Below are 60,948 nucleotides of genomic sequence, written 5' to 3'. Positions count from 1 at the left end.
GTATGAGGGGCTCAGCATCTGCTCCTTGGAGCATGCCTCTGGCTGCAGCCATTGACAGCACGGCTCTTGGAGCTGGGCCAGGGCCTCATAGGGCCTCTCTTCCTCCTTGTAGCAGAACTCCCAGCAGCACTGGCCAGGGGTCTCAGAGCTGGGCTCACCCACCATTAGGGCTGGTGTGCTCTGAAGGACCCCAGGGGCCAGAGCTGGCAGCCGTCATACCCCCTCCCAGGCAGGACAGCCACATGTTCCAGGGCACTTCCTCTGGACCTGGAGACACAAAGGTGAGCCTCTGAGCACAGCCAGGCCATGAAGCCTCCTCCTGAGAACTCTGAGAATAAATGGGATCTGCAGGTCTGGGTGCTTGTGTCTATTAGTGAATCAGGAAGTAAGTGTCCCCACCTTTGTGTCCATGTGTTTAAGAGATGTACGGAGGGGCCCAGTATGTGGTCTTCTGTACCATCTCCTCCTCTCTCCCTACTTTTCTCAGGGGCCTCTGCCCTGGCTTCTTCAACTACTTGGCTCCATTCATCCTCCACAGAGAATGCCAAAGTCTGCAAACTGGATAGCCAGATTTGGCCAGCACACAGATCTTGCTTGACTGACCCTTTCCAACATGCTTTTTAAAAAATTTAAATGAATTACCAATGTTAAAAAGTAATCAGATGTTGGTAGGAATGTAAAATGGTGTGGCCTATGTGGAAAACACTCTGGTGGTTCCTTAAATGGCTAAACACTAAACACAGAGTTACCATGGGATGCAGCAATTCCACTCTTAGGTATCTACCCAAAAGAAATGAAAACATGTCCAGGCAGCTTTTTTGCACACAAATGAAAACAAAGAACTATATGACCTACCTTAAGGTATCCTTTTTTTAAAATTTTTATTTATTTATGATAGTCACAGAGAGAGAAAGAGAGAGAGGCAGAGACATAGGCAGAGGGAGAAGCAGGTTCCATGCACCGGGAGCCCGACATGGGATTCAATCCCGGGTCTCCAGGATCGCGCCCTGGGCCAAAGGCAGGCGCCAAACCGCTGCGCCACCCAGGGATCCCCCTTAAGGTATCCTTTTGCCATTTTTTCCCTCCTTAATTTTGTGTGTATTTTCAAATTAAAAAAAAAAAAAATAGAGATCTGGGGACACCTGGTGGCTCAGCGGTTGGGTCCGCCTTGGTCTCGGGGCATGATTCCAGGGTCCAAGGATCGAGTCCCACATCGGGCTTCCTGCATGGAGCCTGCTTCTCTTCTGCTTGTGTCTCTGCTTCTCTCTCTGTCTCTCATGAATAAATTGATAAAATCTTAAAAAAAAAATAGAGATCTGTTGCAGTGCTGGGGATGAGGGAACTCTTGCTAAGGGGAATTTGAGCTTTCTCCCATTTCTTTTTCTCTCTTCCTCTTTCTTTCTCCTGGTCAAGATTATAAATATACCAAGAAGTTGAGAAGGGTGTCCTTCACACACACACACACAAAAGTATCCATGTAAAAGTTTGCACATGTCATATATATATATATATATATATATATATATATATTAATACAATTACTATAATAGCCGAAAAGTGTTAATAGGTCAATGTCCATCAACTGATGAATGGATAAACAAAATGTGGTGGATACTTATAATCAAATATTATTCTGCCATAAAAAGGAATGAAACACAGATACATCCTATATGATACAAAAACCTTAAAAAAAAAAACCTTGAAAACATCATGATAAATGAAAGAATCAAGACACAAAAGACTTTAAATTCTATGATTTTATTTATCTGAAATGTCCAGGATAGGCAAATCTGTAAGAAACAGAAAGTAGATTAGTGCCTGCCAGGAGCTGGGGAGGAAGAAATGGGAGTTTGATAAATGGATATGGAGTTTCTTTCAGGGTGATGAAAATGTCCTGGAATTAGATTGTAGAGATGGTTGCACAAAAATGTAAATATATACCAACAACAATACAACTGTACATATTAGAAAGGTTAATTAAAAAGTCATCAACCAATTTCAAAAGGTTACTTATCATATGATTACATGTATATAACATTTTTTAAATGAAAAAGTTGTAGAAATAGAAAACAGAAAACCAAGGGTTAAGGAGAGGGGTGAAAGGGCAACAGGAGGAATCACAGGTGGTGGAAATATTCAGTATCTTGACTCCCATTTGAATAGCTTGGTTATCATACTTAGTTCTGCAAAATGCTACCACTGGACAAAACTGGGTAAAGGGTACACAGGATCTATTTGTATTATTTCTTTCAGATATGAATTTATAGTTATCTAAAAAAAAATCTTTTTAAGCCATTAGGATTCAATGAAAATCCTTGTTTGTTTCTTGAAGGACCAGAGGACCTGGCTTCAGAAGTCCCATGTTTCTGAGGATGGAGCCTGACTGGGATATCCCTCCAGCTAAGACCTATGCTTCAGAGCTGCCCAGCCCTGTCTCCTCTAATTGAGTCTCCCTGCCTGGAAGTCTGCCCATCTTGGGATGGTATCCAAATCCCCGAAGGTCCTTCCAGATTGCCTTCACTGAACCAGCCTCCCCACTGTCCTCACACTCACCTTGTGTGCCCCTTTTCTGCCTGAAAGCCTTGTCCACCACCTTTTCCCCAAAAATCCTTACTCACCATGGTCTGTGGCCACCTCCCAGTCAGTCCCCATCTCCCACACCAACAATTGGCTCTCATCCGACGGATCACAAGTGACTGTTTGTGTCTCCACCCAGCCTCAGGCCTGGGCTCTCACCTATTGGGGGCTGGATGAAAAAGCACACGGTGAAAGGAAGGAACACTGCGCAGGAAATGCCCAACGTGGGGGGTTTGGTCTCAGGAAGCGTTGGGCTTGGAGCACACCAGGAGGCCACTGAGAGTGGAGGCTGGATGCTCCTGCGGATAAGGCACGTGCAGAGGCCCAGAAGCAGCGCGGGGAGGAGGTCTGAGTGTATGAATGAATGCGTAGAAGAAGGAATGATGGCGCACGGCCTAGGGAACTAAGGGGCGAGACTGGAGAGCAGGAGGAATTAATGATGAGTGAATAGATGGACAAGCGAATCGGAGTTGGATGACCCGGCAGCTTAGTGCAACAGAGGAACCAGAAAGCAAGGGGACGAGTAAACACGTGAATGAATGAAAGAGCAGGGGGAAGAGATGCTACGGAAGTAAATGAGGACGCCCACGGAAGAGCGAGAGGCGAAGAACGGCCTCTAGGGGTGACAGCGCAGGCTCACGGGCTCCCCCGTGACAGCGCTTCTGCCCCAACCCTAGGCGGCAGAGCCACTTCCGGGGCCCTCTGGGCGGTGCGAAGGCCTCACTCTCGGTGGTCCCAGAGCGCGCCCGCCTTGGTCTGCGCGGCCCGGCAGGGGGAGCCGCGGGTGCGGGTCCGAACCCTGCCGGACCGCGGCCGCTCGCCTCACGCACTGTCCTTGGCCTGCCCCGGCATCCACGTGGCGCGGCCCAGCTAGGACGGCGCCCTGGTCAGCACCCGGGCTCAGGCCGCGGGGTACCGGGCGGGGTGGGGGTGAGCGCAGAGTGCCCACCGAGGCGCCCTGGCGGTACTTCCCACTGCGCCTGCGCAGCTGCGGAGTTCGTCCCCAGTCACCAGCCCGCGTCCTTCGGTTTCTATGGGGACCGGCCAGCTGCACCCGTTGCCGTGGATACGCACCGCCCTTTCCGTTAGCCCCTCCCTGGCCTCATTTACACTTCCTGAGGGACACACAGACCTCCATGCTAAGGTCGCCGGATCTCAGACACGGGAAGCAAATCTGGAGAAAGAACTGTTCTGCAGCCAGAGGGTTGCACATTTTTCACCTCTGTCTATTCTCTGGCCATCAAGTCCTCTTTACAACCCCATGGACCTTGTCCAGCAGGGGCCTGGCGGGGAGGGGTGCGCATCTCATCTACCTAGGCACTGGCCCCGCGGCCCTTCCCTGGGGAACAGCACGTCCATGCTGGAATCACTCTTTGCTATATAAAAGTTTCTCAATCCAGGTGGTTTGGACAAGTGTGAATGCGTGACTCGGGCACACAGCATTCCATGCCCCTTGGCCCTCATGATTGACTCGGGATGAATATAGGAGCAACTTTCTATGGATATCACTGGAGCAAGAAGTTCTTTCTGAACTACTAGGGCTTCTAGTTTCTATGGAACTTGAAACCGTGAATAGCTGTCAGCTGGTAAGTGTCTGACTCTTCATTTCAGCTCAGGTCATGATCTCAGCATTAGGGAATTGAGCCCCGTGCTGGGCTCTGCTCAGCAAGGAGTTGGTCTGTGTTTCTTGCCCTCCCTCTGCTCCTCCCTCCTATGCTTGCTTTCTCTCTCTCTAAAATAAATAAACCTTAAAAAAAAAATGTATCCTTTAACAGCAGGTAATCATACATGCAGTAACAAAGAATCTCAGGAACACAATACAGATGTCTTTTTTGCTCATGTCACAGTGTGAAGTGATCAAGTGACCCTCCCAGAAGGCTGTCCTTGATTCATGGATCCAGACTCTTTCTATCTTGGTCTTTTCTATTCCTTATGTCTTCATCAGAATTTCCTGCTGAATCTTGTAGAACCAGCTGGCTGATGAAACAAGTGAAGGTGATATAGGCCATTTTATGTTACCCATCACTTCTGCCCACATTCCAATAGCCAGAACTCAATCACATGACTCCATGTAACTGCAGGAAACCTGAGAAATATGTTTGTGGGTGCAGGAGAAGGGGATTACAGGGCATTTTAGTCCATCTCTGCCATAGGACCCATAATATCCCCTATATATTGAGTTCATATTGGCAGCACTCAAGAGTACAGTATAGTCCATTGTACTTGCATTGAATGTCCCCAGGGCCTCCTCATACCCCTTACATACTCAAGAGTTTTCCCCAGCATGAAGTCCCTGGTTTTGACTGGGCTTAGAGGCTCTTATACTCCTAACCTTTCAAGTAGCCATTCAACTCCTTGCCCATATAGACTTTCTGGTGCATGACAAAGTTGAACCACCACCAAAGCTTTTCCACATGCTTCTTAGATAGTGTAGTAACCAACCTTCAAGAGGGCTGCCAATGATCCCTCTTGGTATTCACACCCTTGTTGGTGTAGTTTTCTCCTACATTGAATCGGTAATGGTCTGTGTCACCAATAGAATATGGCATAAGTGAGTGTGTGACTTGGACTCTTGAATTGCTATGGGGGGGATTCAATTACCATGTCATGAGAACACTCAAGAAATTCTATGGAGAGACCCTTTAGACAGAAGCCACTTGACAACTATATGAACAAGCCATCTTGTCAGTGGACCCTCCAACCCCAGTCACACTTCAGATGACTTCAGCCTTGTGAGATCCTGTTATGTGACTCATTCTGGCCAATGTGTGGTGAGAGGAAGTAGCTTGCAGCTCTGTTGGGCTGTGCATTCACTTGAGAGGTGTGAGACACTCAGAAGTCCCTTCCTATATTTCATATTAGTGGCCAGCCATGTTGAAGATGATGGCTATTCTGTAGTCAGAGCCCCTGACGAGTGAATAGGAATGAAATGAGCAGCACCCTTGCCAACCCGTGACATACAGTTTGAACAGGGTTAATGTTTGCAGTCAATAAGGCAGTAAGCTTGTTACTGCAGTGGAACTGAGCCCACCTGGTCACATTCTCAGGTTTTCTCCAGGAAGAATTCTCTTGTGTTGAGTTTTGATGGAATGTTTTATTACACTTACCATATCACTTGGGTTTCTCTTTGGGTTGAATGTTTTTAGGTCTGTCAAGGCGTGCTGATGGTTGGAGGTCATCCATGGCATATTGACCAATGGTAGAATTTATCTCCTTCAACAATCCCCTTACATCTACCAAGGATTGATTTATCAATAATAGAACTTCTCTCCAGAATGAATGTTCTGGTTGTGTGTAAAAGATTGAGCTGTCCTTGGGGATACCATTTTAGTTGGGTTTCCCTCCAGAGTAAATTCTGTGTGGACAGTAAAAAATAAATTAATTAATTAAAAATTCATTTTTGCCTGAGGTCCCCATATTGGCCACGTGAGAGGAAGGAGACTCTCAACGTCTACTGAACAGCTTCCCATACTTGCCACATGGAACTGCTGTCTTTCTGGTATGAGCTCTCCAATGGGTGGGTGGCAGCTGCAGTCTTCCTTGAGCTACCCAGGGTATCTGTCCAGCATGACTCTGCGATGTTTACTAGTATAAAAGAAGTTAAAATGGACCTTCAAAATACTGAGAATAGAACCATAGGGGTATGTGTTTTCATTTTTGCAGGACTTGCAAAGAGATTAGTGAATATCAACTTTGCAACTTTTAGCTCCTCTCCCAGGGTGGAATGTGAAGCAGCCAGGAGAGCTGTGATTCTGAGGATTTCTGTGGAAAGAGTACTGAGTGACTGGGTCTTACCCTGTGAGGCCAGGGCAGGGACTCTTCTCCCTCACCTAAGACTGGGGAAGGCTTCAAGGAGACCACCTGGCTGGAAGACAGGCTGGGCGTCCCTCAAGAAGGATAGATATTCCAGAGCAGGATTTAAGCCCTCAGTGGGTGAATCCTGGATTAAAGGATTAAAGGACCCAGGACCTGGGTCTTTGTGGGAGCCATTGAGGGTGAACGATACTATATGGTAAGTCTCTTTCCGGGTGGACTCCCTTGGGGCCGCTGAGGCTGGTTTTCTAGGCTGCCCCCTTTCTCTGTGGCTGCTTGAGCTTAGAACTTTGAGCACTTCCCATACCTGGGAACATTTTGGAAGTACACTGTGCCCAGGCCCTTAAGGACTCAAAGATAAGCCAGCTCTGCCCTCCCTCCCAGAACTCTGGCTGGGCTACGTGGCCTCTCTGGGGCTCTTTGATACAGGCCAAGAACTGTCCCTCCTCTCCCAGTTAGGGCAAGGATCAAAGGGGGTGATTAAGGGTAGAGTGCCCAGCGCAGTGCCTGGCATATAGTAAGCTCACCCTAAAGTGCAGAGCTGTGGGAGTATCATTTTGGAACTAGTATGGAGGATGGAGTGGGGAGGAAACTGGAATCACATATGTACATAACTATATATACTGCTCTGAAAGAACATGTTGCTTGCTCTAAGCCTCTGGTGGACTCCCTCTTATGTGGTGGCCATGAGGAATTGTGGCCACACATCTGGGTCCCCTCCTTGATTCTTCCAGGTAGCAGGAGATGGCATCCAGCTTGGAGTCCTCTGACAGATGAGGAGCACTGACTGGACCACCTTGCCTTGACATAGCACAATGAAGTCCCCACCTGCAATCACAAACAAGGCCAAGGCTGCCAGGGAATCCCTCCTCCTTCCAACAGGAGCCTTCTCCAGTGACTAGAAGCAACCCAGGGGCAGGGCAGAGGCCCTACCCACGAAGCCCATGGCCATCGGCCCCAGGAGGGTCATGAAGTATGCAGAGTCCCTCTCCAGAGGCCCAGGGAGGCCAGACGAGAGACAGGGCCAAGTTACACTAAAAGGTGTGCAAACACCCAGAGGCTACCAAGGGTTAATGAAGCCCCCTAGGAAGGTGCAATGGGAGGCCCTGGGTTCAGATGTTACCTCTACCATTTTCTGACTGTGACTCCGGGGAGTCACTCCCCACATCTCTGCTTCCCCACTTCCCAGCCCACTGCGGGAGGCAGAGCAGGACTCCTGATAGCCCACGAAGCATCTGGGTCACATCAGTGCTCCATCCCTGTGTTTATTAGCGCTTCACCAAAACCCATTATTATGCACCCACTTGAAAGGGCCACATAAAACTCGAGTCGGGGAAACCTGCAGATACAGTGAGTACCAAGTGAGATTTAAGAAAGACTACAACCGTGGCCCAGGTGTCTGGGAGAACAGCCCCCAGAGCCCGGAGCCATGCGAGGTCAGGAGGCCGCGTGCCGCTTCTGATGCTCCTTGAGGTTGGAGCGCTGGCTGAAGGCTCGGCCGCACTCGCCGCAGGTGTAGGGTCGCTCGCCCGTGTGTGTGCGCTGGTGGCGTACCAGACTGCAATTGCGCACGAAGGCCTTGCCGCAGTCACGGCAGATGAAGGGCTTCTCGCCCGAATGCAGGCGCTCGTGCTGGCGCAGCTCGGAGCAGCCCCGGAAGGTCTTGCCGCACTCGGGGCAGCCATATGGCCGCTCGCCGGTGTGCGCGCGCTGGTGCTGCACCAGGCCCGAGCGGCCCTTGAAGGCTTTCTCGCACAGTGGGCAGGCGTAGGGCTTGGCGCTGCTGTGCGTTCGCTGGTGCCGGCTCAGGTTTGAGCGCTGGTTGAAGGCCTTGCCACACTCTGGGCACGCATAGGGTTTCTCGCCCGTGTGAATGCGCTGGTGCTCTACGAGGTGGGAGAACAGGCCAAAGGCCTTGGCGCACTCAGCGCACTCGTATGGCTTCTCCCCCGCCACCGACACCTTTGGAGGGCCCTGAGTCCCCTCGCTGCAGTCCCCAAAGGGCGGGCACCCAAAGAGGAAGGACCTCTGTGCCAGGGGCAGGTTGAGGCGGTGGCGCTTGGCCGGGTGTGTCTTTTGGTGGCGGTAGAGACCCGAGCAGCGCACAAAGGCCTTGCCACACTCAGCACACTCATAGGGTCGCTCACCCGTGTGGATGCGCTCATGCTGCAGCAGGCTTGAGGTACGCGTGAAGGCCTTGCCACACTGGTCACAGACGTAGAGCCGCTGGGCCGGGGGGTCCCGGGCACTGCCACCAGGACCCGAGGCCTGGCCACAGTGAGGACACATTAAGGGGCCTTCGGCTACCTGCTGCTGCTTGTTGTAGACAAAGCGCTTTCCACACTGGCCACACAGGTGGGGCTCCTCTGCCATCTGCATCATTTCCTGCCGGGCCAGCAGGGCCCTCCAGGGAAAGTCTTCCTCACTGCAATTGCAGGCCTGGGGTAGCTCCTCCAAGGGGTTCTGCTGAAGGAGGGTCATGTGCAGGCTCTTTGGGAAGGTCTGGGTGCCTGTGTGCCATCCACATGACCCATCCTTTGTGTGGCTCTCCCACAGCTGGGTCCTGGGGCAGCACCAGAGCAACACCTGGCCTTCACAGTGATCACACACCAGGGACTTCTCCTTAGGAGATGTTCTGTGATGCTGCACCAGGCAGCAGTTATGACTGGAGGCTTTGGCACCAACCGGGCACCAACAGGGGTCCTCCCCAGCATGTGGCCCCTGGGGAGTGACTAGGTCAGGGTCCTGACAGGAGGCCGGGCCATATGGCTCTTGTACCAGGGGTCCTGCTCCTGCACTCTGGAGGGTCCCTGGACTGGGGCTCACACCAAGGCCCCAGCTCCAGGATCACCTGTCTTGCCACCTGCTGTCCTTTCATGTAGGTCTCCCTCCTGAGAGTGGTATCTCTTGGCTGGGTCCTCTGCCAGGGGCCTTAGTTCCATCTTGGGCCTTTCCTCCTGGCCCCTCTTGGCTCCCTGGAGATCTGCCTTGGGAATGCCTCCCTGCCTGGAGTTCTGGGCCCAAGCCTCCATTCCTGGGGCCAGCCCCCAACACAGTGTCCTGGCTGTAGGATCTGGAAGAGCAGAGGAGAAACGGAGGTTGGCAGTTCTCAGGAGGGGGGTGGGGAGAACTGCCAAAGAATGATGACCCCAGGACTGATGGAGTTGCCCCAGCTTTCCATAGCCCAGGAAAGAAGAGAAGGAATGACATCAGGCAGTGAGAACCCGGGAGCTTCCTGCCCTGACTCCTGACCTCTGCCAGAGTCTAGGATGTCACTGAGGCCCCAGAGAGCATCACCCCTCCTCTTTTACCAGTTGTTGGAGCACCATCATCCCTGGTTTGGGACCTCAGCAGCCCTTCCCTTGAGCAAGACATACACTAACTGCTCAGCTGCCCACTCCCCAGAATCCCTTCTCCACTCCCAAGCACCAGCTTCCTGGCAGCATGCCCTTCTGACTCCCTGCCTTGATCTGGCCCAGCCTCATTGCCTGCCATCAGCCAGGTCTTCTAGGAGTTGTGAGATGGGGCTCATCTGGCAGAACTGAACACCAGGTCTGCCCCTCCTCACTTCTACCAAGTAACCTTGGTTCTCTTTTTTTTTTTTAATTTTTTTTTTTTTAATTTATTTATGATAGTCACACAGAGAGAGAGAGAGAGGCAGAGACACAGGCAGAGGGAGAAGCAGGCTCCATGCACCGGGAGCCCGATGCGGGATTCGATCCTGGGTCTCCAGGATCGCGCCCTGGGCCAAAGGCAGGCGCCAAACCGCTGCGCCACCCAGGGATCCCTAACCTTGGTTCTCTACGGTCTGGCAGCCTCATCTACAAAATGGGTATGACAGACGTAAACAGCTGACCTTGGGGGCCCTGATCATTCCAGCAACAATCAACACCAAGAGGGCCTGTTGCCTACTATTACTATTCCCAAATTCCACTGTGGCTGTTAGTTTTCTATTGCTGCTGTAACAAATTACCACAAATTTAGTGGCTTAAGGCAATGGAAATTTATTATCTCACAGATCTGGACAGAAGTCCTAAGGCAAGGTTTCAGCAGTGTTGCTTCCTTCTGGAGGCTCAAAGGCAGGGTGCCTGCCTGCCTTTTCCAGCTTCTAGATGCCACCTATTTTCCTTGTCTCATGGCCCTGTCTTCCATCTTCAGTGCCAGCATTGAAACATCAGACTCTGCCTCTCCTGCCTCTTCTTTTTTTTTTTTTTTTTTTTTTAGATTTTATTTATTTATTTATGAGAGACAGAGAGGGGCAGAGACACAGGCAGAGGGAGAAGCAGGCTCCACCATGCAGGGAATCTGACATGGGACTTGATCCCGGGTCTCCAAGATCATGGAAAAGTCAGGCACTAAACCGCTGAGCCACCCGGGCTGCCCTCTCCTGCCTCTTCTTATACAAAGACACTGTGATTACATTTGGCAAACCATAAATAATCCAGTATAATCTTCCATATCAAGATCCACTATCGTACCTCATAGTCCCTTCGGCTGTGTGAAGTAACATATTCACAGGTTCTAGGGACTAGGACATGCACATCTTTTAGGGATGGTGAGGGGTATTATTCTGCCTATCACAGTGGCTTTTTCTGAGTTCTTCGTATGGTTTACTGGGAAAACACAGTATGAATCAAGATGCCATTGAGGTGAAACAAAACTGAATGTTTAGCCTGCAGGGCATCTGGGTGGCTCAGTGGTTGAGTGTCTGCCTTCGACTTGGGTCATGGTCCCAGGGTTGTGGGATCAAGTCCTGCACTGGACTCCCTGGGGGGAGCCTACCTCTCCCTCTGCCTGTGTCTCTGCCTCTCTCTGTGTGTCTCTCATGAATAAATAAAAAACATATTAAAAAAAAAAAGAATGTTTACTCTGCAATCTTGAAGGACACACAAGCAGCTCAGGACAGTCCCATTTGGCTCTGGACAGTCCCATTGGCAGGGCATAGCTAAAACCTGTAGAGTAGGCAGGGTGACTGATGTGCAGCAAACATACATGGAGGGGTCAGGCAAAGAAGGCCCACCTCATGGGTACAAATACAGAAAGGACTTGCATGCTATTAAGTTACTGATCAATGACAGTCACTAATAGATGACTGACCTATTAAAGAGCCCATGGTAAGAATGAGAATCCTTCCTATGTTCTTGTTCCTTCCAGAACAAATATGGACCTGCCCAGCACAGCCTTTGGGATATAAATATGTGACCACAGTAACTCAACACTTTGCTGAGCAGGAGGGCTCAGATTCTTGTCCTTTTGCTCTGTTTTTTCTGTGGAAGGCAGATATTCCTTCACCAAATGTTCCAGAAATTTTGGGCACCTGGGTGGCTCAGTCAGTTAAGCATCTGATCCTTTATTTCAGCTCAGGTGATGATCTCAGGGTTTTGAGACTGAGTCCTGTGTGGGGCTCTGCACTGGGTGTGAAGCCTGCTTAGGATTCTCTCTCCCCCATGTGCCTCCCCGCCTTTCTGCCTCTTAAAAAAAAAAAAAAAAGTTCCAGATATTTGAGTCTATTTAGCGAAACAGTTTTCACCCATTCTTGCTTGACCCACTGCCGCTTTTCTGCCATTTTTGCAAGTTTCTAACAAGTAGGTGCCCAGGGGCACCGGTGGCTTGAAATAACATGACTAGGAATTAAAAAGAATCAGGAAGCATTTAATCAAGTCTCTCTACAAGTTTTCAGCCAAAGACACATCAGAGCAACTGGGTGTGGTTCTTTTCAGGATGCTGATTATTTGGCCCTCAGACAGGACAACCACAACGGCAGAAATTGGTTGCTGGTTAGTGCTTTGGAGGAAAATGTTTGGGGAGTGAAAATTAGACATACTGAATTGGTTAAAGGTGAAATTGCAGAGTTGAACACGTTTCACAGATCCTGAGGGGTCACAAAAGCAGCTTGGCCACTAGTGCTCTGCTCTTCAGGAGGCTGCTTGTTGGAACGTGGAAAGCTGAAGGGCCCACATTAAGGGTGGTTTGTCTGGTCACATATTGAGTAAAGAATCTGGGGAATTCTCTAAAGAAACAAAGGTGGCAAGAAGGACAGAACCACACTGTGACCTGAAGTTTCTCAAACAGTCCTCACTCCAGTCACATGTGATAACTGCCAACCCTCCTGTAACTTCCAGGCCTTCAACCCAGGGCAGATGAGGCCACCTTTCTCCATTTGCACCTTAAAGCCACTTAGCATCTGGGTTGATTGAGATTCCATGAGGCCACATTCAGGCCCATAAGGGTATTGATCCTTGCTGGCTCTCTCTCCCATATGTGGCACTGAGGGGGGCTAATACTTTGGAAATCCAACACCTTCCTCACTTTGTGCCTTTGTTTCTCCATCTGACAGTTTAGCCATGTAGAGCTCAAGACTCAGAGGTGCTCAGAGCCCCTAGAGAGAGGGACTTCAAGCAAGCACGAGGACATGTGTGTGACAATAAACAATGGCATGTTGTACCCTAGTGCCAGACTATCCATGGGGCCCTCTAGAGTGATGCATCACTATGTAAGCCAGCAGGAGGATATGAGGGACACATCTCTTTCCCAAACACCTGTGTCATCCAAGGATATTCTTTCCAGGTGGGAAGTGTCCACAACTGTATACTGTTATTGTGTTTCTGGCTTGAGATACTAACTGCAGCTCTCCAAAAACAGGGGTAGGGAATGACACAGGCTAACCGGGGAGCAAACAGCTGTGGGCTCCACCATAACAGTAGATGGATATGAATCTAACCTGCAATGAACACCATGCCCAGGGTTGATGGACCCGGGCTCAGTTGCCATGACTCTTGCAGAGTCCTAACGGGCCCCACCTAGGAAAGGCCAAGGGATGCACTTTTTCTAGAATGTGAAGCTTGCTGTGCAAATAAAATAGACAAGCTGGACGACCAAGTTTCAAAAAGTGTCTCTTGTACACTGGGACTGGCAAAACTGTTGTATTGCACAGACCCTCTGCAGGTGGACTGATTAGCTTCTTCTACCTAACTCTCAACAATCAGACTTTGTCCTAATGATGACAGACAGGCTAGAAGACCTGGCAGGAAAAAGGCAATTGCACAATGCACTCCCACACAGCTAGTGGGGATAGAAAATGATGCAACCAACTTCTGTGGAAAGGAGCCTGGCAGTACCCCAAAAGGTTAAGCATGGCATTACCACATGAAAGCAATTCCACTCTCTATCCAAGAGAAATGAAAACAGTCAAGCAAAAACTTGCACATAGATGTTCATTATGGCCTTTTCCATAACAGCCAAAAGGTAGAAAAAAACCCTCATTCATCCATCAACTGATGAATGGATAAACAAAATGTAGTCTATCCATACAAGGGAATATTACTCAGCAATAAAATGGAATGAAATACTGATACATGGATGGACCTCAGAAAACATTATGCTCAGTGAAAGAAGTCAGACACAAAAAGATCATGTTGCAGAATTCCATTTATGTGAAAAATCTAGAATAGGCAAATCCATTGAGACAAAGGATAGATTAGTGATTGCCAGGGGCTGAGGGATGGAAGAACAGAGAGTAACTGCTTAATGAATATGCAATTTCATGTTGGGGCGCTGAAAATGTTTTGGAATTAGACAATGGTTGCAAAACATAGTAAATATATTAAAGTCTAAAAATCATAATAAGAAGGAACCTTAATTATACACTTCTAAATGGCTCATTTTTTTAATATGAACTATATCTCAAAAAAAAAAAAAAAGAATGCACCCATGGCACAGTATTCCTGCTTTTGGTGTGCCCAGGTGTCTGCTGTAGAAGAGCCTGGGACAGTCTGCCCTGAAGCATCCAGGATGTCATCTGAGCCCCAGCCACGGGGATAGTAATGCATGGGAGGTGTGTGTGTGTGTGTGTGTGTGTGTGTGTGTGTTTAACAACACTTTTGTAATGAGAACATCAAGGTTTCCAAAATTTCTAGGTAAAAATAAAATATTGACTTTTACCACATGCTCAAGCTGACTTTACACAAGCAGAGTTTTCACATCAGAGGCTTAACCTCTATGTTAACAGCATTCTCCCCCAGACCCAGACTTCTCTTCAACCAAATGTCTATTAATCCACTCATCTCAAAAAGAAAACTCTTGGTAGGAAGCTGGACACACATCTGGCATGATACCAGGTTGCTATGCTCCAGGTGTGAGGAACAATGGGGCCTGGGTGTCTGCCATGGCTTTGCCCCATGGCTTCCAGTAAATGCTGCCCCTGTAGGGTCATGGTTGCTGGCCTCATACCCTGGCTTGCACAACAGCTGGTGGCCAGAGCAAGGCCGCAGGCCAGCACCTAGCATAACCGCCTGGAACCGCAGGGATCGAGGTCAACGACCCACTAGGGTGGGAAAATCCATCTGGGGCACCCTGGTCAACCCAGAACAATCACTGTGTAACAAATGGTCAAACCAGAGGATGGGTGGCCTGGAATGTGAGGTCACCTAGGACTGGGCAGGTTCCACTGAAGGAAGCTGTAGTGGATTGAATGGTGCCCACATTCCCAAAAGATACATCTATATCCTAACCCCCAGAATCTGTGATGGTGACCTTGATTGGGAAAGGATATTTGCAGGTGTAGTTAAGGATCTTGAGATGGGATCATCTTGAATTCCCTGCGTGGGCCCTAAACCCAATAACAAGAATCCTTCTGAGAGAAAGAGAGACGAGGTGGAGGCCAAGATTGGAGTGATGCAGCCACAACCCGAGTTACATTTGAAACCACCAGAAGCTAGAACAGTTGCATGGGATGCTTTCTGCCTCAGGGCTTTCAGAGACTGGAGCCCTGCTGATGTCTTATTTCAAACTTCTGGCTTCTAGAACTGAGAATACATTTCTGTTTTAAACTACCTGGTTGGTAGCAATTTGTTCCAACAGCCACAGAAAATTAGTAGAGACTGGTCCAGCACCCTTCATAGGATGAATGGATTTATGTGTGGTGGCTCTCCTGATCCCCTGTGATGCGACCAGATGACTGCTCAGTGCAGAGGATCAGGTAAGACAGGGTGGTCCCAAGACAAAGCAGCAACTCCCACCTAGCAGAAAGAAACCCTGATCTCACAGGTGATCAAGGATCACCCATTACCTATGTGTACAGGGCATCTCCAGACTGTCCCCAGACACCCTGCTCCCACGGGTGGCTTCCTCTGCCGATATAAAACGTGACAAAAACGTGCCTCCCTGCATCAGACACAGCAGGTGGAAGCTGCAGACTACGGCGGAGTCTCCCTGCCTCTCTTGTCCTGCTCCAAGCTTGCTCCTGAAAACTACTCCACCTGTATCTAGATGACCTTCCAGTCATGGATGTGAGACTCGAGGCTGAGCTCGGCCAAGGGTTCCTTGGAGCCTGTCTCCAACCCCACCCTGCATCTGCCCCAGTGTTCTTGGCAGTGACCTCCTATCTGCCCTGGGTGTTCCCCCAGCTTTTCTTTTTTTTTTTTTAAGATTTTATTTATTCATTAATGACAGACACAAAGAGAGATCGAGAGCGCGGCAGAGACACAGGCAGAGGGAGAAGCAGGCTCCATGCAGGGAGCCCGATGTGGGACTCGATCCCGGGTCTCCAGGATCACGCCCTGGGCCAAAGGCAGGCGCCAAACCGCTGTGCCACCCAGGGATCCTAGTTCGCCATATCCTGATGTCTGCTTCTTCTCTAATGTTTGCGTCTCAATTTACCCATATTTGTGTCCAGTTGTTCAGTATTTCCCGCCTCTGGGTCCCTTTCCCCACCCCACCCCCATAAGGGTCCCTGTTTCTCTTCTACTTAAAGCCTCAAATTCCCCCTCCTCAAGTCCAGGTCTCGATTTCTACCCCCACTTTGTGCCTTGCACCCTCAAATTGCTGCCACCACAATCCCTGTGTTGAAACTGTTCTGAATTCATACATCTGGTCTCCAAAATTTGATATCCTGCAACTGATAATGGAAATTTTCAACCTTCACAGGGCTCCCAGGGCAGCTATACTTTAACATTTACCAAGATCAAAATGACTCCACAAAACCTCAAAACCTGGGGTCTATTTCTGTTCTTTTTTCTTAGATTTTATTTATTCATGAGAGACACAGACAGAGAGGCAGAGACATAGGCAGAGGGAGAGCAGGCTCCCTGCGAGGAGCCCAATGCAGGGCTGGATCCCAGAACCCTGGGATCACACCCTGAGCCAAAGGCAGATGCTCAACCACTGAGCCACCTAGGTGCCCCTATTTCTGTTCTTTTTTTTTTTTTTTTTTAATGATAGTCACACACAGAGAAAGAGAGAGAGAGGCAGAGACATAGGCAGAGGGAGAAGCAGGCTCCATGCACCAGGAGCCCGACGTGGGATTCGATCCCGGGTCTCCAGGATCGCGCCCTGGGCCAAAGGCAGGCGCTAAACCGCTGCGCCACCCAGGGATCCCCCTATTTCTGTTCTTGAGCACACATTGTATGTCTGCTTCATTAAAAGAAAAAAAAAAAAAAAAAGGAGAGCATTCCAAACATAAAGATAAAAACAAAAAAATCTCTGTAGTTCCCATAAGATTAAAGCCATACAGACTTGCACATAGTGGAAGGCGAAAATAAAGTCTGTAACTTTCTGGAATGTCCTTCACAGTGATGCTATTTTATTTTTTAAAGATTTTATTTATTTGCTCATGGGACACGGAGAGAGAAAGGCAGAGACAGAAGAAGAGAGAGAAGCAGGCTCCATGCAGGGAGCCCAATGCGGGACTTGATCCCGGGACTCCAGGATCACGCCCTGGTCATGAAGGCAGGTGCTCAACCCCTGAGCCACCCAAGCATCCCTGATGATTTGTAACTATGTATAAAAATATATAACTCTACACAGTTTTCCTTCCCTGGAGCACTCTCCTTTGTGAAGATTGTGTATCCCGGGCACCTGTCCTAACTTGGGCTCAAATAAAACTCTTCTCTCTTTAACATTTTTCAAGAGTTTTGTTCATTTGTGTTGATACACCCCCTAATTCTGGAAATTTGGATCTCCAAACAATAAGGTTTAACCTTCTTCAAAGTCCATGAGACCTCTATTAAGACTGTTCCAGGATGCCTGGGTGGCTCAGCGGTTTGGTGCCCACCTCCGGGCGTGATCCTTGGAACCTAGGATCAGGTCCCAAGTGGGGCTGCCTGCATGGAGCCTCCCTCTGTCTCTGCCTGTGTCTATACCTCTCTCTGGGTCTCTCATGAATAAATAAATAAAATATTAAAAAATAAGACTCTGTTCCAAGGTTCTCAAATCCAACCTAGTACCTCATCTCCTCTATTCTTTACTCCTAAGTGCCCCAAGTGAGGGGACAGGTCAGGATCTGATCCAGTATTATCATCCCAGCCCTATACATTCTGCCCTGTTGCCTCATCCCCACCTACAATTACACAGAGCCACCCTGAATATGTGGTTCTAATTTACAGCTGAGCAAACTGAAACTAGGCAAAGAGCTTGGGCTAGCCCACCCAACAGGTGGACTGGCTCAGGCACCTGTCCCTGCCTTAAAGTCTAGAATTCCCACTCTTGTAACAAGTTCCCCAGCCAAGCCACCCACCCTTGTAAGCCCAGCTCTACAGATGCTGGTCAGTGGCCAGGACAGTGGTAGGCCCTAGCCAGTGGGAAAAATCAACTTCCTGTCTGCCAAGGAGCCATGGGAGAAGGGAACAGATGGACAGCACTGTAGAAATTGGAGAAGCAATTAAGATGTCTGTTGTTCCTCTCTGGGCCTCCATGACTATCTATAAAATGGGGGCATCCATCTCATATAGTTGCTTTCAAGAGTAAGATTGGATTCCTAGACTCCTAATGCCCACCTGCGAGCCTGGAGTCAGGGAGGGGCTTCCCCACGCTGACCTCAACTAGGAGGTAGCCAGAAGAGGGGCAGACCAAGGTAAGGAGGTCTTCTGAATAGGACTAAAATTCATGGCTCTGGAATTGGTGTGGAAGGAGTGGACGGAGGCCCAGCCACTCTGTCTGCCTGAAGCCCAGAGTGGGAGCAGTGAGTGTATGAGGGACTAGGGTCGACTGGCCTATCCATCCATCATTTATTCAAGTTACTCATGGGCACATACTGTGTGCCAGACTCAGTGCTTGCAGCTGGGGATACAGCAGGTAATAAGCCAGTTTACCTTCATAGAGCAGTGTGACACAGAGGGCAGAAGAGATGGTCAGGGCTTGTCAGCTCAGAGTAGAAATGATGCACCAGGAAGTGAGGGTGGCCTCTGCAGAGACTTTCCACCTTCAGGCTGAAGAACACAGCGCCAACATCCATAGACCTCTGGGTTCAGGCTTCAGATATCCTCCACTGTGTCCTGGAGATGGGGACCGTAGACCACCCCATGCCTGGCAAGAGGTATGTGAATTTAGCTATGCAAAGTGATCTCCTCCACCTCACACTATGGGATTTTACTCCTGCTCTCTAGTGCACAGCAGATCACTTTACCAAGATCTATAAAGAGGTCTATTATCTGGGGCTCCTGGGCAGCTCAGTCAGGTAGTGGCAGACTCTTGATTTTGGCTCAGGTCATGATCTCACGGTCCTGAGAGCAAGCCCTACATCTGGCTCCCCACTCAGCAGGGGGTCTGCTTGAGTCTCTCTCTCTCTCTCCCTCTGCCCCTCCCCTCACTTGCTCATACTCTCTCTCTCTAAAATAATAAACCAAAAAAAAAAAAAAAGCCTATTACCAAGTGACAGGAGCCCAGTAGTCTGTCAAGTAGCCCAGGGCACAGGATCCAAATTGGCCCTGAGTCGTTTACCTTTTTTTTTTTTTTTAGTAGGCAACATGCCCAACATGGGGCTCAAATTCATGACCCTAAGATCTAGAGTTACATGTTCTACCAACTGAGCCAGCTAGGCACCCCTGATTCTGCTGTCATTTCTATGCTGAAGGGGGAAACTGAGGTTCGGGGGTGGGGGGTGGGGTGGGATGCTCTCAGCTTTTGAAGAGAAAGAGGCAGGGTTAGGAGCCTGCCTTTGGATCCTGCTGAGTGTGAGGGTAACTAGTGCCTTTGCCCCGCTCAGCTTCTCTGCTTTCCTCCAGCAAGCACCTTTCCAGAGACCTCCTGCAGGACCAGGGAGGAGCCCACTTGTCCCCTCCCTATCCTCCCACAAACCCCAATGGGAGGTCCAAGGCTGCCGTTTTCACATACCAAGGCAGAGTGCAGGGATAAAGGCCACAAGTTGCAGGGGCTGGGGCCTCCCTACCCAGATGCAGTTCCTGTGCCCCCATGGCAACCTAGGTTCTAACTCTCTGCTCAAGCCAGCTTCAGGCTGTGTCCTGAACAGTGGCATGAGCTACGACTAACAGTCCAAGGGGACCCAGAGTCTCTGCTCTGAAACACTCCTGAAATTGGGGTAGGGGCAGGGGCTAGCCCTTAATATCAGTCAATTAGTAAACAAACAATGCAGCTGCTGAGCACCTACCATGAGTCTTCAGAGAGTGGCAAGGGGGGGTGGTCACTGGGGATGTAGAGGGCGGCTTAAGTCAACTGGCTGGGCCCCCCTGGGATCTGGTTAGGGGGAGCAACCCCTTGGAGGCATAGGTAGGTATCAGAAGGTGAGGATCCCTATGCAGCCCTGGAGAAAAACCCTACCAGATGCCGGCGCATTACCCTCCTGCCAGCCCGCATGGCTGAGCAGCCACAGGGTCGCTGCCTCTGGAAAGCCCACCAGGACGTAGTTCACTGCCCAGCTAGACTCCAGGGTCTAGGTTTAGGAGGCGACAAACAGGGTGAATGAAGCTTCAGGCACAAACTAGCCACCTGGCCAATGGGTGGGGCTACAACGTGGCCGCAGCACCCGCCACCAATGTCGACCCCCTGCACTCACCCAGTGACCTCAGCATCAACAAGAGGACCCAGATGCATCAAATAGAGTGGAGGCCGTCCCCCTAATCCGCCTGTGTGCACAGCCCTGGCCCCACGTCCAGAGCTCCTTCCCAACCTCCGACCGCACGCGAGGAGAGGAGGCAGGAGCTGTAGGGGTCGTAGAGAGATGATGGGAATACCCTGGCACGTGATGAAGGGAAGTCAAGCCGGAATGGGCTCCCTCTATGGGCGGCTCAGGCCCGCAAAACCCCAAGCGAGCGAGTGTGGGAGAGGCCGACCCGAGCATGCACGTGGGGCCAGGACCAGCGGAGGGCAGTTCCTGACCACCAGGCCTCTCCTCACCCCCGGGCCTGCAGCGCGCGCATGCCTACGAAGCGGCGGTGACCTGGACGAGGAATGAGAGGGTGCCGAACTGGCGACCTTACAGGAAATCCGCGGCAGGTGGGGCGGCCCGACGGGATGCACAGCAAGAGCCTGACTACTGCCCTCATTAGACATGGAGGCCTTGGCTTCAAGGAGATCTCTGCGCCTGTGCACGGGCCCCCCCAAGACCGGGGCAAGGACTGAAATCAGAACGTCCGCCAGGCACGCTTGTGGGCACACTTCTGCAAGTACGCATGCGCAGGGGATTTACGTCTTCCGTTTGGTCCAGAGGGCGCCTTTACATTCTTGTTCCGGATTGGTCCTTGACTATATCATGTCTTTTTGCACACGGGTCGTCCCCACTGACCCGGAAGTTTTCACCCTAGTTAAAAGCTTCCGCCCGCGATTCGCGGTCTCTTCCTGTCTGTGCCACGGCGGCGCGTGGTGCACGCGGTTCGATTGTGACGGCCCGGCTGCGCTTTCAGGTGAGGCTGTCGCTGGGTCGGGATCCGAGGAGTGATTCAGGATCTTCTGGGGAGCCATGAGGGACCCCCGAGGCCCGGGGCTTCCCTTCGGGGGCTTCCTGTTTCTCCGGAAAATGCGCTGAGGGACGCGAAGGCGCCGGAAAGTTAGGCTTTTCTTGGTGCCCCGCCACCCCTGTAGCTTTGCCCCACAGCGGGGCTCGAGAATACCGGTTTGGTTCCTGCAATCGTGCGTCGATATAGGAAGTTTCCGTTATTCTTAGATAGTTGATGCACTCTGGCCTGTACGCGCTTTTCTCTTGAGTAGTATCTCCTTGGAGTCGGAAACGCACCATAGCCTTTGCCTTGATTCGCGTAGTGGTCCTTGATGGCAGGTTAGCGTTTCCATTTTATTCAAGAGGAAGCAGAGTCTAAAGCCCGGCTCTTCGTTAATGTCATGACTGGGATTTGATTTGAGGCGGATGCAGTGTCGGGGTATTTGGCATCTCCTTTCGAGATCTGGTCCCTGCCGCAGCAGTTGACCCGGGCCTGCCAGACGTTGGTCCTCGGGGTCCTTGCTGAAAAAGACGTGCTTCTTGCTTACATTAAGTGGTTTTTCTAGGACTAAGATAGATGGACCCAGATGTTTACAGCCTTTCTTGGTTCCACATAATTTCCTAGTTTACAGCGCGTGGGCCAGCCTCACAGTTGGGGTTTATCTGGGCTCTGACAATTTGTGTTCCTAGGATGACCGAGTGGGAGACAGCTGCACCAGCAGTGGCGGAGACCCCTGACATCAAGCTCTTTGGGAAATGGAGCACTGATGATGTTCAGATCAATGACATTTCTTTGCAGGTGAGGGGGGAGTGTGGTGGTTGTGCTCCCCAGTTAGGGGTTTGGGGACACATGAAATCTTTCAGGGGAGGTCACTTGGAACTTGTAGCACCCACCAGTCCATTTCTTCCTTGTGATTGGCTCATTAGTTGCTACACAAGGTGGTTCTTTTCTCAGTGGTAACATCACATCTCACGGGGTTTTTGGGTGCATGTTCTGTTTCTTCTCTGTGTTTGTTGTTGTTTGTTTTTGTTAAGATTTATTTATTTGAGAGAGAATGGGGGTGGGGTGGGCAGAAAGAGAGTTTCCAAGCAGACTTCCCTGTGGGAGAGAAGTCCGACTTGGGGCTTGGTCCCACAACCCACGAGATCTTGACTTGATCTGAACCCAAGAGTTGCACGCTTAACCAACTGAGCCTCCCAGGTGCCCCGATTTTGTTTTTTTGTTGTTGTCGTTTGTTGCTGCTGTTTTGGATCATTCTTTTGCATGTGGAGATCCAGTTGCCCCAGCCCTATTTGGTTTTTGTTTTTGGAGTTTTGTGCATTTTAGTTAGCAAATGTAGGCTATAAGCTATCTATTTTTTTTTTTTTTTTTTTTTTTTGGCTATAAGCTATCTAACTCAAATCTTTTATACATTGTATAAATGTATCTCAACACCACTATTGAAATTAATATTTCCCCTATTGAATGTCTTGGGATCCTTGTTGAAAATAAGTTGAGCATAGATACGTGGATTTATGTCTGGACTCTGAATTCTTTTCTATTGGTCTATAAAGCTATCCTTAAGTCAGTACCACAGTCTTGATTTACTGTAGCTTTTTAATAGGTTTTGAAATCAGGAATCTGTGGAAGTCCTCCCAGTTTATCATAATCCCTAGTTAAGTGTTTTACACTGGGCCTCATTAGGACTTTAATGGGCCCTTCATTAAAAAGAAATAAATAGGGGCAGCCCCAGTGGCCCAGCGGTTTAGCACTGCCTTCGGCCTGGGGTGTGATCCTGGAGACTCGGGATTCCCACGTCAGGCTCCCTGCCTGGAGCCTGCTTCTCCCACTGCCTGTGTCTGCCTCTCTCTCTGTCATGAATAAATAAATAAAAATCTTAAAAAAAAAAAAAGAAATTACATTTGTGGTTGCATTGGTATAAAGACAAAGTTTGGATTGGATAGAGTTTTCCCTTTTTTTTTTTTTTTTTTTTTAAGATTTTGTTTATTCATGAGAGAGAAACATAGGCAGAGGGAAGTCTGATGTGGGACTCGATCCTAGGACCCCAGGATCACGACCTGAGCTAAAGGCAGACGCTCAAACACTGAGCCACACAGGTGCCCGTCTTTTTGTCTTTTTTTTTTTTTTTTGGTTGTTTTTTTTTGTTTTTGTTTTTGTTTTTCATTTTAAAAGAAATTAGGACATTTTTTGTTGTCTGTAAACACACCGTGGGGGATCCCTGGATGGCTCAGCTGTTTAGCACCTGCCTTTGGCCCAGGGCATGATCCTGGAGTCCCAGGATCGATTCCCGCATTAGGGTCCCTGCCTTGAGCCTGCTTCTCCTCCCTCTGCCTGTGTCTCTGCCTCTCTCTATCTCTCATGAATAAATAAATACAATCTTTTTTTTTTTTTAAAGCCTCTATTTCTAAAAAATAAAAATAAACATACCGTGGGGTCAAGGCACTATGCCTAGTGGAAGATTCAGTCTTGCTTTTTACCCTGGATATTTTGTAGATCTGTTTCCTTCATGGCTTTGTTCAGCAACGTCCACAAACTTAGAAGGGCCAGGTGGTGAATATTTTAGACTTCGTAAATCACGTATAGTCTCTCTCACATATGTGTTTGTGTCCTTAGTTTTTTTGTGTGCAACCTTTTAAAAGTGTAAAAAAATTTTTTTTTCATTTTTCCTTAGTGCTCTCTTAGGGTCTGGGGAAGCAGAAGTCAACATTGTGCCAGAATTCTCTTATCTTGGAAGATGTTCAAGGCTCTACCACAGAGCTGGACAGTTTAACCAAACCCTGCCAAGACATTTGGTGTTTGTGGTTTTTCCTGCCTGGTGTAAAGCCCTGCATGGAGACTTATCTACTTGCCTATTTGTGCAGGTGGTTCTCTCCAGGGTAGACCCCGGGCTGTCATTCTAATATCAGAATTGTGTTCTTTTTCTGTTGTTCCTTGTGTTTTAGAAATATGTTGTGTGGGGGGCCTCTCGTGTTAAGTGATAGAATGACGTCTGGGTGTATTTCACAGTGGAACAGTTGACAGTAGTCCTCTTCATATACATGTAGTTTCTCTGATTCCAACACCCCCATAACATTTTGGCATTTTCTAGGGAAATAATGTATATATAGGAAGGGTTATTGGAAAATTCTTCTAGAACCGTGGTTCTCTGGAGTGATTTCCCTCACCCCTCTTAGGTGATACTTGGCAATGTCTGGATACAGTTTTGGGGCGCTAAAACTGAGGCCTGGGATGCCTGGGTGGCTCAGCGGTTGAAGCATCTGCCTTTGGCTCAGGTCGTGATCCTGGAGACCCGGGATTGAGTCCCACATCAGGCTCCCTGCATGGAGCCTGCTTCTCCCTCTGCCTCCATCTCTGCCTCTCTCTCTGTGTCTCTCATGAATAAATAAATAAAAATTAAAAATAAAATAAAACTGAGGGCTGCTACTAGCATAATGGATGCTGCTAAACATTCTACAGTGTACGGGACAGCAAGTTACCTGATTGATTGATTTTTTTTTTTTTTTTTTTTTTAAGATTTTATTTATCCATGAGAGAGACAGAGAGCGAGAGAGGCACAGGCACAGGCAGAAGGAGAAGCAGGCTCCATGCAGGGAGCCCGACATGAGACTGGATCCTGGGACTCCAGGATCACGCCCTGGGCCAAAGGCAGGCACTAAACCCACTGAGCCACTCCGGGATCCCGAGTTACCTGATTTAAAATGTCCATAGTGTAGAGTTTGAGGAACACTTAAAGCTGAGATTCTGAGCTATGGTTGTGGTTCTCCATGGCTCTCCCTCCCATTATAAAGGAAGTGCTCTTTTTACTGACTTGATATTCACTTGTTAGGATATTACTTTTTTTGTGGCAGGCAGGGCCCTCACAGTCAAGCAACCACAGGTGGATGGGGCTATCCAGAGTGGGTGCTCATTCCTTCTGGTTTCTGGCCATCCTGCTCCTGATCATGGTCCTCCATCCCCTCTCCCTGCTGCCCCAGGACTACATTGCAGTGAAGGAGAAGTATGCCAAGTACCTGCCCCACAGTGCAGGCCGCTATGCAGCCAAGCGCTTCCGTAAGGCACAGTGCCCCATTGTGGAGCGCCTGACCAACTCAATGATGATGCATGGCCGTAACAATGGCAAGAAGCTCATGACTGTGCGCATTGTCAAGCATGCCTTCGAGATCATCCATCTGCTCACTGGTGAGGTAGGGCTCTGAGACCTGATGAGGCACAGAATGTCTTTAGTATACCCTAAAGCCAGTAGCTGCTCTGTGCTGTGTATGCCAGGGTCCACTGGGTTTTAGGTATAAGGAGATGGGGAGGGATGTGAACTGGATGTTAGGTTCATGGCTGCCTTCTCCTAGAACCCCCTGCAGGTCCTGGTGAATGCCATTATTAACAGTGGTCCCCGGGAAGACTCAACCCGCATTGGGCGAGCTGGAACAGTGAGGCGTCAGGCTGTCGATGTGTCCCCCCTACGCCGTGTGAATCAGGTAGGCCTGAGGCTTTTTAGCACACACATGAATGGGCAGGAATAGCCACTGGGCCCTGGTGTGGGTCTGCTTGCAGCAGAAACTAGGACAAGGGACAGTTTATCCTGCCTGTTGTGTTTTACCTGGAGTGTCCTTTCCTCCAGGAAGCCTTCCTGCATTTCCATCATGTTCAGGAGAGATTCTGGTTCTGGCCCCTCTCCTGAGCAACATTTGCCTGAGGCACAGTTTCATTTGATTGTATATTTTTACATACAGTGTGTGGGTATGTATTTTTTTTTTATGCAGACCTTTTGAGGATTAGTTGTAGGCATTCTAACCATTTTCCCCTTAAGACTTCATTGGATATCTCCTAAGAACAAGGATATTCTGTCCCCGCCCATCACTCAAGGTATTTAACAGCGATAAAATTATCTCATGTTCCGTCACTGAAGCTGTCCCCAGTATACCCTTTATAGTTGTCCATTTTCAATCAAGGGTCCAGGTCAAGAGCACACACTGCATTGGATTTCCCTACAGTGGCAGGTCTTAAATCTGTAATCAGGGACCCAGCTTCAGCTTCTGTGTCTACCCTCGGTTTTGTGGCCCTTATTCTGATCGGATTTGTCCTCCTATGTTGTCCTGTGTCATTGGGCCAGTGGATGGTAATAGGATATCCAGTCTTTGTTAGGGGCACAGGGTACTGGAGGACACCGGCCCTATCTAGTTTGGGGGCATCCCCTGTCCCCAGGCTTAGCTGACCTGTGTTCCCTAGGCCATTTGGCTGCTGTGCACAGGTGCCCGTGAGGCCGCCTTCCGGAACATCAAGACTATTGCTGAGTGCCTAGCAGATGAGCTCATCAATGCAGCCAAGGTGAGTAGACACTGGGGTGGCAGCCATTTCAAGGGGAGGCTTCTCCAACATTCAGAATTAACCATCTATCTCCTTGCAGGGCTCTTCCAATTCCTATGCTATCAAGAAGAAGGATGAGCTGGAACGTGTGGCCAAGTCTAACCGTTGATCACCTGGCTGTGGCTTCAATAAACCTGTCTGCCCTTGGGGCAGCCTCACCCACTTGTGCCAGTGTCTGTCCTTGTGGGGCTCTGGGAGCTAGAGTGGGGATGGCCCCAGTGTCCTGAGGAGCTGCCTACATTTCTGGCATGTCTTTTGGTCTGTGGGAACCCGGGTTCACTAGGGAAATACTCTGCTCAGAAAGCACCACTGACTCAGAACCATGGCAGCCTGGGATGCAGGCCTGGTCACCTGTAGTGTTCCAGCGGGTGTTGGAAATGAGAGGGGTGGGGTTGTCCTGTGTATATGTCACTCTAGTCTGTGGAAGGACTTGATGTTTATCCAGGAGATCTGGGTGGCAACCCACCATTCTGAGTGGCATGTATCAGCCCCAGGAAGAGGCACCTAAGGCCGCTGGTCTGGCAGGGGCCAGCTCTGTCCAGTCCACTGTGGGGTCTGCCCACCTTCCACCCCAGAACTCCAGCGATTCCTCTGCTCTGGCTAGGTTCCCCCAGGGGATCCAGGCTGCCTCCACATCTTGTGTGACCATGACTGCAGCCTGACCCTCGGTATCCCACAGACCCACTGCCACACCAGATTCATCTGATTCCACCAGTGGCTTAGAAGTGGATTCATGACATGTTGGAAGACTGGGGGGTGGGGGAGAGTGTTACTGCCCACCCATGGGGCCAGACTCCCTGGCTTGTCAACCTATGCCATCCATCACCATTCTGCTGCCCCCGACATCCGGCCAAGGTCAGGCTTGGTGTTCATCCTGGAGGGACCTGTCTTAGGGGTGGGCCCAGGCAGTCAGACAAGTCTGACAGGTACCTTGGGAACCTGGGATCTGGAGGGAGTGGTACCAAGGCAGCACCCTCTTGCAGGGAGGGGCACCTAGAATGTAGCTGCTCATAGGCAGAGGACTGGGGTCAGAACTGGCAGAGACGTGCCAGCCAGACGGAGAAGCACCAACAGGTAGGAAGGGCCCAAAAGCCAACTGGGGTCTGTCATTGTCCATTGGGGGACCTCTGGCTTCCATCATTGCTCTGTGCTGTTGGGCTCCAATCCTGAGGCTTGGATGTCCTGTCCATCTGCTCCTCCTGGAATCTTGTATATATACACCACCAGAGTCTAACTAGTTCTCTTGGAGGTTCCTATCTTTGCTCTTTGTTCTCTCTGAGTTGGATCCTCCACATTGTTTCTCTGGGGCCCTTCCTGGTAACAGGTACTCCATTTTCCTCCCTACCCTTTCTCCCTCACCCCAAGTCTGTAGCTTAGGACCTACCACGCCCCCTGGGTCCTTGCCCCCAGTCCTCTGTCCTCCCATCTCTTCCACCACCACCCCACCCCCTCCGTCCTGATGCTTCCTTGACTTCTACATGGACACACTGCTTCTCTCTGTGCTAGTCGCTTACTGTTCCCATCCTCTTCGCTCCTGGGTTCTACAACCCCTTCTCTGGAGGCCGCCCCTCTGAGTTGGGCCATCCCCTCCAGAGTCCAGCCACAGACCCTCCTCCCTTCTTCCTCCGCCTCCTTACCTGGCTGACGGCCTGTCCTCTCAGGTTCCGTCTAGATGCCCTGCCCTCGGCCGCCGTGGCTCCCCCGCCCCCGGACCCCTCAGGGCTCAAGCCCCAGCTCCCCGAGCTCACTCTCCGCGACCCGCTCCCCCAGCAGGGAGGGGGGCGAAGACGACGACGGCGAGGAGGAAGAAGGGGACAGCAGCCCAGTCTTGGGCCCCATCCTGCCCTCCGCGTCCCCAGTGGAGTGTCTCATTTGCGTGTCTCCCTTCGACGGGGTGTTCAAGTTGCCTAAGCGCCTGGATTGCGGCCACGTCTTCTGCCTCGAGTGCCTGGCTCGCCTGTCCCTGGCCACGGCGGGGGGCGGCGACGCGGTGGCCTGTCCTGTGTGCCGCGCGCCCACGCGCCTGGCTCCGCGTCGAGGGCTGCCCGCGCTGCCCACGCAGCCAGGCCTGCTGCCCCGCGATGCGCACGTGGCGCCGCCGCGCCAGGGCTCCGTGCGCTTTGACCGCCGCCGCGGCCTGCTCTACCTGCGCCCGCCGCCGCCCCCGCCTGGGCCGCGCAAGTTCCGCGCGGCGCGCCCGCCGCCGCCCCCGCCGCCGCTGCGCCTCGGCCGCCCACTGTCTCGCCGCCTCTCCTGGACCAGCCCGGCCTGGGCCTTCAACGCGGCCGTGGCGCTGGCGGTGCTGGTGGCGGCGGGCCTCGTCGTCTCTGGCGTCTACATCTTCTTCCTCATCCCGCACGCCACCTCCTCTGGTCCCGCACGGCCCCAGCTCGTGGCGCTCGCCCCGGCGTCCGGGTTCTCCTGGTTCCCGCCACAGCCCGCATCGGGGACACCCTGGACCCCTGCCTGGACACCGCGCCCTGTGGGCCCCGACCAGGACACTGCCCTGCCCGGGGCTGCGGAAGACGTGCTGGAGCCTGAGGGGGTCTCCGAGGACACAGCCGAGGTCGAAGGAACTCTGGACAGGCCCCCGGATGGGCTGTGGGGGGCAGAGGGTGAACCCGGCAGGGCCCCACGGGGCTGGAGCAGGAGGAGGGTGTGGGGGCCACAGTAAACGCATCTGTGCTGCAGGTCCTGTCTCCAGGCCTGGGGACCTCCCTGTAGTCCTGGTGGGGCCCTACCAGGATCACTTGCCATGATCCTAGAGGAGGCCTCAGCAGGGTGCATTGAAAGCGCTCACTTCTATGAGGGAGGCCTAGAGGGAACATTCCAGGCATCATCACCACGGAGCAGGGACCCTCCCAAGGAGCACCCCTGCCTTCATTCCCACAAGGGCCCTCTGGGAGCACCCATGACCCCAATCAATATGGGCATCCAGCTGAGGCAACCCTGACCCCCATCTTTGAAAAGGTCCTGCTGGGAGGCACTCCTAAACCAGGTCTCCACGAGGGTCCAGTTGGGAGTACCCTTGATACTCATCTCAGGGACTCCAGCTGGGGTGCCCCTCTGACCAACGTCCAACATCCTGCAGGTACCCTGCTAGAGGCACCATCAGGCCCTACAGAGTCCTACTGAGTGCACCCCCAGTCATCATCAGGCCCATAGGGGAGCATCCTCAGCTAGCAACTAGGGCTGAAGGCTCTGATTTACTCATCTGATTTACTCTGAGCTCACCACAGGTCCTGTCTTTGGTGGCAAAGCCGCTACTGCTGCTGGTCTCTAGTGATATCTCACTGCCTGGCCTACTGCAGTCCCCACCCCTGCCAAGGCTGTGGAGTTCTTTTCCACTCTGCTGCATGCAGATTTGGTCTGGGTGGGATCCAGCTGTTTCCATGCTGGTCCTGGGTTGTCTCTCTGCACTCGTGGCTGGGGCTTGGGCTTGGAGGGACAGGGGTGGCCTAGCCAGGGCTGAGGAGGGACACATAGGGTCTAAGCCTCAAAGTAGCCTCTACTACTGCCTTGGCCCACAGCTTCTGGGATCCTCCCAGAAATGCTGTGGGGCAGTTGTGGTCACCAAGGCTCAAAGACGCCAAGATTGCCCTCTGGGTCAGTGCCACATGATTTGGGGAGTGGGTGCTCCTGGGCTGCTAGGAGACATGCTGGCCTGTCTTCCTAGATGCTGGAACCCGCGTCACTCCCATTTCCACTCATTAATTTCTTAGGGTCCGTTATTGCACCTCCTCTTCCCATCAACCTTTTTGGCACCCTTATTGTTCCCCTAGGTGAAGCCTCAGCCCTGGGCAGCAGCCTACAGGGAGGGCGGTTCTTGGGCTCCTATCCTCCTCTCAGAAGCCTTCCTGGGTTAGTCATTACAAGGTAGATAGCTGTCATCCTCAACACAAACTGAACAGTTCTGTTTCCCCCCAGGCTCTGGAGCCCACATCCTGTCTCACTTCATCCAAAGTCAGAGTTCTGTGCATAGTGGGTAGGAATCCAGCATTTTCCAGAGATAAAGATTACTTCCATGGGCTGGAGTCTCTTGTTTGATTTGTTTACATGTGTGTCCTCAGTGCCTGGCATACAGGGGGTGCCAAATAGTTTTCTTGGGAGTGACAGCATTGCAGGTGACCAAGAGACAGCCTGGGAATGCCTGTGGGCACTCTCGGCTTAGCTAGCTTGTAGACACCCTGATCTAAGCATGTCAGTGGAGCTCCTTTTAATGGGAGCTGCTGCTTTCAGGTGGGAAGCCAGAGGGAGGACATCAGGACATCCAAGGAAGTGTCTTCCCAGACCAGTTCTTGTCCCACACCTAGGTGCCAATGTCATCCACAGGGGCTGAGACCAGTGTGCTGGGTCACTGGGCAGCCATAGCCCAGCTCATACAGTGAGGGGACTTGGTCAGGCAGGAGCAGGGTTGGTGGTCTGTATTAGTTTTCTCTGACTGCCTTAACAAATTACCATCAAGTTCTTTGGAACAACACACATTAATTATCTTATAGTTCTGCAGGTCAAGAGTCGAAATCATTTTTACCTGGCTAAAGTCAAGTGTCATCCGGGCTAGTTCCTCTGGAGGCTCCAGGAGAGAATTTCTTTTCATCTTCTAGAGGTGCATTCCTTGGCTTCTTCCTCTATCTTCATTTTTTTTAAAATTTTATTTATTTATCTATGAGAGGTAGAGAGAGAGAGGCAGAGGGAGAAGCAGGCTCCATGCAAGGAGCCCGATGCGAGACTTGATCCCGGGACTCCAGGATCAGGCCCTGGGCCGAAGGCGGGAGCCAAACCACTGAGCTACTCAGGGATCCCCGTCTATTTTCATATTTTATTTTTTAAAGTAATCTCTACACCCTGTGGGGCTTAAACGCACAATCCCAAGATCAGGAGTCAGCCAGACATCCTTCCTGTCTTCCTCTATCTTCAAAGGCAGCAGCACATCTTCAAAGCTCTGACTGTCCTGCTTCTCTCATTCACTTATAAGGACACTGTGATTACATTGAGTCCACCTCAATGATCCAGGATAATTTCCCCAGAGCAACATCTTAATTTAATCACATCTGCAAAGTACATTTTGCCATTTAAGGTAGCAGATTCATAGATTCTGGGGATTAGGATCTGGCTACCTTTGGGGGCCATTATGCAGCTTACCATAGGATCTCAGATATTCCTCTTCTTGTCCCTTCCTTCCTCCATGCCAGGCTAGGAGAGAGAGTGGGGAGGAGTTGGGCCCAGCCAGGGAAGTCAGAAGGGGACCCTTAGCTGGTGGTACACAGAAGGGAGAGAGAAAATGCTCTCTGAGGATGTTCAAGAAAGGCTGCCTGGAAGGAGAGCTGTATCTTTGAAATAGCTGGCATCAAGGCAGAGGGACCTGGGGCAGTAAGGTGGTGGCTGAGGGCAGTGGGCAGAGCTGACCTGTCCTAACTAGCTTCCTTCTAGGAGCTAGGGAAAGTACGGCTTCTCTATTCTCCCAACTGGGAGTCTGAGGCCTCAGTTTCTCCTTTCTCCCCCCTTAAAATGAGGCTGATGACAGATCTCGGGGGTCCTGAACATTCCTGTCTGCTAATTACTATGTCGATGCCTGCTCACCCACTGCCTATGAGCAAAGGGGCTTCCCAAAATCACCTGGCGGCCAGGATGATGGGGGACTCCTCCTCACCCTTTGGCCACCCAGAGCTCTGCCCTCCCAGCCCTCTGTCTGCCCACTTCATCCCTGCAGCACAACCACCCCTCCTCTGCTGCAGGCCTGATCCTCCTCCTGGTCCTAGTGCCTGTGAATACCCAAAGAGGCAGAATCAACCTCAGTGCCTGACATGGTGCAGGAGATGCCAGGCTTTGGTCCTCTATTCTGTAAAATGGGTGACAATAAACACTTAACTTGCAAGGAAAATTAGTTAATCTACAAGTATTTATTGAGCACCTTCTGTATACCAAGGGTGCACTGGGGCATCTCAGGAACAAGGAGGACCCTCACATGACAGATGACATCCAGAAAGCTGAGCAGAGGGGCCATCATCTTGGCCACACTGCCTTCCGTGTCAAAATCATGGAGCCCCCAACCTTCCCCAGGTCCTCCCTTAGCCCCCACCTTCCCCGGGTTCTCCCTTAGCTCTACCCTCTCCCTGCACCCAGAGGGACACCAGATGATCCAGTCTACAGGGATCAGGCCAGCCTTTTCTCATGAGAGTCAAAGAGTTGACTGCCAACACCACACTGGTCCTAGCCGTCAGGGCATCTTGTGTTGAGGCCAACAGAATAAGGGCCACTGAGGGCCCTCACTGGACCCTGAGAGTGGCAGTGTCCAGATTAACATATGGGAAAACTGAGGCTGTCAGGCTAGGCAGGGCATGGATTCAAACCAGAACCAGAGAGTTTTCTGCAAACTACCTTCTCCCCTCAACTCCACATCCTGGAGGGGCAGCCTTGGTTTTTTTCTCCTGCTCCCCCCAGCCCTGCAGTCAAAGTTCTCTCTCCATAGGTGGAGGCTTCCCTCCTCACTAACTAGGGGGCCTTGGGGGAACTTGTAGCAATCCTGGGTGGGAGCTACTTGAGTGTCCTCAGGACATGGCAATGGGCTTCCCTCAGAGCAAGTGAGCCAAGAGAGAACAAAGCCGAAGAAGACACAGTGCCTTTTATGATCTCATCTCAGAAGTCACATTCTATCATCTCCCCCAGATCCTATTGGATACCATATTCTCAGAGACTGAATGTGTGAATACAAGATCATGAGACTCATGGTGGTCATTTTGGAGGCCAGAACTCTACTGAAGTGGAGTCGCCAGCACAGTCCTCTGTCTTCTTTAGCCAAGCAGGCCTGTGCCACTTCTTGGATCTGCTCTCTCAAGAGAGAGTCCCAGGCCTTTGGTTCAGGCTGAATCCCCAGGCTGATGACCCTGTCACCTTTTTTGTGAGTATGGGTGAGGCAAGGAAGAAGCAGCCAAGTAGCGAGTATGTTAGAACCAAGGAGAGAAAGGGCTTCATTCTTACCTGTCTCCAGGCTCCCCAATTTTTTTAAAATTTTATTTGACAGAGAGTGAGAGAGAGTGCACAAGTAGGGAGAGCAGCAGGCAGGAGAAATAGGCTCCTCACTGAGCAGAGAGCCTGATGCAGATCTCCATCCCAGAACCCTGGGATCATGATCTGAGCCAAAGGAAGATGCCTAACAGACTGAGCCACCCAGGCCCACCAAGGCCCCCAAATCTTGAGGAAGAGAGGAAACATGGAGCCATGGGTGTTGGTGGAAGGATGTGTGTCAAGGGTGATGGCATTAGAAGAGTTGACTCTTTTCCTGGCCTCTTGCCCTCTGATGTTAGAGGACTGGGAGTGAAACATTGTGGTTCTGACCTGGACAAAGAACCTTCCTGCAGCTATCTCTAGTATTTCTGTATCACCGCTGGGTGAGTGCAGGCAGGGTGGCAGCAGATGGCACAGATGCTAGGGACCAGGTGGCCTGTTGCTGAATGTGTTAGAAATCAGAAATCTGTGCAGGAAACTGGATAAGCTGCCCTTACTCTTTGTTGTCTGATGCCAGCTGGCATGGATTCCGGAACCTAGTGAGGCACCGAGGCAGCTTGTTTCTGTAGCAGAGGCATGACTCATCCAGTACCTACCCTGTCCCACAGCCTTGGTGAGCCACTGCAGTCAGCCCTGTCCACTGTACTACCATGCATTAATATGGCACCTAACAAGAGTGGTTTTGTGTATAGTATATGTTGGCAAATTGATTTTAATTTAAAAAATGTAATAAAAATATATTATCTATAGAACTTTACAGAAAAAAAGAGACCAATAATCATCAGAAGGTATTCTGAAAATGGCATTTCTGAAAGGCTTGCAGTATGCTTTAATCTCCTTGCATGAGGGTCATTTTTGACATAAAGGTTTTATTGTAGGCTCAAAACTTTTGTTGGAAAATAATTTTTTACTATGTCAATAAAATCATTATGAAGTCACCCACCTCCAAAAAAGAGTGTTTTTGTATACCTGGAGCCTTGATCTACATAGGCCAACTATGCCAACAAAGTGATTTAGGTGGGCCCTTCAGGCCATGCTGCATTGGTTTTGTCTCTGAAGGAGCCAGAGACTGAGAAACTAAGTCAGTTACATGGGTGCTGCATGCCTTCATTACTGTTTCCCAAAAAAATCCTGGACACCCAGGCTTGGGTGAGTGTACTTGGTGGCAACAGTCAATATGTGTTGTCATATATATCACGCCCTGGGCTGAAGGCAGGCGCTAAACCGCTGAGCCACCCAAGCTGCCCTCACTCTGTAACTCTTAATTTTTTTTTTTTTTTTAAGTTTTAAGAAAGCTGGGCAGCCCGGGTGGCTCAGCGGTTTAGCGCTGCCTTCAGCCCAGGGCGTTATCCTGGAGACCTGGGATCAAGTCCCATGTCGGGCTCCCTGCATGGAGCCTGCTTCTCTCTCTGCCTGTGTCTCTGCCTCTCTCTCTCTCTGTCTCTCATGAATAAATAAATAAACTCTTTTAAAAAAAAGTTTTAAGAAATCTCTATGTCTAATGTGGGGCTCAAACTCATGACCCCAGGATCAACAGTCATGTGCTTCGCTGACTGAACCAGCCAAGCACCCCAGCTCTGTAACATCTTAATCAGGAGGCAGAAAACTTTTTGTGTAAAGGGTCAGACCATAAATATTTTCACCTTCATGGGTTGTAAAGCTTCTAGTCATATTCAACTTTGTCATTGTAGTTGCTAGTATCAAATTATAAGAAATAACAAGTATTGGATGTGGAGAAAAAGGAACAGTCGTGCATTGTTGGTAGGAATGTAAACTGGTACAACTGCTGTGGAAAAGAGTATAAAATTTATAGATAGAGGGATGCCTGGGTGGCTCAGAGGTTGAGTATCTGCCTTTGGCTCCAGTCGTGATCTGGGGTCCCGGGATGGAATCCTGAATCAGGCTCCTTGCAGGGAGCCTACTTTTCCCTCAGCCTATGTCTTTACCTTTGTCTCTCTGTGTCTTTCATGAATAAATTTTTAAAAATTTAAAAATAGAAATACCACGCAGTCCTGTAATTTCCTGAGAGAAATGAAACATTAATTTGAAGAGATGTATGAACCCCTATGTTTGTTGCAGCATTATATGTAATAGCGAAGATATGGAAGCAACCCAAGTGTCCATCGATAGATGCATTGATAAAAAAAAGATATGGTATATATACATGATGGAATATTACTCAGCCATAAAAAATAATGAAAACTTGCCATTTGCAACAACATGGATGGATCTAGAGAGTATTATACTAAGTGAAATAAGGTAGGTAAAGAAAGAAAATACCATATGATTTCACTTGTATGTGGAATCTAAAAAACAAAACAAGTAAAAGAGCAAACAAAAAGAAGCAGAAACAAATCCATAAATACAGAAAACAAACTAGTAGTTGCCACAGAGGAGGTGCGAGAGGGGATGGGCAATATGAGTGAAGGGGAGTGGGAAGTACAGGCTTCCAGTTATGGAATTAATCAGTCATGGGAATAAAAGGTACAGCACAGGAAATACAGTCAACAGTATTGTGATAGCATTGTATGGTGACAGATGGTGGCTGCATTTCTGGTGAGTATAGCATAATATATAGAATTGTTGAATGGCTATGTTGTACACCTGAAACTAGTGTAAAATTGTGTGTTAACTGTAATTCAATAAAAACTATTTATGGATGCTGAAATCTGAATTTCTCTTATTTTTTATAAATATTTTATTTACTTATTTATTCATGAGAGAGGCAGAGATATAGGTAGACGGAGAAGCAGGTTTCCTGTGGAGATCCTGATTCAGGACTTGATCCCAGGACTCTGGGATCATGACCTGAGCCAAAGACAGATGCTCAACCACTGAACCACTCAGATGCCCCTGAAATCTGAATTTCATGTAATTGTTACATGTCACAAAATGGTGTTCTTCTGATTTTTTTCAACCACAAAAAAACGGATAAACCTTTTTTTTTTTTTTTTTTTTTTGTAAGTGGGCTCCATGCCCATTGTGGAACCCAACATGGGGCTTTAATGCACCACCTCAAGTATGAGACTTGAGCCAAGATCCAAAGCTGGATGCTCAGCCAATTGAGCCATTCAGGCACTCCAAATCCATTCTTTAAAAAATATTTATTTTTAAAGATTTTATTTATTTGAGAGAGAGAGAGAGAGCACCACGCAAAAGCGGAGTAGGGCAGAGGGAGAAAGAAGAACAGACTCCCTGCTGAGCAGGAGGCCAGACAGAAACCTGGATCCCAGGACCCTGGGATCATGACCTGATCCGAAGGCAGATACTTAACCAACTGAGCCACCCAGGCGCTGCTTATTTTATTTATTTATTTATAAAGATTTTATTTATTTACTTGACACAGAGAGAGAGGGAGAGAACAAGCAGAAGGAGCAGCAGACAGAGGAAGAGGGGGGTTGGGAGAGGGAGAAACAGACTCCCCACCAAGCCAGGAGCCTGATGTGGGGCTCCATCCCAGGACTCTGGGATCATGACCTGAGTCAAAGGCAGATACTTGGCCAAAGGAGTTACCCACGTGCCCCTGTTATTTTTTATAAAGTAGGCTCCTCATCCAACATGGGACTTGAACTCATGACCCCAAGATCAAAAGTCATATGTTCTACCAATTGAGCCATTTAGGTGCCCCTGTGAAAACCATTTTTTGGGTGCCTGGGGGACTTAGTGCATTAAGCAACCAACTCTTGATTTTGGCTCAGGTCATGATCTCAGGGTTGTGAGGCTGAGCACAGCATTGGCCTCCATGCCCAGCGTGGAGATTCTCTTCTTGTCCCTCTGCTCCCCACCACCTCAGCACGTGTGTGCTCTCTTTCTTAAAAAAAAAATTCTTGTCTCAGGGGTGATACAAAAACAGGCATTGAGGTATGTTTGGACCACAAGTTATAGTGTGCTGCTGCCTGTCTTAAATTACTCATGGCTCTTGATTTTGATATCCGGTGTGGCCCAGAAACAAGTGCCCTTCCCTGAGTGGTTGTGTGCACATTGTCTGAAGAGCATTCTTCCTCTCTGAACTAGGCTGGAGTTTGGTTCTGACTCAGCTGGCTCTGGGTGGTCCCTACTCCAAGAACTTGCCTCATCATCACAGGTGGCCCCTCCCTTGCCAAGAGGCCAGCTCAGAGCTTATTGCTCCACCAGTTCTGGACTCCACCCCAGGCAAAGCAAAAAGCTCTGTGGTGGGCAGAATAAGGCCCCCCAAATATATTCGTGTCTTCATTCCTAGAATCTGTGAATGTTATCTTATATAGCAGAAGAAACTTTGCAGATGTGACTAAGGATCTTAAAATAGGAAAATTATCCTAGATTACTTGTGTGGGGCTTCAATGCAAGCACAAGTATCCCTCAAGAGGGAGGCAGAGGAGTCTGAGAAAGAGATGTGACAGGAAAACAAAGATTGGAGTAATGTGGCCACAAGTTGAGACATGCTAGCAACCACCAGAAAGTGGAACAGGCAAGGAACAGATTCTCCCCTAGAGACTCTGGAGGGTGTATGGCCCTGCTCACACCCTGATTTTGTACTTCTAGTCTCCACAACTGTCAGACAATAAATTTCTGTTGTATTAAGCCACCCAGTTTGTGGTATTTTGTTACAGCATCCCTAGAGAATGAATACATCCATCTTTACACCTTCAACTCTCTTGTCACTTCTGCTCTAACTTCTGTCCTTGGCTGGCCCTGCTTCTGCCCCACCTCTCTGTCCACCTCTTACTGGATCCTCTCACCACTCCCTCTTCAATGCTCTTCAGTGTTGGTCTCCACTTAATATATTATGAGACAGAACATATGCTTAAATAGTCCTTGAGTACTGACTACTCTGTTATGATTAGATTTTCCTGGGCCTGAACACACTCTTCTGCATAATATTGACAGATTTCTAACTGCTTTGCTGAAACCCATTTGAAGTGTGTGTGGAGAATCTGCCTTTTCCCATGTTCTATACTTCAACCCTTTATCTTCATCCCCCGGGAGGCCTCCTCCATTCTCTGATCTTGCACAGCGGCCTCTCAACCTGATTTGAACCTCCTCGATGGGCTTATTTTTGGTGTCACACATTTGTGATGGGACTGTCCTTCCCACCAAAGTCAACAGGCATTTTGCCAGCATTTTATCATTGTCAGCTTGTTGGCATCAAGTGGAGGATAAGGATGCACCTTTCAAGCAGGGTGTTTCTATAGAAGGAGTGTCACAAGTCCTCAAGGGGGGGGGGGTAGGGGTCCTTCTACCCAGAAGACCTACCCTGTGACATATGGAATCTAGCTTTGAAGATAATTTTACACCTAGCTGAGCATCAAGGAAGAGTCCTTAGGGTACCTGGGTGGCTCAGTGGTTGAGTGTCTGCCTTCCACTCAGGTTGTGATTCTGAGGTCCTGGGATTGATTTCTGCATTGGGCACCCTGCTTCTCCCTCTGCCTGTGTCTCTGCCTCTCTCTCTGTCTCTCATGAATAAATAAAAACCTTAAAAAAAAAAAAAGAACAATCCTTGGATAGGAACCATGCATATATGGGGTGTGTGGGAGAGGCTTCTAGTTCAGTGCAAAATTTTGCCATCCTTAAATAATAATAATAATAATAATAATAATAATAATAATAATAATAATAAATAATAATGGTGTTGATAACCAAGACAGTAATGAAGTAGTAACACTCACTGAGAGTTTACTAAATTCCAAGAAGCATGGTTTTTTGGTTATTTTATTTAAATTCAATTTGCCAACATATAGTATAACACCCAGCCAAGCATCATGGTTTACCTGTCATGCTTTTTTAGTGCTAACACCCTGCAGATAAGTCCCAGAGATGGTGAAGAGGCTAAAGATAGAGGTTCCAGAGCTAGATGCTCTGTGCCCTTGGACAAATAATTTTTTTGTGTTTCCTTAGCAGCCCTTAACAGGGCGAATATCACACGCTTCCATGGTGTTCAAGAGGCTTGAAGTGATATAGGTAAAAGGGCAGTGACTAGCAGAACTCAACTTTTGGTTGTTAACTACTATCTCTGTATTTCAGATGGGGACACCAGGGCTCAGAGGTCCAACTTCTTGACTCAGGTGACCCTTGTCCCCAGTGTAATTATGCTTGGAGCGGGAATTTGAACTTGGGGTTATAGAACTATCATGTGTGCAGAAGAACTTTACTATACTTATTTCATGACCAATTTAGTAACTAATGGATTTACCAAACAATTAGCATTTTTAAACATTGAACAATCAAAATTCCTAAATAACTACTAGTGGGATGAGTGAAAAATAAAAACTTAGGGATTTAAAAAACTAGTTGTGTCCATGTTTAAATACCAATTGCATCCCATTCATAGGTGTTTTATCAATTGAAATGAAACCTATGTTCGCAGACCAGCATGCAAATATTCATAGCAATAAATTTATTTTAAAAAATGGAAGCAGAGGATTCCTGGGTGGCTCAGCGGTTTAGCACCTGCCTTCGGCCCAGGGCCTAATCCTGGAGTCAGAGGATTGAGTCCCACGTCGGGCTCCTGGCATGGAGCTTGCTTCTCCCTCTGCCTGTGTCTCTGCCTCTCTCTCTCTCTCTCTCTCATGATAAATAAATAAATAAATCTTTAAAAAAAAGGAAGCAACTCCAATATCTCTTACTAGGACAGATAGATACAACGTGGTGCATCCATAAAATGGAATCCTATTAAGCCATCAGAAGCAAAAAATAAAAATAATTGACATATATGCAAAACACATCAATAAAAATCTGGAAAACGTGAAGGTAAGTGAAAGAAGCCAGGGAAGAATGATAAACTAATATTCCATTTATTCATTTTTTCTAACATTTTATTTTTAAATAATCTCTATACCTACTGTGGGGTTCCAGCTAACAATCGGGAGATCAAGAGTCACATGCCTTACCAACTGAGCCAGCCAGGTGCCCCTCTAAGATTCCATTTATACAAATTCTAGAAAATACAGGATTATATTTTTCCACATTGGCTGTACTTATAAGGTGAGAATTTTCTGAGTTCAAACAGGAAAACATGTGGGGCATTTATGATTTAAGTCTTTCTTCTCTGGTTGCATGTATAAAACTCTCCTCTGATGTGAACCTGCTATAGACTTCAGAGGTGGGAGACAAGACTGAAGACCTTCCGATGCTCCTTATGCACATGAGATTTTGCTCCACTGTGAATTCCTAGTAGTAAATGAGACTTGGTTCTCTCTAAGGCCTTTCCATAAGCCATGCCCTTAGAGGGAGAGTCTTCCACGTCCATTCTCAGGATGTTCTGCAAAAGGAAATGTCGAAGTCTCAACTGCCAGAGACAAGTATAATACCGAGCAGTGGGAAGGGCCCAGGACCATCCACACCTCTGCCCACATCCAACTGTCAATTTTCCTTTCCCACACCTTTTCCTGCAGCCCAGGTCCCCGGGGCCGTTAGTCCTCAGCTGCTCAATGCCACGGCGGAAGCATCCGGGGCGGCCTCGGGCACTTGTCGCCTTCTGCGGGGGCCGCGGAGGGAGGACACCACCGCGCGGTTAAGCCGCACAGCCCCGGGGCTGTCGGGTCGCGGTCGCCAGGGTTCCGGGGGGGCGAAACATTGTCCGCGGTAAAGGTGCATACATGGCATGGCGGGATCCCCCACTCCGACTCCTGTGCTGTCCCCGATCCCGATTCCGCCGGTTAGGGGGCCCTTCTGGAGGCCGCCCCGGACCCGGCGACCCGGTACAGAAGCGATCATCTGTCGGAAGTGGACCTGAACAAACAACCCTCCGAAGCGGACGGCGCAAGTCCTGCCCCAGCAGCCGTCCTGGAAACGCCTTGTCCTGAGCCCTCATTGGCCAGCGCCGCGACGTCGTCGCAGTGTCTTCTGGGTAGCGTAGTTCCCGCCAAGGGGTTCCAGAGTGGTAGGGGCTGAGTCCTCTGGGTAATATACAAACTATGTGAGGGCAGGGCCCGTGATCTTATCTTTGCCGAGCCGTGAGCATCCAGTACGGGCTCCGTCTCTCTGAGACTCGTCCCGACTATGGGACGAGCGGCCTTTCACAGAAGTATCCGCCCAGGCCGCGCGCTCTCCCCAGCCTCCTCAACGGTCCTGCATCCCCGCTGCCCCGGCCAGCGGCACCCTGGGCCCTGTAGGCATTTTATTCAGGAGGGGGGTGGGGACTAAGGCCCAGACTGCGAAGGTCAGTCTGAGGTCATCTGTCTGCTGGCAGGGCTGGGGTGGGGTCTGCTGACACGCGGGACCCACCCAAGTGTCTGCCTTTCAGCGTGCAGCTCCGCCCCCGGGGTCCAATGGCCGGTGAGTGGAGGGCATCCCCTTGGCCCTCACTCTCTCAGACCCCGTATGTGGATATCTGCTTCCTGAGACTCTTCCTCCTCCCCACCGCCTTCACCTCCCTGCCCATAATCCAGCGGTTATATGCAGGTTTCCCGTATCTGTCAGTCAATGCAATGTGCTATGGACAGTGTTAAAGACCCAGGAACGAGGAAATGCATGGTAGTGAGCCTGAGCTGGGAGTGTTCAGGGAACCACAAGTCCCACTTAGGTCTTCTGGGACAGTGAGCAAGGGCAGGAATCAGGCCTGGAATGGATCTAGACCTCTGTTCTGAGGGTGCTGGGGGCCATAGCAGATTTAGGGTAGAGAAGGGAGGTGATCTGACTCAGGTGTTGGAGGCTCCCTCTGGCTACAAGGGAAGAACAGATTGTGCTGGAAGAAGGCCCATGAAAGGCTACTGGTGATGTGTAGCTGCACCAAGATGACAATGGAGATGGCAAAGGTGCTGGTGCTCTGTATCTGTTACTTAAGTAGGACCAGCCCAATTGCTGGATGTGAGACCGTGAGAGACACTGACCTATCAAGGAGTAGCCTAGGCGATTGGACTCAGTGGTTTGATGGATGGAAGATCTGTCAACAGTTGTGGTAGGTGATGGCTAGAGCAGGTCCCAGGGACAAGATCTGGGGTGTGGTTTTGGAGAGTACTTTTCAATGGAGGCACTGTGTAAGCACCCGGATGCACAGCTCTAGAATTCTGCAGGATCAGGGCTAGAAGCACCAAAGAGTGGCACTAGAGAGTGGGATTAGGAACACTTTGGGATGGATAAAGGATGGTGATGAATGCCGGGAGGACTTGTGGAAATGGAGGCTGGGGGCTAAGAAGGACCTTCTAACAATGCAGTTGGAAGGTGGTGGTAGGTGTCACTAAGGCACTGTGAAGTCTGGGCCTATGTTAGCAGGAATGAAAAGGGAGAGTGGCAGAGTGGCTAAGGCTCCTGATGGACAAGTGGACCTGGGGTATAGCCTGTGGCATGGCAGTGATGGATGTAGGGGGTAAGTGGCCCTGGGGTTGGGCTGATTAAACTGTCTGTGGGCTCACCAGGCTTTTATATCTGCCTTCTTTGGGGTCTGAGGATTTTCATTCAGAGTTGCAGAGGCATTCAATGGTGGATGGGGGTCACCTGGGAGACAGGCAGTGTCCCAGGCCCAGTGGGCCGGACTCTGAATGTCCTCCACACGGGAGAGGAGGATCGTGGCAAGTGAGAAGACACCCTGTGCAAAGACAGAGTTGAAGGAAGTCCAGGATCCTAGAGGTCAGTTGTAGTTCTGCATGGCTGAATACTGCAGCTAGGAATAGGGCCAGGTAGGAAGCTTTTAAGGCAGGGCAGGAGGGTGCCTGTGGCAGTGGGCCATTGGAGGTATAAGCAGGCTGGAACAGGATAGGATTGTGGTTGCTATGCCACACATTCTAAGGACACCACATGGAGAGTGGCATATGGGGAGGACAGGGAGGACAGGGAGAGTGGCATATGCCAATCGGGTGGACTGGTGAGGTTGTGCTTGAATAGTGTGAGTATGGAACTATGAGAATGCCGAATGTGTTATGTACCTGATAGATGGCAGGGCCAACTGAAGGGCCTTGGGAGCAAGTATCTGGCCCTAAGGAAGAATGGTGAGTGTAGGTTTAGTCGCATCTGAGAGGTGTGATGTGAGGGACACAGAGGGAATGGGCTGGGAAGAGAAGGGGTGAGGCCTGTGTGCCTGGACCAGAATATAGATGGCATCCATCCTGTTGTTGCTGTGGGATGGATACAGACTCCAATACTAACATGAGCAGAAAGGCATCAATGGCATTGTGACCTTGGTATTCTCTCTGAGGTAGATTTCTAAGGGGTAAAGGGAGCATCAGAATATGGTGGTGGTGGTGGGAGGTTGGGCTTCTGGGAAAATAGGATGACAGTGAGAGATATGATAGTACTCTTCCATATCAAAGGCTTGAATGTGTCCTTTTGGTTGGTTTTTATTTTTTCTTTTTTTAACGATTTTATTTATTCATGAGAGACATGGAGAGGCAGAGACATAGGCAGAGGGAGAAGCAGGCTCCCTCTGGGGAGCCTCATGCAGAACTTGATCCCAGGATCCCAGGATCCCAGGATAACAACCTGAGCCAAAGACAGATGCTCAACCACTGAGCCACCCACGTGCTCCTTGGTTGGCTTTTCTGCCCAATCATCAGCCCCTAGGATCATCTGAACCCATCACTGCAGGGTCAGGTGATGTTTGAGGGTGTGGCCATATATTTCTCCCAAGAAGAGTGGAGGCTTCTCAATGTAATTTAGAGGCATCTATACCATGGTGTGACGTTGGAAAACTTTGAGCTCATTAGCTCTCTGGGTAAGTCCTTTACAATCTCCCACAGTATACTGACCACCCCCTCTACATTTTCCCACTGGAAGTTCTGTCTATCCCAAAGCTGGATCACAGGGGCTGCTTCCTTCCCAGGTTCTCTATAGTGGGTGCTGTGAGTGCTGTGGTTGGTGTGGGCATACTCTTCATGCACTCTTCAAGCAGTTCTATGAGTAGCTCCAATAGATATTACCTCAAGACTTCATAGAGTAGAGTTTGGGGGCCAAGTATTTCACAGGTATCCAAATGATCCCACAAATCTTGGCTTATCTCCAGCTTGGTGACCCAGCTGGAGTCCTGGCCCCTTTGTGCTACAAATTTGCCCTCTTCCTCTGCAAGTCTGTGCAGGACTGCTCATGTCCTAGGCCAAGCTTGATCTTACATATTATTTCCATTTAATGTTAGATTTCTGGCTATGTGGGCCAGACAATTCAGACACTACCAGTTCATGACAGGAACCTCAGGTCACATGGAATCACCAGGCATCCCCTGGTTAGGCATTCAGTCTTTTCTGAAGGCCCATTAGCAAACTCGTTTCTCTAAAGTAGTTATTTGCCTAAAATGTAGACCTGTTTCAAAATCCTAGAGGTCTGTCCTGTGGTTCTCCTGCTGCTGCTTGCCACAAGCTCCATACAGTGTCCTGATTTGCCACAGAAACTTCAAGTATTATTGAATCTACTGTATCATGAGGCCTGGGCGGTAGAGCAACCTGAACCTACTTCAGAGCCTTTTCTCTTTCTGGTTCCACTTGAAGCAGAAAGCCTGATGGCTGACTTGGTAGATGGTCCAAAGAAGATTTAGATGTTGTATGGGATACCTCCAAAATCCAAAAAGTCCTACTAAATGTTTTTTGGCAGTTCATGGTGTGAGGTGCAATAATTAGATGGGATCTCAACCTACTCAGGCAAATGAATTCCTGAGAGCTTCACTGAGGTGGCAGGCCCCTGAATTTTTGTAGGTTTTGTTTCCCACAATTTTTTTTTTTGCAGATTTATTACTAAGGTATCTAAGTAGTTGCTACTTGTTGCTCATCAAGATCCACACAGCATGTCATAATGAAGTGGACCAATGTGATGTTTATACAATGTCAAGACAGAGCCAACTGATGTAGTCCTGAGGCAACAATGTGAACATATACCACAGTTCGGTTTGAGCAGATAAAAACAAATGGTTTCTGGTGTTCCTTGTAAAATGTATGGAGAAAAAGGCACCAGCCAGTTCATTGGCTGCATGCCAAGTGCCCGGGTTAATTTGTTGCAATAATGATATTACCTCTGGAAGAGCAGCTACAGTCCGGCCACTATCAGATTAAATTTAGGATGGATGATCCACAGTCATTCTCAAAGATCCATCTGACTTCTGCTTAGGCCAGACTAGTGAGTTAAATGGGATTTGATGGCTACCACCACCTCTGCTTCTTTCATATCTTTAGTAGTGACATTAATCTCTGCATTTCCTCCAGGGATGCAGTATTGCTTTTAGTTTTCTATCTTGGCAGGGAGCATAATGATCTATACTATGAAATATTTCCTTCTGAGAAACACTGTATTCAAACACCTTTCTAGGCACAGGCCTAGATATCACTGTTGCCTGTTATGGCAGATGTGCCCACCTTATATTTTGTAATTAAGTGTTTGTGTTTGGAATTAAGTGCTGCCACTTGGCCTCTGCTACTCATGGGATGATCCCATAGAAAACAGAGAGCCCATCTCAATGGTAGCATCTCCTATAGTCACAACTGACTTGCAAAAGAGAGCAACCACAGAGATTTTCAATCCTCTCACTAATATATTTCTTAATTATTTTAGTGATGGGAATGTCTTCTGTGACTTCTTGTGGAACATAGTTGAGAGATAGTGTTGTAATTTTTATGCTGTATAGCAAATTACTACAAATTTAGCAGCTTAATGCAGCACAAATATACTCCATGTTTTATTCTCCCATTCTTTACCAATCAGTGCCCTAATTTTCACATGAGAAACTTGGCAAGATTTTTATTTCAATTGATGTAAATCAGTCATCTGCACAATTGAGTTTTGTTTGATTTTTAACATCATTAGCCCTGCAGCTGTAAGAAATTAGATTCCTGTAGGGATGTCATAGAATCCCTCTGTTTCTCAGACTATTGCTTGAGCTGGCAGTTTAAGAACCTGAATGTATTATATTCTTTCTGTAAGTACTCCAGTGCACTCAGGACACTGTCCCATACTGTAGTCCTTGTAGTTGTCATCCCAGCCATAAAAGTGAAGTGCAGGAGTAACTTGGGCTCCCAAGTACAAGGTAATAGCTTGTTTAACTGATACCACTGCATGCCCTGGGTTACTATTATCCGGTTTGGCAAGGAGCTCTGCATTGTGCTTATGTCCCAAAACAGAACTAAGTTAGTCTTCAGAGTCCATCTTTGCAGGCTATCTCCTGGAACCATTCCCAGTACCAGTTCTGTATCAATTTGGGTTTGGTCAGCAGAAAGAAACCACACAGTGCTTTGAACAGGGAAGATTGAAAATAAAGTATTATTAACATCACCAGGGTTGGATGCTGGAAAAGGTGCTCACACCTCTCCAGGTGCTCACTGATGGAGAAGTTGCCCAGATAGCAGCAAGCCACCAAGGGAGCACATAGAAAGCAGAAAACAAACCCTATTCATCCTGAAATTTCTTCCCAATGCCCTCTGCTAACAAAGGTTAGCATCATACAAGCTTGTAAAGAAAAATATTTAAAGAATCCATTTTCACAGAGAAGGAAAATGAGTAAATTTGGAGAAACAGACAGGTGGCAACCACCACGGTACCTATGCAGAGCTGTCCAACATTGACCTATTCTATACATGATATGAGTCATGCACATATCCTTCTGTGTCATACTTGAATTAGCTACTGTGTTGCAATGACTTTTTCATGGGACTGCACACATGCCCCTTCACAATGCTTTGTCACGAGCAGCCAAGGCCCTGCCAAAACAGATTGCAGAGAAGTGACCTGGAGACCATAGCTCTCCTCCTCCTTCTTCTGCCCCCTCTTTGTATCCTCATATCAATTGAGGTCTTTCATGTTCTGTCATCTGGCTGGGTCCTAGCCTGCAAAGTCAGCCCTTCCCCTTCCATCCAGAACCCACCCCCCTTCACAGAACCTTCCAGCAATCCCATGGACTACTTCCTGAGTATGTTGACATGTATTGGCGAGACCCTCCAATCCAGTACTCAGTTAACTGACATTTTTCTGCTTTCAGGTTGTTTCTGTCAAGTGGAAGATGAGGAGGACCCTCTTGAACAGATGAAGAGCTGCAGAGCCCACTCATCAGAACACCCCCTTATGTGTGGGGAGTGTGGCATAGACTTCCAGGCTAGCTTTGGCCCCATCCAACAATAAGCCGCTCATGGTATGGGGAAGCTATTGAGCAGCACAAAGGAGACCTTCCCTCACACCTCCAGTCTCAGGTAGCACCCAGGTGTCTACACTGGACAGAAACCCTTCAAGTGCAGCAACTTTGGGAAATCTTTCCTGGAGAGTTCTGCCCTCCTCAACCATCTAAGAATTTATACTGAATTGAGATCCTATAGATGCTCAACAGGTGGAAATGCCTTCAAGGAGAAATCAATTCTTATTCAGAGAAAATTTCACACTGGAGGAGTTTCCCATATATGTAGAGTATGAGAAGTTCTTCAGCCACCCATCTGAATTGAGCACACATCATAAAAAATTCATACTGAAAAAACTTACAAGTGCGGTGAATGTGGGAAAACATTCAACCACAAATCGACACTTGTTCAGCACCAGAGAATTCATACAGGGGAAAGGCTTTATAAGTGCAATGTATGTGGGAAAGATTTCAGCCTCTCATCTATTCTTATTTGGCACCAGAAAGTTCACATGGAGAAAGGCCCTTTAAATGCACCGAATGTGGGGAATTCTTTAGCCAAAAATCCAACCTCATTCTGCACCAGAGAGCACACACTAGAGCAAAACCTTATTATGCATTGAATATGGGAAGTCCTACAGCAAAATCTCTTGTCTCAGTTGGCACCAGAAGGTTCACATGAGAGAAAGGCCATAAGAGTACTGCCAGCGTGGGAGTCTTCACTGAAATAGCCACAGGTGTTTGGTACCCGAAGGTTCTCAACACAGGAAGGCCTCATGTGTATAGCACATGTTGCACTTTAGTTGCATCTCTTAACTTGTTTAACACCAGAAATGATAGGAAAGCCTTTAGATATATCTCTAACCTCGTTTAGTACTGGAAAGTTCATAACCCCAAAAGGACTATATAAATGCAGTCAAAATGGGAAACCTTTACCCCAAAGTACCAAACTTATTCTACATGCAAGTTTCCATACCATAGAATATCCTCTTTAGTCTAACCAATGTGGGAAAGCCTTCAGCTGCAGCTCCAACCTTATTCCACTTCAGAAAGTTCACATTAAAGGCCTTAGGGGTACAATGAAAGTGTGAAAGCCTTTAGCCATGGCTATCACCTTGTTCAGATGTATCAGAGAGAAGGGAGCCACTGCCAAAAGTTCAACCTTGTGGTAATAGTTTTCTGTTTCTGTGTAACAAATTACAATTACCAAAACATCCATTTATTAGTTCATGGTGCTAAGATCAGAATTCTAGCACAACCTGGTTAAGTTCTCTGCTCCTAATAGGACGAAGGTGTTGGCTAGACTGAGTTCTTGTCTGGAACTTCTGGGGGGAAAAATCCATTCAGTATCATGGATTACAATGGAAAAATCTTGAGGCTATCTTAGAATTCTGCCTACCATGCTTTTTAAAAAGATTTTATGGGATCCCTGGGTGGCGCAGCGGTTTAGCGCCTGCCTTTGGCCCAGGGCACGATCCTGGAGACCCGGGATCGAGTCCCACGTCAGGCTCCCGGTGCATGGAGCCTGCTTCTCCCTCTGCCTGTGTCTCTGCCTCTCTCTCTGTGTGTGTGTGACTATCATAAATAAATAAATAAATAATTAATTAATTAATTAAAAAAATAAATTTAAAAAGATTTTATTTATTCACTTGAGACAGAGCATAACAGGGGAGAGGCACAAGGAGAAGCAGATTCCTTGTTGAGCTGGAAGCCCAACACAGGGCTCGATCCCAGGACATGGGGCTCAACCCCAGGACCTGGGGATCCCTGGGTGGCTCAGCAGTTTAGCGCCTGCCTTCTGCCCAGGGCGTGATCCTGGAGACCCAGGACCGAGTCCCATGTCGGGCTCCCTGCATGGAGCCTACTTCTCCCTCTGCCTGTGTCCATGCCTCTCTCACTCTGTGTCTCTCATGAATAAATAAATAAAATGTTTTTTAAAAATCCCAGGACCTGGAGATCACGACCTGAGCTGAAGGCAGATGCTTAACCATCTGAGCCATCCATGCACCCCTGACTACCATGCTTTTTAAAGGGCAAAAGATCTGGACACCTCAGCAAAAAAGATACACAGATGGCAAATAAGCATAAGAAAATATGCTCAAGATTGTATGCTATTAGGGAATTGCAAATTAAAACATCATTATATATGTACTAGAATAGCTAAAATCCAAACTACAACAGGAGGGGTGCCTGGGTGGTTTAGTTGATTAAGCATCTGCCTTTGGCTCAGGTCATGATCCCAGGGTCCTGGGATGGAGCCCAAAAGGGAGCCTGCCTCTCCCCCTGCTTGTTCTCTCTCTCTCTCTCTCTCTCTCTCTCTCTGTCAAAATATTAAACAAAATAATACAACAGGAGGAACTAGACTCTCATTCACTGCTGGGGAGAATGCAAAATGCAAAATGGTACAGCCACTTTGGAAGAGTTTGATAGTTTTTTGCAAAGTTAAATATAGTGTTACCATATCATCCAGCAATCACACTCCTAGGAATTTACCCAAATGTGCTGAAAACTTACATCCACACAAAAACAGGCACACGAATGTTTGTAATTCCTCAGAACTGGAATCAACTCAGATGGTCTTCAATAGGTAAATGGATAAAGAAAATGTGGCACGTCCATACAATGGGATATTATTCAGCAATAAAAAGAACTGAGTTGTCAAGCCACAAAAAGGCAGGGAGCAATCTTAAATGCATATTGCTAAGTGAAAAAGTCAGTCTGACAAAGGCACACACTGTATAATTACAACTTTATGACATTCTGGGAAAAGCAAAACTTAGAGGCAGTAAAATTGTGGTTGGTGGGGACTTGGGGAAGGGGGAGAGGGATGAATAAATGAAGCACAGGAGATTTTTTAAAAAGATTTTATTTATTCATGAGAGACACAGAAAGAGAGGCAGAGACATAGGCAGAGGGAGAAGCAGGCTCCCTATGGGGAGACCGATGCAGGACTTGATCCCAGGACCCTAGGATCACAACCTGAGCCAAAGGCAGATGCTCAACCACCAAACCGCCTAAGTGCCCCAGCACAGGGAATTTTTGATGCATCAAAACTATTCTGTATGATACTGTAATGACTGATACATGTGGCATTAGCATTAGGTATTTTTCCAAATCCATATTATGTACAACTTTAATATAAACTATAGATTTTAGTTAATAATAATGTATCAATATGGGTTCATCAATTCTAACAAATATACTACACTGAAGATGTTAACAGTAGGGGAAACTATAGAGACAGACCAGGAATATGGGAACTCTGTACTATCAGCTCAATTTTCCATAAACCTAAAACTTAGGGCTTTAAAAAGAATGTATATTAATAAAACTAGAGTAATATTGGTAAATAAATGTCAGAAATTTTAAAAATGAGCCAGACTAGAGACAGTCATTGGAAAAATATGATTTTCAGTGTAGTTCATACTGGGCTACTTGGAGTATAACTGGCCAGTTTCAGGCCATGTCTATTCAAATTTAAAACACAGTTCTTCCATAACAGGCTCAAGGAGAGTCATACAACAAACTTAAGAGCTGCACCGTTTTGAGGGAAAAGTGTCTAACAATAGGACGCTACTGGAAATAATTAAGGAATCTCCATCAAAAAATGTTGGTACCCAACATATTACATTTATAATCAGCAAATATACTCATAAATATTCTTTGTCCACTCTTTAATAAGCACATGATGTTTTCTGTTTATCAGAGTCTCAACAGGCTTGCATCTCAGGGACTTAGATGTTCCCATTCTCTCTTCCCTGCTCCTGATGAGTAGGGGTTTGGGGTTGTCTCCTTGTCCAATGTCAACCAACCCAAGAAGTACTAAAGGCTGAAAGTATGTGACCCCAGACAATGATGTGAAGCCACCCATACACAAAACACCAATAATTATGTATAAGAAGTATAAATGCATATTTCTTTTTTTTAAAAAGATGTCATTTATTTGAGAGAGAGCATACATGAGCAGGGGAGTGGGGCAGGAGAGGGAGAAGCTCCCTGCTAAGCAGGGAGCCCAATGCAGAAATAATCCCAGGATCCTGGATTCATGACTTGCGCCAAAGGCAGACACCTGACGGATTGAGCCATCAGGTGCCCCTGCATATTTCTTTTTTTTAACTTACTGTAAAAGCAACTATATAAAACCATATATATAGGGATCCCTGGGTGGCGCAGCGGTTTGGCGCCTGCCTTTGGCCCAGGGCGCGATCCTGGAGACCCGGGATCGAATCCCACATCAGGCTCCCGGTGCATGGAGCCTGCTTCTCCCTCTGCCTGTGTCTCTGCCTCTCTCTCTCTGTGACTATCATAAATAAATAAAAATTAAAAAAAAAAAAACCATATATATAATTGTACTGTTTTGCCTATAACAAATAGAAATACATTTGCTATTAGCTGCACAATGAAGGTGGATGAGACATAGCTGTATTGGGTTAAAGGAATGACTCCAGAGAGTATCTCAAATTCAATACAAGAGTGTATTTATTTGTCCAACCTCATCAAATTTTGCACTTGAAATGAATGTAATTTGTTGTACATAAGTTATACTTTAATAAAGTTGACTAAAACATTCTAACTTTAATAAAGTTAGAAAAATGGGCAAAAACTTGGGGCATCTGGATGGCTCCGTCAGTTAAACATCAGACTCTTGGTTTGGCTCGGGTCCTGATCTTGGAAGGACTGTGGAATCGCGCCCTCCTCCCTTGCATCAGGTTCCATGCCCAGGGATAGCCGCTTGCAATTTTCTCTCCCACCCTATCTGCCCCTCCTCCTGCTTGCTCACTTGTTTTCTCCCTCTAAAATAAATCTTAGGGATCCCTGGGTGGCGCAGCGGTTTGGCGCCTGCCTTTGGCCCAGGGCACGATCCTGGAGACCTGGGATCGAATCCCACGTCGGGCTCCCAGTGCATGGAGCCTGCTTCTCCCTCTGCCTATGTCTCTGCCTCTCTCTCTCTCTCTCTCTCTCTCTCTCTGTGTGTGTGTGTTTGACTATCATAAATAAATAAAAATTAAAAAATAAATAAATAAATAAAATAAATCTTAAAAAAAAAGAAAATGGGCAAAGACTTAAGCAGATATTTCACTAAAGCAGATATATGTACAGCAAATACACACATGAAAAGATGTTCAATAGCTATTGCTGGTGGGAATGTAAAATGGTGCAGCTACTTTAGGAAACAATTTGGCAGTTTAGCAGAAACTTACTGTACAACTCTACAATTGAATCTTTGGGCATTTATCACCTCCTTGACACAAACAACAATGAAAACTCATGTCCACACAAAAATGAAAACATGTTCACAGAAAACTGAACACAAATGTTCTTGACAGTGTTATTTGTAATAGCTGATAATGATAATAATAATGTAGACAATCCAAATGTCCTTCAGGAGGTAAATGGATAAACAAACTGGTATATCCAGATGATGTGATACTGGTCAGCAATAAAAAGGAATAAGGTGTAATGACATACACCTTGGACGGATCTCAAATACCTTATGCTGAATGATAAAAGCCCACAGGACAGCCCATCCATACTATAGGATTCCCTTAATGTGACATGTGTGAAGTGGCATAATTATAGTGCTGTTGACCACTAGTGGTCATGATTAGGAGAGGGTATGACCTAAGGGTTAGTTAGAAGTTCTTTGTGAAAGGGAACAGCTCTGTATCAGACTCGGTGGTGGTGGTGGTAACATCAATCAATCTGCACATGTGATAAAATTTCACAAAACTACATGAAGAATATATGTGAAAATTGTTATAATCTGAATAAGGTCTGTAGTTGAGTTAAATGTATTGTATTAATACTCGAGCACATGGGTGGCTCAATCAGTTAAGCACCTGACTCTTGATTCTGGCTCAGGCCATGATCTCAGGGTCATGAGATCAAACCCTGCATCAGGTTCTATGCTCAGCTCGGAGTATGCTTGAGATTCCCTCCCTTCCCCTCTGCTCCTACCCTCTCACACACTCTCTTTCAAATAAATAAATAAAATCTTTTTTTTTTTTAAAGTATCATATTAGGGACGCCTGGGCGGCTCAGTGTTTGGGCATCTGCCTTCAGCTCAGGCTGTGATCGCAGAGTACCAGGATCACGTCCCTCGTCAGGCTCCCTGCATGGAGCCTGCTTCTCCCTCTGCCTGTGTCTCTGCCTCTCTCTCTCTCTCTCTCTGTTTCTGTCTCTCATGAATAAATAAATAAAAATCTTTTTTAAAAAACCTGCATACTTCAAACATGTATCAAATTTAAGCGCCATGTCCTGCTAGATGCAAAATGGCACACAGAGGTGGGGGTGTGTGTGTCAGAACTTAAGGAGTCAGGCTGAGCTGAGTTTGTACTTGGGCTCCCATGTGACTATGTGGACAATGCCTCACCTCTCTATGTCCATTTCCTTATCTATACAATATGGAAATTATAATCTCAGTCTTTGGTGGGTGGGAATATAAACATTTGACTGCTGGCAGGGAAAGTCAGAATCACAGCTCAGGCCCTGTATGGCTGTGTGGACACTGCCATCTCCAGTCACACTCCACAGCCTTTCACAACTGGTTGGCAGGAATCATCTCTAACTGCCAACAACCCCCCATGCTGCACTATGATCTGGACAGTTTCAGGTGTCTGCCTGCTGTGGCAACCCAATCTTCACCCTCTTCTAGCCATCCTTCAGGCAGCCAGCCCAAGTAGATGTCCTACAGTTGATGACACTGTACTTCCCTAGAAAGACTCCATTATCTCATTACCTGTCCTTATAGACCCTAAAGTAGAACTAAACTTAAAATCTGCAAAGTAAAAATCTTGAGGTTCAAGAAGGCAACCTCAATAATGCAAATAAAAAACATGAGGTGGGATCCCTGGGTGGCGCAGCGGTTTGGCGCCTGCCTTTGGCCCAGGGCGCGATCCTGGAGACCCTGGATCGAATCCCATGTCGGGCTCCCGGTGCATGGAGCCTGCTTCTCCCTCTGCCTATGTCTTTGCCTCTCTCTCTCTCTCTTTGTATGACTATCATAAATAAATAAAAATTAAAAAAAAAAAAAAACCATGAGCTCTTGGGCAGCCCAGGTGGCTCAGCGGTTTAGCACGGCCTTCAGCCCAGGGTATGATCCTGGAGACCCGGGATCGGATCCCACGTCAGGCTCCCTGCATGGAGCCTGCTTCTCCCTCTGCCTTTGTCTCTGCCTCTTTCTCTCTCCATCTCTGTCACGAATGAATAAATAAAAAAAAAAAAACATGAGCTGTGAATCCAAGCCCAAGAAAGATGAGTAGTTAAAGAGAGGCAACTTAAGGGGTGTCTGGGTGGTTCAGTCAATTGGGCATCTGACTCGATCTCAGCTCAGGTCTTGATCATAGAGTTATGAGTTCAGGCCCCCATATTGCTTTTCCCTCTCCCTCTGCCCCTCCCCCTAGCTCCTGCTCTGCTGTCTCTCTCGATCTCTCTCTCAAATAAAAAAATAAAATCATAAAAAAAAGAATGTGTATCTGCACAGGACGGGTTGGCCAATGTTGAAAGGGTGGCCAATGTTTTATAACCAGGCAGGAGAGGGGAGGTAAGACATGGAGGACAGAGAGGTGGGGGAGAGTTAGGATACAGGAGTCAGGGGAAGTAGATGAGAGGGAAGATTGTCCAATAAGGAAGTCAGGAAGATAGAAAAGTCACAAGGGTAGTGGCCATGGCACTCAGGCCCTAGAAGTACAGCTCAGGCTATTATAGTCTAACCTGGGGCACTTGGGTGGTTCAAGTCAGTCAGGTATCTCGGGGCTCAGGTCATGATCCCAGAGGCCTGGGACTGAGCCCCAAGTCAGACTCTCTGATCAGCAGGGGTGTCGGCTTCTCCCTCTGCCCCTCCCCGTTTGTGCTCTCTCTCTCAAAAATAGAGAGGAAAAAAAAAAAGAAAAAGAAAAGAATAGTCTAACCCTAGAGATACTTCCACCCCCTAGCTTGCAATCTCCATAGGTGAGCCTCTTTAGGACTTCTCATTCCATCCCTGGTTTCAAGTCTACCTGGTCCATCAGTGCTCTTGACTACACTCTAATTGAGTAACCTCATGAGGGTGTGACTAAGTGACATAGGTCACTCAGAGTCCAGCCTAGGGTAAAACAATCCACAAAGAAAGCCCATGGCTACTAACCAGAGGCATGTATTATGTAGTGGGTGTAGTTACACAGGTGCCTGACTTCTTGGAGAAAACATGAGGAACAGGGTTGCAAAGACTGAGGATATGCAAGGCCAACTTAGGACATGTTAATTGGTGGTGAACACTGCACAGCCAGGGGACTGGAGTCAGGATTCTATCAAGAGAATGAAATACAGGGGTGCCTGGGTGGCTCAGCGGTTAAGAGTCTGCCTTCGGCTCAGGGTGTGATCCTGGAGTCCTGGGATTCGGTCCCACATTGGGCTCCCTGTATGAAGCTTGCTTCTCCCTCTGCCTATGTCTCTGCCTCTGTCTCTGTCTCTCATGAATAAATAAATAAAATATTTTTAAAAAGAGGATGAGGGTAGCCCGAGTGGCTCAGCGGTTTAGCACTGCTTTCAGCCCAGGGCCTGATCCTGGAGACCCGGGATCGAGTCCCACGCTGGGCTCCCTGCGTGGAGCCTGTTTCTCCCTCTGCCTGTGTCTCTACCTCTCTCTCTCTCTCTCATGAATGAATAAAAAAAATGAATAAATAAATAAATAAATAAAATCCTTTTTTTTTTTTTCTTAAAAAAAAGAGGATGAAATACAGTAGGGGGTCAGGGAGGCACTAAGACCTGAGACAACATAGGTCAGACACCAGGTGTGAAAATAACCCACCTCGGGCAGTCACCAGGGATGCTCTCTTCACCAATTCCAGTGGGGCAAACACACAGAATGTGGAAGCCACTAGAGCTATGGGGACTGATGAGGTTTGTGAGAATCCACCCCAGAAGGCCTGACCTTAAGAGACTACATAGGCCCTGAGGATCATCTGTACAGGAACAACAGTGATATGCACAAAATGAATGTCCAGGAAAGGTTTCTAAGGGTGAGCCCAGTGGCCCCACAAACAAAAACCTTCTCAGTGCATGAAATGCTGGGCATCTTACACAAAGTGACTGAGATGAACATGACTTGCTGCAAAGATTACAGGCTTCTGATGGCTGATCTCAGCCACTCATGGCCCCTTGGCAGAATGTGTGGTTGTTGCTCACAGAAGTCTGGAGAGGAGGTAGCATGGCCTGGGCCCCAGCTTCACGACCAACAGCAGCTTTCAAGGGGAACATGGCAAGGGCAGAGAAAACAGAGCTCTAGTTGCGGGAGTGAGGAAGCCAGTGGCCTGACCCAGAGAAGCCACCAGTGCAAAGTTCTCAAGCATCACTCTGGGGTAGGCTCCTCTGGGACTCGCCTAAGCTCTCTGTTCTTCCTAGGATCCTCAGTACCACATCCTCTAGGATGAGTGCATCTGAAATCAGTGCAAGACATCCAGGAGCTGGATTCTTCTCCTGCCAGCCTCCATCCGGATGTGCCCTGGACCTTTCCCCCTGACATCCTCAACATGCTCATTCTCCTCTGTATGGCCTGACACACAGCAGGCTACCAGCCTACTGTCCTCTGAGCACCCAGCACCCTAGACCTGCGTGAGTCCAGTGGCCCAGGCACCGAAGTCTCAACACTGATAAAATCCAACGGCTGATCTTCCCCGAAACCCCATCTCCTGACAAGGTCCCCTGGCCGCTGTCACACCAACTCAGGCTGGAGAGTCTTCTGAGCTCTGCCTCCTGCTCCGTGGAGCCGACACAGTGTCGAGCGCAACGACTCCCCGGCGGCCGCGGGCAAGGACGGGCTCTGACGGAAGTGAGTCACGCCTGAAGGTGTCGCCTCCCTACAGCTTGGGATACTGGGGCTTCAGACACATGCCGCACTCACGGCGCAGTGTGGCGCCCACTCCAACGCCTTCCCTACTCCGGTTTCTGCGGCCTGAAAGGCCCGGTCAGATTCAGACTTCCAAATACCGACGCTGTCCGTGAGCCGGGTGTGGCTCAGGAGAGTCTGGCGCCGGAAGTCCCTCTTCTACCCGCCCGGCTCTCTCGGACACTCTCCTCTCTTGGGCCGTCATTGGCTACATCTGTGTGAGCGCCCAGCAGCGCCCTCCCCTGTCGCCTTGGCAACTAGTAAGCGGCACCGCGAGGGAAGCTGGGAAGTGAAGTCCTAACGACGCGGGCGCTAGGTTAAAGAAGGCAGCTGGAGGCGGCGGGACTTCCGGCGTTGCCCGAGCGGTGCTCCTTTTGCTGCCGTGGGTGGGCACCAACCTCTCGAGAGCTGCGAGGCGGGCCGACTTCCCTAGGGGCCGCACTGCGGAGGACGCGGGCGGAGATCCTCGTCGCGCGTGTGCACGAGCCGTGACCCCGGGAATGACTCCCTCTTCCTGAGACTCGGAACCGGCGCTGGCGGGTCCGGGCTTCCCACAGGCGGCTCCCTGGTCCTTGGGCACATCTTACACGCGAGGGGACCTAGCTTCGAAGGTTTCACGTTCGGCCGGAGGTGCCTGCGCTGAGGGCTGGGGGCAAGTACGGAGTTCACCGAGTTGGACTTAATTCGGCGCCTGCTGCGGCCATGCTCCGCCCACAGCTTCCGTTGGCCGGGGAGGCGCAGGTGAGTGGAAGGTGCCCCAGGCTCTGACAGTCTCGATCCCGACCAGTGGGTCTGGGTTCGGAATGAGCTCAGGATAAGCGAGGAAGGCTGTGGCAGGTGAAGGGACAGCCTGGGCAAGGCAGAGGTGTAAGAGGGGTCTTGGAGGACCGTGTGTGGTGTGGTCAGCTGAGGGTTGAAGCTGCAAATAGGTCTGGGTGGGGAGGTTCAGTACAGAGCCGGGGGATGCCCTTAGCAGTGAGCCATGAAGGAGAGGGGTTGGACTGGGGCAGGACGGGATTGTGGTTGCTCTCTGTGGCATCACTCTGGAGACACCATATGCAGAACGGGCATGTGGGGGAGTCCAGAGAGTTGCCAGTGAGGTGAACTGGTGAGATTATGTTGGAGGTGTGGAGCTATGACATGCTGTGGTACAAAGACTTATGTGCATGTTAGGCAGGAGGGCAAACTGGAAGGTCTGGGACCAGGTATTGAGACCTAAGAGAAGGGTGAGCATAGGTTTGGTTGCCTCTGGGAGGTGATCTATGGGGGGTAGAGGGAATTGACTGACAGTAGATAGCGTGGGACCTGTGTGTCTGGTTGGGTACACAGATGCCATCTGTCTGGTCACCAGCCTGTTGCTGTGAGCATGACACAGAGTCCAGTAGTAACATGGGGAGAGGCACCAATGGAGCTGGAGGCCCTGGGAATCCTCTGAAGTAAGGGTCTTAGGAGAAAGGAAGTAGAAGGTATGTCTCTGGTGAGAATGGGGATTTGGGGCTCAAAGAGAAAGATGAAGTTAGTGAGACATGTGGCAGGACCCCAAGACATTGATCAATGGCTTGGATGGGTGGCGCTATGTTTTGGTTGTTTTTTCTGCCCACAATTGACTCCTAAGGCTCAGTTGAATCCATCATTACAGGGCCTGGTGACCTTTGAGGATGTGGCTGTGTATTTCTCCCGGGAGGAGTGGGGGCTCCTTAATCTGACCCAGAGGAGCCTGTACCGTGATGTGATGCTAGAGAACTTTGCACTTATTGGCTCGCTGGGTAAGTCTCTCGCACTCTTCCCCAGCAAACTGACCACCTCTGCCTTTTCCCCCCATAGGAAGCTGTATTGATCCTAAAACCCCACCACAGAGGCTGCTTCTTTCTTAGGTTCCCTGTGCTTCGTGCTAAGAGTACTGGCATTGGGTTGTGTGTTCTTCCTCTGCTTCTTTCTTAGTAGCCTTGCGACCAACCTCAATAGTTGTTGCCCCCATGGCCTCCTGGAGTAGGGTTTGGGGTGCAGATGTTTACAAGTTGCCCAACAAATTCCACTCAGCCTTGCCTCTCTCTCTGACTCTGCTGAAGTCATGCCCCTCTGTACACTGGGTTTTGCCGTCTTCCTTCACAGGAGATTTTATACGGCTCTCCCTGGGCCAAACATGAACCATGAATTCAAATCAGTAGATCAGTTTGGGGAGTATTACCATCTTAGTGTCTTTCAGCTCATGAACATGAAATATCTTTCCATTTGTTTTGTTTTCTTTAACTTTTTTCTTTTCCTTTTTTTTTTTTAAGATTTTATTTATTTATTCATGAGAGACAGAGAGCGAGCCACAGACACAGGCAGAGAGAGAAGCAGGCAACAGTGTTTTGTAGTTTTCAGTGTACAAGGCTAAATTTATTCCTAGGTAGTTTATTCCTTTTAGTGTGATTTTACGTGGAATTGTTTTCTTAATTTCATTTTAGATTGTTTAGTGCTAGTGTATAGAAACAGATTTTTATATACTGATTTTATGTCCTGTAGCCTTGCTTAAACTCATTTATTAGTTCTAATTGTTTTGTTTTGTTTTTTGGTGGTCTCTTTGATATATTCCACATATATGACATCATGTCATCTGCAAATACAGATATTTTCTTTTTTTTTTAAACATTTTTTTTTAATTTTTATTTATTTATGATAGTCACAGAGAGAGAGAGAGAGAGGCAGAGACATAGGCAGAGGGAGAAGCAGGCTCCATGCACCGGGAGCCCGATGTGGGATTCGATCCTGGGTCTCCAGAATCGCGCCCTGGGCCAAAGGCAGGCGCCAAACCGCTGCACCACCCAGGGATCCCTAAATACAGATATTTTCACTTCTTCCTTTGCTTAGCTGACCTGGCTAGAACCTCTAGTACTTACTGAATAGAATTGGTGAGAGCAGACATCCTGTCTTGTTCCCAATCTTTTTTTTTTTTTTTTTTTTAAATTTTATTTATTTATTTACGATAGTCACAGAGAGAGAGAGAGAGAGGCAGAGACACAGGCAGAGAGAGAGAAGCAGGCTCCATGCACCGGGAGCCCGACGTGGGATTCGATCCCGGGTCTCCAGGATCGCGCCCTGGGCCAAAGGCAGGCGCCAAACCGCTACGCCACCCAGGGATCCCCTCTTGTTCCCAATCTTACAAGAAAAGCACTTAGTCTTTCCCTAATAAGTATGATGTTAGGTGTAGGTTTTTTGCAGCTGCCTTTTTCAGATGAAGAAGACCCCTTCTTAGTTTGTTGAGTGCATTTATCATGAAAGGTCATTAGATTTTGTTTAGTGATTTCCCATATTTATCGAAATGATTATGTGATTATTTTATCCTCTATTAACATGATATATTACAGTAATTGGTTTCCATATGTTCAACCTTGTATCATTAGGACAAATTGCACTCTCATAGCTTATAACCTTTTTATGTATTTCTGGATTTGGTTTGCTAGTATTTTGTTGAGTTTTGCATCATATTCATAAGAGTTATCAATGTATCAATGTAGTTTTCTCATATCTTTGTTGAGATTGAGTATGAGGGTAATTTTGGCCTCAATGGATGAATTGGGAAATGTTCTCTTTTCTTCTGTTTTCTGGAAGAGTGTGTGAGGTATCTGTGCTAATTCTTACATCAATGTTATTCATCAGTGAAATCCCCCGGGCCTAACCTTTAT

The 60,948-nt window shown here is 48.5% G+C and overlaps 4 protein-coding genes and 1 long non-coding RNA gene across 13 annotated transcripts in view; 3 read left to right on the top strand and 2 right to left on the bottom strand.

Annotated features, from left to right (window-relative positions):
• Nucleotides 1–7,637: 7,637 nt before the first annotated feature.
• Nucleotides 7,638–20,859, bottom strand: ZNF837 (zinc finger protein 837). Its single transcript, XM_025421298.3, is given in 4 exon segments — nt 7,638–9,224; nt 9,227–9,463; nt 18,477–18,690; nt 20,518–20,859. Coding segments are annotated over 2 exon segments (1,593 nt in total). The 5' UTR covers nt 9,423–9,463; nt 18,477–18,690; nt 20,518–20,859; the 3' UTR covers nt 7,638–7,827.
• A 24-nt stretch (nt 20,860–20,883) lies between these two features.
• On the top strand, nt 20,884–26,575 carry RPS5 (ribosomal protein S5). Of its 5 annotated transcripts, none has more exons than XM_025421356.3 (6): nt 20,884–21,023; nt 21,746–21,854; nt 25,031–25,240; nt 25,400–25,528; nt 26,280–26,378; nt 26,458–26,575. In XM_025421356.3, the coding sequence occupies exons 2-6, from the start codon at nt 21,747–21,749 to the stop codon at nt 26,524–26,526; spliced, it is 615 nt and encodes a 204-aa protein (XP_025277141.1). In that variant the 5' UTR covers nt 20,884–21,023; nt 21,746; the 3' UTR covers nt 26,527–26,575. The 5 variants fall into 5 exon arrangements, with proteins under 5 accessions (XP_025277141.1, XP_048953350.1, XP_048953259.1 ...); XM_049097393.1 differs by having other exon boundaries at nt 26,280–26,382; XM_049097302.1 differs by having other exon boundaries at nt 24,905–25,240.
• A 142-nt stretch (nt 26,576–26,717) lies between these two features.
• Nucleotides 26,718–33,890, top strand: RNF225 (ring finger protein 225). The gene is made up of 2 exons (XM_025421348.3): nt 26,718–27,491; nt 28,079–33,890. Exon 2 carries the CDS (start codon nt 28,090–28,092, stop codon nt 29,089–29,091), a length of 1,002 nt encoding a protein of 333 aa, XP_025277133.1. The 5' UTR covers nt 26,718–27,491; nt 28,079–28,089; the 3' UTR covers nt 29,092–33,890.
• A 6,286-nt stretch (nt 33,891–40,176) lies between these two features.
• On the bottom strand, nt 40,177–41,474 carry LOC112643362 (uncharacterized). Its single transcript, XR_003125775.3, has 2 exons — nt 40,781–41,474; nt 40,177–40,659 (listed from the first exon to the last, which is right to left on the bottom strand). It is a non-coding gene; the product is annotated as an uncharacterized LOC112643362 (long non-coding RNA).
• A 16,087-nt stretch (nt 41,475–57,561) lies between these two features.
• Nucleotides 57,562–60,948, top strand: part of ZNF584 (zinc finger protein 584) — a 22,382-nt gene continuing 18,995 nt past the window's right edge. For 3 of the 5 annotated variants that reach the window (XR_003125767.3, XR_003125768.3, XM_025421343.3), the window contains exons 1-2: nt 57,564–58,021; nt 58,920–59,046. Coding sequence is in view for 2 of the 5 variants with exons in the window: in XM_025421343.3 (XP_025277128.1) it covers nt 57,983–58,021; nt 58,920–59,046 (166 nt within the window). In the remaining 3 variants the exon portion in view is untranslated. Of the gene's footprint in view, nt 58,022–58,919; nt 59,047–60,948 lie in introns of all 5 variants that reach the window. The other 2 variants (XR_007403740.1, XM_025421344.3) reach the window with 1 other exon arrangement.

This window comes from Canis lupus, chromosome 1 (assembly GCF_003254725.2).
Source record: "Canis lupus dingo isolate Sandy chromosome 1, ASM325472v2, whole genome shotgun sequence".
NCBI classification, from domain to species: domain Eukaryota; kingdom Metazoa; phylum Chordata; class Mammalia; order Carnivora; family Canidae; genus Canis; species Canis lupus.
The sequence above is the reverse complement of the archived record's forward strand: the minus strand, read 5'-3'. Positions and strand labels throughout refer to the sequence as shown.

Excerpts from the sequence above, each read along its gene's own strand:
- RPS5 (XM_049097302.1), top strand. The coding sequence starts at position 21,747 with ATGACCGAGTGGGAGACAGCTGCACCAGCAGTGGCGGAGACCCCTGAC. Across the intron at positions 21,855-24,904 it reads TCAATGACATTTCTTTGCAG|GCAGGGCCCTCACAGTCAAG; the intron begins GTGAGGGGGGAG and ends TTTTTGTGGCAG. Across the intron at positions 25,529-26,279 it reads CCCTACGCCGTGTGAATCAG|GCCATTTGGCTGCTGTGCAC; the intron begins GTAGGCCTGAGG and ends TGTGTTCCCTAG.
- RNF225 (XM_025421348.3), top strand. The coding sequence starts at position 28,090 with ATGCCCTGCCCTCGGCCGCCGTGGCTCCCCCGCCCCCGGACCCCTCAG.